This window comes from Mercenaria mercenaria, chromosome 18 (genome assembly GCF_021730395.1).
Source record: "Mercenaria mercenaria strain notata chromosome 18, MADL_Memer_1, whole genome shotgun sequence".
NCBI classification, from domain to species: Eukaryota; Metazoa; Mollusca; class Bivalvia; order Venerida; family Veneridae; genus Mercenaria; species Mercenaria mercenaria.
In genome coordinates, this window is record NC_069378.1 from 40,430,910 (window position 1) to 40,491,857 (window position 60,948).

General features: G+C 36.6%; 2 protein-coding genes across 4 annotated transcripts; one reads left to right on the forward strand and one right to left on the reverse strand.

Annotated features, from left to right (window-relative positions):
- Nucleotides 1-835: 835 nt before the first annotated feature.
- On the forward strand, nt 836-13,407 carry LOC123538570 (NXPE family member 4-like). Of its 2 annotated transcripts, XM_045322763.2 has the most exons (7): nt 836-998; nt 4,447-4,584; nt 5,172-5,317; nt 6,747-7,024; nt 8,177-8,415; nt 11,032-11,213; nt 13,176-13,407. In XM_045322763.2, exons 1-6 carry the CDS (start codon nt 988-990, stop codon nt 11,048-11,050), a joined length of 831 nt encoding a protein of 276 aa, XP_045178698.1. In that variant the 5' UTR covers nt 836-987; the 3' UTR covers nt 11,051-11,213; nt 13,176-13,407. The 2 variants fall into 2 exon arrangements, with proteins under 2 accessions (XP_045178698.1, XP_045178699.1); XM_045322764.2 differs by lacking the exons at nt 11,032-11,213; nt 13,176-13,407 and having other exon boundaries at nt 8,052-8,314.
- Nucleotides 13,408-29,176: 15,769 nt separating this feature from the next.
- LOC123538730 (NXPE family member 4-like) lies at nt 29,177-51,057 on the reverse strand. 2 transcript variants are annotated; one of them, XR_008368378.1, is made up of 8 exons: nt 50,903-51,057; nt 39,830-39,967; nt 38,815-38,960; nt 37,647-37,924; nt 35,252-35,520; nt 33,406-33,590; nt 32,715-32,819; nt 31,517-31,650 (listed from the first exon to the last, which is right to left on the reverse strand). XR_008368378.1 is itself a non-coding variant. In XM_053530255.1 (7 exons), the coding sequence occupies exons 1-7, from the start codon at nt 50,911-50,913 to the stop codon at nt 30,983-30,985; spliced, it is 1,695 nt and encodes a 564-aa protein (XP_053386230.1). In that variant the 5' UTR covers nt 50,914-51,057; the 3' UTR covers nt 29,177-30,982. The 2 variants fall into 2 exon arrangements, 1 of the variants encoding a protein (XP_053386230.1); XM_053530255.1 differs by lacking the exon at nt 32,715-32,819 and having other exon boundaries at nt 29,177-31,650.
- Between the last annotated feature and the right edge of the window lie 9,891 nt (nt 51,058-60,948).

Genomic DNA, 60,948 nt, shown 5'->3' on the forward strand with positions numbered 1-60,948 from the left:
GCCTTTGATGTACTGAAGACATTCAGGCACTTGTGAAATAGTTAACGAGGTCAACATTTATTATTGATATTTATAAATATTTCATATCAAATTTTATTTACGAGTGAATGCGTAATTACAAATACACCTACCTACACATTTACACGTGTACGTATAAATATTCAAACGCGCATGAATATATTTAGGCGTGCAAGCATTCTTTTGTACGTGCATGTTTTCCTTATAATTTGCGCACATGCAGATCAGACTTCCGACCCAAAAGGTACTTCATAATGAAATGAAAGTTCGTAAGTTTTACTTACAAGCATAGATGACATATACACTTTCAGAACACACCTAATTATGTGTTTGTTCATTTTGGGTTTAGTGCCGGTTTTCAGTAGTGTATTGGTTATGTAACGGCGGGCAGTTAACTTAAGCAGGGTTCCTGGATTATGTAAAAGTACAAACCTTTTCTTAGCAAGTAACTGCCAACTTCTCCACATGAATCAGAGGTGGAGAACGGATGAAGTTCACTTTTTATACGTGTATTAATAGTCACGGAGAACATACTCCTCACCAGGGAATCAAATTCACGACTCCAAGATCCATAGATCTGCGCTCTCCCTACTGAGCTAAACGAGCGGGCTCACATTCAATTAAGGGACTGTCACATAAAATAACATAAAGATTATTTCTATGTGACTATTTATTGAACCAGTATTGAAAACTCCTGAGGTGGAAGGCCGTACCTATTTTGTTAACGTGACTAAGCGTTTAAATGTGTGTGTCTGTTATGGTACACAATGCCACTGAAACATGATCCCAACCAAACATTCTTTTATCTCCTATATTTTGATCTGGTATTCAAAGTAGGGCGTATAAATGTGCACGATATTTAGTTATATTTTCAATATACGGTTATTTTTCACAGTGTTATCGTACATTTTACAATAGTTAATATTGTTGCTACGAACAAGGAGTTTAATTTGTTTAATTTAATCGATTATGGCACAAAAGTAAGTGACATCTTTCTTTATAACGTTTCTCCCGTTATTTGAGCCGTGCCATGAGAAAACCAACATAGTGGGTTTGCGACCAGCATGGATCCAGACCAGCCTGCGCATCCGCGCAGTCTGGTCAGGATCCACGCTGTTCCCTAACAGTTTCTCCAATTCCAATAGGCTTTAAAAGCGAACAGCATGGATCCTGACCAGACTGCGCGGATGCGCAGGCTTGTCTGGATCCATGCTGGTCGCAAACCCACTATGTTGGTTTTCTCATGGCACGGCTCATTTAAATTTAATGGAAAGGGTGTAATATCCTACACTGGTACAAACACGTCATGTTCTAGCTCGAACCTAGCGGAGAGGTACAAGTGAATAAAAGTCATGATGCTTGCATATTCTCGGAGAAAGCGGATAAGGATGTAAGATTTATAGCAACCTTCTTTCATGTTCTTGTCTGAAGGTAAGAATAATATCTGGACAGTGGTTGTATGTGTGTTCGGGTTTAACGTTTTATTTCTTTAAAAAAAATCAGTCATATAAACGACCGTGTCTACTTAGAGCAGTGAGCACAATGCCCAGTTTTATAGTGCTGCCTCACTGAAATATCACGCCGTAGACACGTGACATAATACCCCACTCAGTCACATTATACTAATGCTGAGCGCCAAGCGAGGAAGCTACTAGTACCATGTTTTACGTCTTTAGTATGGCGCGACCAGGGATCGAACCCACGACCTCCCACACTAGAAGCAGGCGCTGTAACACTAGGCAACCGAGGTGGTCAGGACAGTGGTTATAGACAGTCATTTACCCTCCAAGATTTACGATGATTTTTTTGTTGTTAAGTGTTGACGGTGAAGGAAATGAATAAATGAATAAGATTAAACAAGTCTATATTGTCAACCAAACAAAATCACATACAGCAGAAGCATAATTAGAATTTTTGGACAACTGTAATTAATTATCAAATACTTCTGTTGTCTAAACAACCACAATAATAGATGCAACAAACAGAAAAAGAGTTTTGTGGTTTTATGAAAAAATGTCCCAGTTTTCACAATTCAACATTTTTAACATATAATCATATTTTGATAGTGCAACTAAATAAAAGAACCAGCAGTCTACCTGTCCCTGATCTATTAACCAGGTTTCATAAAAACGTTTGAACTTTTAAAGTAATCTTAGGATCCATTTGTTGTGACTGAAAGATAAACTGACAAAAATATATTAATTGATAACATAGAGATGAGCATAACGAGATATTGGACGTAATGCAGTGCTGGGTCAGCGAGTCGGTCAGCGTCCAATTTTCGTTATCGCTTAAAATTATGGCAACATTTAATTTTGCAGCGCTGTTGTTTTTGGCCATTGCTTACTAATACAGGGAATGATTAAAATAGCCAAAACCCGTGATATTTGAGCGCTGTTGTTTGGATGCAAGTACCCACTACAGTGTAAAGCGCAACATTGTCGATACCTCCGCATGCCTGGCCTAGTTACTGTTGCTATATCCCTTTGAATGGCGGGTATTGCAAACATTATGAATTGTTCTTCCTACATTGTCCGTGACATATTACCAAAACAAAAAAGAAATCATTCCGCATAAAAACAAATCATGCGTCGATTTACAAATATGAATGCGCTGTCGTGTACTCGTGCTGTTGTGTTGGCGAGGGCGCCAACACGACAAATATGAGTGTTTTATAGTACAATCCTGCTGTCATTCTTCCGGGGCGCCAACACAACAGCACGAGAGAAATGAGCCAAATAATATTCCATCCATTATTTGAAATATTATAAAAAGCATTCATTTTCCAACAGTCTGACTAAAGCACTCGATCTCCCTAAATGTAAGATCTGATGGCGGCCCATTCACAATCATCCGTTTGTACAACTGGATTTCCGATATTGCTATGTTTATTTCCACCAGTCTATCTTTATTTGAACCAATCAGACGACACTATAATCAATATTTACAATTTAAACACTACAAAACACTGTATAGATACAGCACAGATATCTTATGCAATTAAATACATAAACTCTATTGTTTGTGTTAGACTTAGTTTTATCCGGACTGTTCGGAGAACTGGTAGATTTATTACACTCACCTGTAAGTTGGCGAGTGCGTCTGCGTCTCAATTTGTTGTGTTTTTGTGAGCTGGTATATGTCAGTAACCAAAAATGGAAATGCATCGAACCTTCGCACTCTCGTTTACCGTGATGCTTTGATCTGAGATGCAATGCACAGGTTCCGTAACTCTGTTTTAATTTTTTTCAAAGTTAGTTATGCCTTTCTTGACTTAGCAGTTTATTTGTCGCAGTAACCATTAGTGGGAATGAATTGAAACTTCATACGCTTGCTAACTGTGATAGTCCAGCATAAATTCCACAGTTCTGTTTTGCTTTTTCTTTAAGTTATGCCCACCCTATGACTTAGAATTGTTGGTTAAGGTTTTGAACGCAAGCAGGTATCTCTGCAAAAACTAAAGTTTTCCAGATTATTTGTTAGTTTTTGTCTGTAAACTTGTATCTTTGTAAAGGTAATGGTTATACACTATGGTCACCAGACCTGCAGTTAATCAGTTCAATAACTCGGTTTTGCTTTCATTGCTGTTGGTGCTACGATAGATAGAAATGCAATGAACTGAAAAGCATAAGCAGTATATTTTTTTCTTGAATAGATAAAGATATCACCCGGACTTATAATACTAGTAACAGGTAGAGTGCGTTGTATTTAAAACAATGAAGCAATTATTTAAATGATCATTATAACCTTTACTAACAAGGCTTTTAGGAGGGGTATGTACTAACACAATACAATAAAAAACTAACTTAGATAGATACGGACATTTTGATAAAAGTATGGGAACCGTATGGGTTTCTTCTGGGAATTAGATTTTACTACTGAGAGACGAAATACGAATAAATTATATACATATGTTTATTTTCAAAGGATTTTATATACTCGCAGTAACACTTAATAGCTTAAAATCAATCATTGGCTTTTCCGGCTGCTGAGACATTGTATGTAGGCCCGATACGGGCCCAATATTGACTCACAAGAAGAGACCCATGTAGGACCAACATAGTACTTTGTCCAGATACAGCCCAGATGGCCACATATAGGATTGCGTGCTAGGGTTATAACGTGCAATATGGTTGCCATTTTTTTTATTAAGAAATGTCATTTTCAGTCATCCGCTAATATTCCCGAACTCATTAAGAATCACATGTCGATGTAAAATGCACGTACCCTACTTAGTAAGTAAACAGCTCGGCCTGATCATATATTGCATTGCTTTTAGAAGTCCTGCTTATGGAAAATAAGAAAAAAAGGATTCCGTAATGTACTATGATTAAGCAGTAAAATTCTACAAATTTTCTTCTTTTATTCAGTATATGTGTACTTTATGACTACCGCATTAGGGAAAAATGTCTATATCTTTTCTTTCAGTTACAAGCATACGAAAATAGGAATTCTGACTGTGGCTACATTGCTTGTAATGACACTAGCGTTCACGTTTCAACACATAAACGTCTTTTCAACACAAATATTTCATACATATACAGAAACTACGGAATTAATGATCAGGTGAGTCATTGTCTTGGAACAGGTATTGATTTGACTTTTTAGCTCTTCAAACTGTAAAACAGACGATTTGAGACAGAGCTAACAACTGGATATGTCATTGTAACAGAAAGTTGTGAATTGAACTAATGTTTAGAAAAGTCATATGACAATAGACGGATCGATCTAATAAGAAAGTATGTCTCTGTCTTCAAACTTAATAACAATATAGGCTGTGCACAAAGCTAGTGATTACATAGGACTTTGCTTTCGCACTTACATGTAGTAGGTTTTACGCATAGCTAGTGATTACACAATCTTTTGTCTTTGCACATGATGAGAGTACTTTGTGCACAAAGCTAGTTTTAGACGATTATTTGTCTTTGCACTTGATGAGGGTACTTTGTGCACAAAGCTAGTTTTAGACGATTATTTGTCTTTGCACTTTATGAAAGTGCGTTGTGCACAAAGCTAGAGATTAGACGAGTCTTTGTCTTCGCATTTTATAAAAATAGACTGTGCCCAAACAAGTGATTTGATAAGACTTTGTTTTTGCACTGTTCAGTTAAACATATACATTCATAAAGAATATAGTTAAATTTTGTTTCCAGTAACACATCGCACGGCTATGGCATCAGTGATCCACGAGACCCAAAATTTTACAATATCATACTTGAAGAGGACGCGCTCGTGTTTAAACCTTGCAAAGATGTTACTAAAGCAGCTTCGATAAGTCACTCAAAAATATCACTGACAGGTGTGATCCTTTTTTAGTTCTTCAAAACTTGTGTTGTTTCTGTAGACGCCGCAGACACATCATGTAAATATGGTTTGCCTATAAAACCTTGAGACTATTTTGAATACTATATATAGTAAATTTGTAAGTGGACAATACAAGAAATTGTTCGATGAAATGGTTTGCTTCTGATAAATTTCAAGAACTAACTAAATGTTTTAAATGTTTTTGATTGTTAACTGATTCCTGAAAAAAGCACTTTCACATACTATTTAAAGTTCTGGGATTTACTTAATTCATTATATTAAAGTAAATATACAGATCAAACGATTATGGGTCCACCTAGCTCAGTAGGAAAAGCAGACAAAGGACATTGTGTCTGAAACCATTCGTCTTTCGTCCTCAAACTCTTAATAATGTGAGGAAGTTGTAGGCTAGCCGGAGAGAACATGTTAATACTGGTACAGAATCCAGGAACACCGGTTTGGATAACTGTCCGTCCCGTCGTTACATAACTGAAGTACTGTTAAAACGGCGCAAACAGATTGATGTGGGATTTATGATGGCAATGATGTCTATTTGTAATAAGTTATATTCTTCACAGACATGCGTAACGTGTCTGCAAACAGTAAATCCCGTAAATAGCCTTTATAATGACTTTTATTATTCTGTAAATCCATTTATTATACATATATATAAATTCTGTCGAAATATGGATTGTATTTCAAAGAAAATAAGATCAGACAGAAAGAAAATTCGTATTGTACCTTTTGTATTGTAATTTGCCGGACTACTTTCATTTAATATGCATAACCTTATAGCGCATACACAAAACAACTCAGTTATATTTTAACATCGATAAACACTAACGATTTCGTTCGATAACAAAAAGAAAAATGGTTAGGGTATAGATCTGGGATTTTGTGTTCGATTCTCATACATTTTGCCTCGTGTGATACGGCCAGGCAAAATCCACTCGAGCCGAATACAGCATCTCAGATCAAGCTATACTATTATAATAACTCTATTGTATTTTTTCTCAAAATTAAAATCCTTTAAGTATTTATTAGTTTAGCAAATTTGTAATAGGGTGTATAGTAATTATTTCCTGATCTTGCAAATAAATTCGCGATTTTCAAAAAAGAAATACCTGTTACAGATTGATACCACTCGGACTATATCAAGTTAGTAGATCGGTGTTGTCTGAGCTAGAAGTCGTACACATTATCCATCCATCCATTCATCCATCTATCTCTATTCATGAAATAACTGATTATTTGCTTAATAATGAAAACTGCAGTTGCATTAGAATCAAGTTTGATGTTGAAATAAATTTAGCATCAATTTATATCATATGAAACCGTTATTTAAATATCCGTTTGAATAAAATAAGTACGAAAAGTAGAAAAAATTGTAAATTTAGCTTTCTATAGTATAAATGCTTTTTAAGATCGTGTGAGTGGGTCTTACAATATTGGTGAAGATATTCGAGCTATTGTAACTCTGTACGATGGTTATGGTAAACGTAAACATTCCGGGGGAGATCATCTAAGAGCAACAATAGAAAACAAAATGCTAAAAGCAGCTGTCCCTTGTGTTGTGACTGATAATAATGATGGAACGCAAGCAGTGACATGTGAGGCATTATGGAGCGGGACTTCAACAATTCAAGTAACTTTAGCCTATACAAGAGAAGCAATTACAGCCATATATAGAATAAGAACACAAGTACGTATGCATCTGTAGCTATTCGATTAGACACTTTCATATATTATACCTGAATTTTTCACGTAGAGAAATCACTGTTTTTTTTCTTTTGAAGGACAAAACATTACTTTAACATTTATCGTTTAAATTCATGACAGTTATCTTGGTGTGGGGGTATTTAACGTCGCACCGAAACAATTATAGGTCACATAGCGACTTTCCAGCTTTTGATGGTGGTGGTAGACCCCACTGACTACCAGGTGCCCCACCAAGCATTGTTTCATCACAGTCGGGCACCAGCTTCCATAACGCTGCTGATGAAACCAACGTCCTGAGCGAGCCCTGAACCCACATCGATGAGGAGCAAGAGATTCAAAGTCATCGACCTTAACCGAGGAGGGAATATGTTCTTAATCATAAGATTATTATTGCAACATTTTCAAAGATATGGTAAATTAAAATTTACTCATACACTATGATGTCATAATACGTCATCAAATTATGACGGCATTGTGCGTATGTGTAGCGTATCTTTTCCCTTCGGAGTAGTTAATGTGATTTCCTGTCCGTATAATCTTATCTTTCCCCGCTGGGTAGGTAAGAAATTCCCATTCACAAAATCCCCAGCTTGAAGTCAAACACCATTCTAAAGAAAACACTGCATCTGGCATTGACCAAGAACCCAAAGATATCATGGACACTCCATTGCATAACATTAAATAGGCATTCCACCACTGAACACATTTTTGACATCCTCCAGAATTTCGTGTAAGTTATGGATGATTGTTTTAACAGAGCTCTCTAAAATCCTGCTAGATTTTACACAAAAACCAATGAAATTAAGTTTCTCAAAGAAGTTTGTGTTTCCTTCGTTGAGACCTGTTTTGCAACAATTCTGTCACTTATAATAAAATTTCTTCAAGCCTTTCAGGGGTAATTTCAATTGTCATTTTTACTTATTAAAAAGGGCTCCTAAACATTGATATGGTCTCTAATTCTGAAACAAAGTTGTCTTCGTTTATAATATATGTAATTCTGTTATTTTCAGAGAAATTTTGGTGCAAATTAAAGGAGAAATTTAGATTTGTTACAAAAAATGTTACAAATTATTTCGTTCATGTTTCTGAAATAAAATACTGACAACAACTCCGATGATGATTTTTAAATTTAAAGTTCAAGAGCGGAACTTACGACGAAACTACTATCTGTCATCCAAACGCTACACACCTGCTGAAGTTAACTAATTACACAGACGTTTGTGATATGACTGAAATAAACTTTGGAATGTCGTTTTATTGCGGGAAACCACAAAATAAGCATTTGCAGTGTCAGGACATGCAGCTGGTAGAAGATGGTAGAATACCAGCTCCGGAACTTCAGTTCACAGGATGCGAGAACATTCTGATGGAAAGGTAATTGGTTATTTAACAACATATTAATTGCAGATATTATATGAGAAATGTACGTGAACCGTATAGTATCTAACAAGATTGGCCACTTTATCATCACTATCAAGAACTTACAGTAACATTGTGTTGTTTTCTTGAAGATATGAAAATTTTTAATTTAAGTTACTATAAAGTTAGAGAATCAGTAAAGTCAAGTACTTTCACAAATGGTAAACATGGATGGTACAGTAATGGGTGCTGCCGTAAAACTTGCCGAATAGGCTTTGATTGGATAACATTGAAAAATAGGTAAGACAGAGTGTAACTGTAGAATGCATTTTAAATGATATAAGGTTATTTTGAGTCGAAAATTTGCAGATGTGGAGATAAGCGTAATACAGGTATTGAAAAAAATGTTTTGTACAAAATGAAAAATTCGACGTCTGATTTAACAAGATATGTAGTAAATGGTGAGCGAAGTTTTCAGGTAAGTAATGGATAGGCTGTTATGTAATAAAGAGATGTTTTCTTTTTCTGTTCAGTGTTTCATAGGACTGACATAGGATTTTTACTTGGATTTTTACACCAACAGGGGACGCATTTTTGTCGAGCCCGCTTGCGATGAGCTCGATATAGTCGTAACTTTTGGCGGGTCGGTGTATATTCATGCGTGCGTCTGTGCGTGCCTGCATGCGTCCGTCCGTGTGTCCGTCCGATATTGTTGGGACTATAACTTTGACTTGCATGGACGAATCCTCTTCATATTTGGCATGAATGTTTACCTTAATGAGAAGGCGTGTCATGCGCAAACCCTATGTTCCTGTCTTAAAGGTCGAGGTCACAGTTGGTGGTCAATTGTCAAACTGAAGTTTGTCCGGAGCATTTCTTCTTTATGCTTGGTGGGATTTTTATGCAACTTGGCATAAATGTTTACCATTATGAGACGGAGTGTCATATGCAAGAACCAGCTCCCTAGGTCTAAGGTTAAGGTCACAGGTCAAAGGTGCTGGTAGGCTCGGAATTCTGCCCGTGTGCATGCAGAATGCATTTCTAGTTTTATAGATGTTTGCTATGGTGGTGTTAAGGCAAAAGTAATAAATGCTCATTAATAATGTGGAATATTGTGCATTTCTAACTCAAAAGACGTACATGGATGAAATAGACATTTTAATAATAAAAACAATATGCTGTACGTGTAACTATATGAATACAGCTCAAATATAAAATGTGTGGTTCCTCTGTCAGCTGGTAGTCGTTTTCACTTTTAAAGTCAAAACGTTTGATATGACATTTCGCTAGTATTGCAAATTATCAAAGGCTGATGATTGTAAAAGAAAAAAGTCAGGTTACTGTCGGAACTTTTAGTGTACGAGAGATTAAACTGGGAAAGTTTGGCTACTTCTCATTTAAAAAGATATTCTTACGCCTACCAATCATGTTTAATGGTTGTACCACTGGTATGGTGTAGGATCGATTTTCAGCCAATACCTAGTTCTGATTTCCGGCCAATACCTAGTTCTGATTTCCAGCCAATGCCTAGTTCTGATTCCCAGTCGGTACCTAGTTCTGATTCCCAGTCGGTACCTAGTTCTGATTCCCAGTCGTTACCTAGTTCTGAAATCGCAGTCGGTACATAGTTCTGATTCCCAGTCTGTACCTAGTTCTGATTCCGTGTCGCTACCTAGTTCTGATTCCCGGCCAGTACCTAATTCTCATTTCCACTCAATACCTAGTTCTGATTCCCAGTCAGTACCTAGTTATGAATTCCCTGTTGGTACATAGTTCTGATTCCCTGTCTGTACCTAGTTCTGATTTCTAGTTGGTACCTAGTACTGATTCCAAGTCGGTACCTTATTCTGATGTAAAGTAAAGACTTAGTTCTCTGATTACCATTCGGTACTTAGTTCTGATTCCCAGTCAATATCTAGTTCTGATTCCCAGTCAATACCTAGTTCTGATGTCCAGTCAATACCTTTTTCTGATTCCCAGTCTGTACTTAGTTTTGACACCAAGTCGGTACCTAGTTCTGATTTCAAGTCGGTACCTAGTTCTGATTTCCAGTCGGTACCTAGTTCTGAATTCCAGCCAATAGTTGGTTCTGATTCCCAGTCAATAGCTAGTTTTGATTCCGAGTCAATACATACATAAGTAGTTCCGATTTTCAGCCAATACCTAGTTTAGATTCCCGGTCGGTACCTAGTTCTGATTCCCAGCCAATACTCAGTTCTCATTCCCAGTCAATACCCAGATCTGATTTTTAGTCGGAACCCAGTTCTGATTCCCAGTCGGTACCTAGTTCTGATTCCCAGTCGGAACCTAGTTCTGATTCCCAGTCAATACCTAGTTCAGATTCCCAGTCGGTACCTAGTTCTGATTCCCAGTCGGTACCTAGTTCAAATTCCCAGTCGGTACCTAGTTCTGATTTCAAGTCGGTACCTAGTTCTGATTCTCATTCTGTACCTATTTCTGATTTCCAGTCGGTGCCTTGTTCTGATTCCCATTCTGTACATAGTTCTGATTTCCAGTCTGTACTTAGTTCTGATTCCCAGTCGGTACCAAGCTATGAAGGTATAATTGACTAGTTTTGTTTATTAAACATATTTTGTGTAATTTTCAAAAGAAGTTACCTTTCCGTTTCAGAGGACAGCAAGCATTATAGAATATAGCGGTTAACGTACGTAACAAGAATGGAGGTAGTCGTCATTCAGTTATAGAGAAATCGTCCATACCTTGTTCAAAGTACAACATTACACTTCTCTGGTTGTCTAGAGAACCAACAGGCTTCTTTTATGATGGAAAATGGAATCTTCGAAATTGTCTTGGTAATTTTTACACATTTTTGTCAGTTTTAAAAAAAGAAGTCCTTTAAGAACATTTTCATATAGTTGTAATTATTTTTACGATAGTTTGATACATTTACATCCAACGGCCTTGGAATAAAACCAGTGTAGTTATATTTTCTTGTCCCTTTGGATCATGGGGTACATTTGATGCGTGTTCACATTTCATTACATCTCGTGACAAGACCAAATCAATCTGACTCTGCTATTATTTTGACTTTTTTACATGCTAATCTTAGGAAAGATCTTCTTAAAACTCAAACTAGTTATGTCATATATAGAGAGGAAAATGTGGCAGTGTATAAACGATGGAAATAATATCTTCGTTAGGACGGAGGTCGTCAAGTTTAAGTTTGTAACAAAAAAATGCAAATGTTATGCTTACTTGCATGGTTAGAAAAGCACTGTTTTTGATATTGCAGATGAAGGGAGGTAATAAAAATTATAGATTTAATAAAACATTCTAGTATATTCAGCAATTTTCAAACATTTGATAACTATTAAAGAAACTAATTATCAGAAATAGGATTTAACAAGAAATTAACATATTTTATGTTCAGCTACATTTTAAACAAAGGCATAATGAGCCTTTAATTACTGATTTAGACAGTGCCTTACAACGGACAACTTGTTTATTGTTACAGCGAATAAAAAGGAAAACATATCAGAATATAAAATGCATGCAAATCGATTTTCAAAAACAAAATATTTGTAATTAAAATAATTCTGTAAGAAATGCAGTAAAACGTCTGAGCTGAAAATAACTTTCACTGAGTGTTTTTATTTATTGGCTCGTTAGAGCTAAAGTGTTGTTGATGGTGATCTCATCAACATTCTAACGTATGCATGTAGATTGCATAAAGCCCATCATGCTACTGCTATAAGTAGGTGAAAAGTTGACTATTACCAAAATGTGTTTAACAACCAAAGATCACTTCAAAACTCATTTGGTAACCTTAATGATAAACGTTAACAGTTGGTGATTTGGAGAAAAATGGTTCACATTTCAAATATTAAATTTCTTATCAATCAAACTTAATTGTATCATGAGCATAAAGCTTTGAATCACACGGCACCAATGTAGAATCATTATTCTTCAATTAGTAGGTTTCTTTAACTGAACGTGAGAAATAATAAATCAGTATTGAAATCAAACATTATATGATATTTTGCATTGAGCAGTTTCAAAGGAACAATACAAAAGGATATTAGTATTTGAAATTCCACTCTTGTCAATTTTTTTCCGGCAATTATTCCGTATTTCATTTACAAGTAGTTATAGGCTAAAGGTTTTGACAGGGAATTATCATTAATCTTTAAGAAAACTTTTAACTTTTTCACAATTGAAACATAAATGTAAATATACCATCTGATTGATTTATCGGACTTTAAAATGTTATAATAGAATCAAAGTAGAGATATTTAGCAAAGTGTTAAAGGTTAAAACAAACAATTTATCAAATGTGCCGTGCCATGGGAAAACCAACATAGTGGCTTTGCGACCAGCATGGATCCAGACCAGCCTGCGCATCCGCGCAGTCTGGTCAGGATCCATGCTGTTCGCTAACAGTTTCTCCAATTCCAATAGGCTTTAAAAGCGAACAGAATAGATCCTGACCAGACTGCGCGGATGCGCAGGCTGGTCTGGATCCATGCTGGTCGCAAACCCACTATGTTGGTTTTCTCATGGCGCGGCTCAAATGTGCTTAATTTTTATTGTAAATGTACTGACTACATCTTACAACAACTAGACATAAGACAATGTGAATTTGATACAAGTTATCTTAAGGACACGATATCGTGGAAGAATAAAATTTATCAATTGGTAGGCAATTCTAATTTTAATACAAAAAAGCAGCAATTTATCTTAACGGGGCGCAAATCATGTTTTAGCTAGTCGTTTGTCCAAATTAATTTTAAATGTTTTTTCTTTTTACTTTATAGGTATCCAACAAAATTTTTATGAGACATGTCTTAAAAATAGGAGGTTATATGTGTTTGGCGATTCTACAACCAGAGCCTGGTATAACAATATCCTTAAGCGTTTCCAATGTCGACAGACTACAGAAAAATGGCAATTTGAAAAATGGAAAAAAGATTCGGAGTGTTACAATAGACACATTAATTTTAAGGCAGGATGGTATCCACAAGCTCACCCATTCTTCGCGCGGAGATGGGAAGATATGCGCTCAGCTTTATATTCCATCTCCGGTCGAATAGACAGAATACCGCGCAAAGAACATGCTATTGTAGTTATACATTTATATATGCATATTGTAGCTTTTCATCACAGTGTTTTTAAACAAAGAATGGCAATAATTCGTGAAAGCGTTGACAAGTTTTTAACAAACAATAAACAATCTATAGTTATGATTAAAGCACCACATACATATGAGGACACGCCAGCCGGAAAATATAGACTCAGTGACTATTTTGGATATGTGTATAGCAAAATATTGTACGAAGTATTTGAGGGTTTACATGACCGAGTTGTTTTGTTGAATAATAGAGATACTACTATAGCTCAACACGTGGAATGGAATCATCCACCAAACAATATTATTAATGCTATGATAGACCAAATGCTAAGTTATGCATGTGTTACGAAGCAGTCAAAACTAAAAAGAAGAAGAAACAACAACAGAATTTAAAGCTACTCGCCACAGTTAGTTTGAATTTTTCAACATGTTCACTTCTGCCATGTTTTGCATAGAATGTATATATGACCGTTAAAATGATTAAGTGGGTGAAAATCAAAGTTAAATATAACAAGAGGGCCATAATGGCCCTATATCGCTCACCTGTTATCATTACTCTTAAAGACAAGAAGGTCAAAAATCATAATCAAGATCAACAACAAAGGGAAAAAATTTAACCAAAAAGAAAACATATTACAAGGTACAGATATGTCAAATTACACCTAAAAATTGGAGGTACCATCCATGTTGTACCACAGGAAAGTCTCGGTTTTATCCTCCGGCCAAAAAGTTACTGAATAAGCTATTTATAGTAAGATAAAGGGAAGTAATAAAAAAAATATTGTAAGTGAACAAAAGAAGGATCTGTCAAATAAAAACAAAAGCACTGCAATGCAACGCTCATGCAAAGCAATATAAACAAAACAAAGTCATATGACCTTTAACTCCAAAGTGTGACCTTAACGTTGAAGTGAGCGATCCGAAACCTGCGTTCTGCACGTCGTTTCGATGAGATGAACATTTAGGTCAGGTTTCTTTGAAAGCCCTTTAGGGGTTCAAGATTTACAGAGCGGAAGGGAAGTTGCTAACCAACAGACAGAGAGACAGACGGACACCGAGGCGATAACATTATACGTCCCTTCGGGCGTATAAAAAGGAATCGAGATCTTATGGTGATAAAAGTTGTGTGCAAGTTTGGTTAAAATATAATCATAAATGTAGCTGCTATTGTGCAGACAAGGTCAAAATAGCTAATTTTGGCCTTTTCAGGGGCCATAACTCTGGAACACATTATGGGATCTGGCCAGTTCAACAAAGAAACCAAGATCTGATGGTGACACAAGTTGTGTGCAAGTTTAATTAAATTCAAATAATAAATGAAGCTGCCATTGTGCAGACAAGTTCAAAATAGCTAATTCATGCCCTTTCTGGGGCCATTACTCTGGAACCCATAAAGGAATATGACTAGTTCAAGAAAGGAACCAAGATCTTATGGTGATACAAATTGTATGCAAGTTTGGTAAAAATCAAATCATAAATAAAGCTGCTATTGTGTAGACAAGGTCAAAATAGCTAATGTTTGCCATTTCAGGGACCATAACTCTTGAACCCATTATTGGATCTGGCCACTTCAAGAAAGGAAGCAAGATCTTATGGTAATACAAGTAGTGCAAGTTTGGTTAAAATAAAATTATAAAAGAAACCACTATTGTGCTGACAAGAAATTGTTGATGTACGGACGCACGGACGGACGTCCGGCCGAAATGAAAGAGGGGGCCATTTCTTTTGTTATTTTCTTTTGTTTGAATAGGGAGCCCTAATCCTTTATTCTGTTGTTAACGGATTGAAGCTATTGTTCGCGTTTGTTCTCTTTACTGTTAGATGGCCCTGTCATTCATTTCATTCGCCCGGACTGACGACGGACGAAGGGTGATCACAAAAGGTCACCTTGTCACTATGAGACAGGTGATCTAAAAATGCAAGGAACATGTAAATTTTCTGCATTATTTCAAAAGCGTTGGATCCGTTTACCATCGCCTGCACAATATTTTTTTTTCTATTTTTTTGGTTATTTATAAGAATATTTTACACGTGTTGTGGGAGGGTTTCTGAAGGGGACTTCGTATTTCTGAAATAATCAGTTTTCCCGTCAAGTCACAAAACACAAGACATCTAGTATAGTGTAAAATGCAAAGTGAAGGCACTTGGGCCAGACGGTTTATATAGCTGGTCCTCAAAATCTGGTATCAGACGGGTTACATCATGAATGTGATGTTAGTCTGGCTCTGCTGCTTTAACAAAACAAATGTTGATAAAATGTACATAACATCTCCTAGCAATCTACCCTGGCAGACATATATCAAACAAAAATTGCACAGTCTTGCCATAAGCTATTTGTTCTTGTATTAGTTGATATTCCAGACTTTTGCATATATTCTCTAACATTTTGGGATGACTAATTTTGGGTATTCGGACAGAATCAATTAGCATCCTCGTTTGCCAACCAAACAACATTTCAAATGGCGTAAAACCTGTTGTTGCCTACTGGGCATTTCTAAAAGCCATCATTATAGAGGGTAAATTTTGGTCCCAATCATTCTGCTGAGAGTTACAGAAAGATCCTAAAGCTTGACCGAGTGTGGCATTAACTCGTCCCATGATGCTGTTAGTTTGGGGATGAAATGCAGAAGTGTGATGCATTTTCACTTTGAAATGTTCACAAAGGGCCGCTACTAGTTTTGACAAGAAGTTGGTACCTCGGTCACTTACTTATTCCACAGGCAAGGGTGTGAGAGGCATTTTCTGATTTGCATAATTACGTTCTGACCGTTGACAAGAAGTACATGTTTTTACATGTGTAAAGATGTCTGCATGCATCCGAGGTCAGTAATATTTAGAATGTATGGCGGCATATGTTTTATCAAAGCCGAGGTGGGCATGTCCATCATGGTATGACTCTATAACATTTTCTCTGAGTGACCTGGGTACTGCTAGTTGATAGTATTGATGAGAAGACATTTTGTCGTTTTGTGCATATGTTGTCTAAAAATGGTATAGAACACCTTCTTTAATGACATATTGTTCTAATAAAATTGCAACTTTCTTTTTCTCAGCTTCATTTTCAGGTAATTGATCATGGACCAAATAAGACAGGATAGGTGACAGATCAGGACATTTCCATTGAAGATCCGAAACAACAAAACAGAATTGTCTGTTTGGCCTTGTGGTTCTTGTAATGGTTGCAACTCACTAACTACTATAGCTTCCTCAGCTAAGCTGCTGGCTAAAGCTATCAGAGGATATACTTTCTCTCGATCATCATATTCAAATGTGACCATTGAGTAACTCTGGTCAATAGACCCTAATACACACATTTCTCTACCTGGTTCTACAGATTCATAGTCGCGTCTTGACAAGGCGTCAGCATTTTGATTTCTGACGCCCGGTCTGTGCACTTTTTAAAGTCATAACCCTGGAGCTTTACTGACCAACGACCTAGCCTGCCTGAAAGACCATTTTCTGCAGATACTTTAACCCGAGATTATCTGTGTAATCTGTAAAGTGGGAATTAGCTTGGTAAGGGTGAAACTGTTTCACGGCTTCTACCAATGCAGAGCCCGCCCGCTTAGCTCAGTAGGTAGAGCGTTGGTCTACGGATCGCGGGGTCGGAAGTTCGATCCTCGGGCTGGGCGTATGTTCTCCGTGACTATTCAATAAACGACATCGTGTCTGAAATCATTAGTCCCACACCTCTGATTCATGTGGGGAAGTTGGCAGTTACTTGCGGAGGACAGGTTTGTACTGGTACAGAATCCAGGAACACTGGTTAGGTTAACTGCCCGCCGTTACACGACTGAAATACTGTTGAAAAACGGCGTTAACCGCACCCCCGCACCAAAAAAAAAAAAAACAAAAAAAAAACAACAAAACAATCTACCAATGCAATACATTCAGCCTCACATATTCCAAACTTTTTCTAAGTTCCCATAAGAGCTCTGTCCCCATAACCTATTACACGTTCCTGCTTTTGGTCATCTAACTGCCCAAGCATATAACTTACTGCTGTGCCCGAGGCATCCGTTGATAAAATGAAGGGTTTTGACAAACCAGGAAGAGCTAATATTGGGCTTGATATTTACTGTCGCAAACAAGTTCACTTCCATGGGGGGTAGGTGGTCTACGAATGTGCACATCGCAAACTATATATCAAAATGTTTATAAGAGTCTTAAGTTTCCAAAACCAGTTGATGCCAGAATGCAAGTGGTGGGCAAAGTGCTCAAATTCAAGATGGCCGCCAATATGGCCGCCGAAAATTAAAAATCATACTATACATATTGACTGGACAATATATTTCAAATTTAAAGGCATCGTCCTAGTCTTATACTAGTTTCTGTTGCAGAATAGATTAAAACATAGTATATTTCATCTTTAACTAAATTGAAATAAATTTTTACAAAATATGATGGATTTTGCATGCACAATGATCAGAAAAATTGTTGTTTTACATACATTCTTTTAATAATTCTACCACTTTTAATTACTTGATTATATTTTACAAGTTTTATGCTTTATAATGTTCAGAATTTCATAAACTATATCATAAGTATTTGACATGACAACTTTAAATTAAATTATTATCTGTTAATCCAGCAATCAAGGGCTAAGTAAACAGCTTAGTGGGTGGGGTAAATCTATGTACACTTACATAAGATATGTGTAATACTTTAAAATTCATATAAAGTAAAGGTGCAGGTATTTATGCCCCCGGCATCTACTGATGCGGGAGACATATAGTGATTGTCATGTCCGTCCGTCCGTTCGTTCGTCCGTCCGTCCGTCCGTCCGTACGAGGTTAACCAGATGGGACCGTTTCGTCTAGCATCAGTACCCTAACTAGAAGGACTTTATACTAATGCAGATGTAACCTGTGACCATTCCTCATCTTCAGACATCATCTGACCTAAGTTTGACCTTGACCTTGAACTTGACCTCGTTTTCGACTTAGGTTGCTTTGTATCGACATGGATGCCACCGGGGGCATCAAGCGTTTATTGAACGCAGCTCCTTGTTTAATGTGCAAATTGTTTTTTTTCTTGACGGAACAAATACGTGAAAAAGAACTATTACATGAATAAAATGTGTCATATATATCGACATTGATAAAACTAAGTTACATAATTGGTGTGGGTTATCAGTAAATCATGAAAATATATCATTTTCACAATATGACACGGTTCGATCTTTAAGTAAACATATGTTTGCTAAAAGTAACTAAAACAGGCTGAAATGTAAATTCGAAGATTAAAACATCATTCAATAGAATATTTCTTTAACAATTACATAAAATACTTATTTAAACTTATTAACTGTTTGCTAGTCGTTTTCTTGTAAAAAGAGAATGTAAAAATGATTAATACATTTTATGTTCAGTTGTAAGCTTGTGAGATATGATAATGTCAGTAAGATATGGAATACTGCTCTGCAATGACATCTTTTTAAGATTTGAATAAATAACCTTTAGAATGTTATTAAATTCTAAAAAAAACATACATTGAACACATATTGATTGTTACAAACTGACACAATATTATTTAAGTAATCTACATGTAAGTCATGGTTTTGAAACAGCAACATCTTAATTTTATTTATTTGTTATTTAAGAAAGCATATGTTTTCTCATACTTTGTAGTATGAGGTAATTATAGCAGAACAAAATGTAAAAAAGCCTTAAATTGAAGAAGGTCTTTGAGAACATATGCAGGAAGCTATCTAGGCACTTTTTAATGGGGTATCTTTGTATACGTCAAATACGCACAACTCATACATAAACTGTATTTGCGATTTAAAATTGTGTAAGACGTAAGTAGTTTCTGTAAAAATAAAATGCTTACTTATATCTATAGATATGAGTTCATCTTTGGGATCGCATCACGCGAATATTCAGAGGGGCCAAGCCCCCGCCTCCCATATGTCTGATCCAGCAATGCATACATCTTCAAACCTTACGGGTGGCACGAGGGATCATACCCCTTACCGGAATACAAATGAAATTAGTTCATCTTTGGTATCGCATCATGCGAATATTCAGAGGGGCCAAGCCCCCGCCTCCTGTATGTCTGATCCAGCAATGCATACATCTTCGAACCTTACGGGTGGCATGAGGGATCATTCCCCTTATCCAAATACAAATGAAAAGAGTACATCTTTGGTATCGCATCACGCGAATATTCAGAGGGGCCGAGCCCCCGCCTCCCGTATGTCTGATCCAGCAATGCATACATCTTCGAACCTTACGGGTGGCATGAGGGATCATTCCCCTTATCCAAATACAAATGAAAAGAGTACATCTTTGGTATCGCATCACGCGAATATTCAGAGGGGCCGAGCCCCCGCCTCCCGTATGTCTGATCCAGCAATGCATACATCTTCGAACCTTACGGGTGGCATGAGGGATCATTCCCCTTATCCAAATACAAATGAAAAGAGTACATCTTTGGTATCGCATCACGCGAATATTCAGAGGGGCCGAGCCCCCGCCTCCCGTATGTCTGATCCAGCAATGCATACATCTTCGAACCTTACGGGTGGCATGAGGGATCATTCCCCTTATCCAAATACAAATGAAAAGAGTACATCTTTGGTATCGCATCACGCGAATATTCAGAGGGGCAGAGCCCCCGCCTCCCGTATGTCTGAACCGACTGGTCAAGCAGCATCAAACCTCTATGCTGGCAAAGTGTGTGACTATGGCATCAAGAGGTACTGGGGGACAAGTACCTCCGCTGGTACAAATGCGCCCACATCGGTTTCGGTGCCAAGTATTATTAGTAGTGGCACCGGAGGACAAGAACCTCCACATGGTACAAATACGCCCGCACCCGTGTCTTAGTAGTGGTACCGGGGGAGGGGGGGGGGGGGGGGGGGGGGGGCAAGTACCTCCGCCTGGTACGAATACGCCCTCATCAGCTTTTGTGTCAAATTATCTTTTGGGTGGTTCCGGGGAATGTGCCCCGCAGCAGGGTACAATTGTACCAGCATCCAAGTATATGCCGCTTTATCCTATGAGTGGGAGTGGGGTACTTGACCCTCATCATGGTACAGCTGTACCAGTTTTGGGTACGGTACAACAATCTAAGGCTGAAATATGGAATAGGCCCTGTCCGCCCGACATAAAACAGTCCACTTTGGTACAACCACCAAATTATAGGGGAGGAGCAGGGCTGCAGGGCCCTACAACTGGTTCAAATGTGCCAGGAACTGTGCGCGCACTACATCCTACAGGTGGCACTTGGGATCAATCCCGTCCACTTGACGGGGGCCAGAATATTATTGCTAGACCACCCTACCATATGGATAGCACAGGCGATCACACCCCTCCTATTGACACAAATGTACCCGCAACAGTTTCTGCACCAAAACCCACAAGTTGCATTTGGAATAATATCCGTCCACCTGATCAAAACGCTCTGGTTCGACCAGCCTACCCTATGGTTGACACCGGGGTTCAGGCCCCTAGAATTAGTACAAATGTACCGGCTATGGTCCTGTACCACATCTCACCGGTGGAACAAACGGTGGTTCGATCCTTTCCACATGGAGCTAGTGACCATGTTGTTGCACAAGCACCCTACTGTATGAGTGGCACACTTAGTACAAATATACAAGCTCCCTCTCGCGTAGCGCAACCCAGGGGTAGTCATTTGTGTCAACCCCTGGCACCCAGAATGGGTATCGTTGGGGTTCAATCCATTCCAACCAGTATAGCTGGGTCCGGTCTGGCCTCAATCCCAAATACTACAGTTGCTGCACTGCCATCTTACCATACGACTGCGTCCTTTGCGCAAATGCCCGCTAATGTATCTTTAGTGGCCTCGACAGTCGACTCCATACACTATGGCTGATTCAATGCCACCTGATGCCGTGGCTACTCCCATGATCCACACCCCAGCTTATGCAAATATGCTTGCTAGGGCACCGTTCCAAGTGCCTGCCACAAGGGCACAGATCTTACCTAGGGTAAATGAGTCGATTGCGGCTCAGATCATGTACCCTTGGGGAGGTTCTGGTCTGTTATATTCGTATTCAAGAGATACAACCCCTTATGAACATCAAGTGAATGCTGTGGCTCAAGCCAATTTACCAACCAATGGTTCCATCTTGAACCATGAAACCTTGGCCCCCAGGGGCTATTGGGGACTCAACAGCAGGCGCCTTATGTGCTCCCAAGTAATTCTGGTTTGCAAGACTATAATAGCTCGGGTGTGCGGTTTATGAACCAAAATGGGGTTGCCCTCACACAACCTTCTGCAAGACCAAAAGAAAATTCCAAAAGAGACTTTAAGCTACCAAAACTGCCACCATATGATGGCACCTCAAGTTGGCGAACCTTCCGTCATAAGTTTGAAACATATGCACGTTATAATAAGTGGGGAAAGAACAGAGCAAATTTCATATAGAACTGAACCTTTACGGGAAGGCAGGGGAGTTCTTCTCAAACTCAATCAGACGTAGACCTAACATCTCCTATGCAGAGCTAATTACAAAATTGGAACGGAATTTTGGGGATTTAACGCCCCCCCCCCCCCCCCCCCCCCCATACACACACTGAAAGATATCTAGTCCAACTTCAGTCTGCTACACAACACCCGGATGAGAGCCTAGACGATTGGTCAGATAGGGTGTTAGAATTGGCCACTGAGGCATTTCCATCCGTTGACCAGCCATTGATAGAATCACAGGCTGTAACCCGTTTTTGTTATGGAATGCAGGACGTCAGTGCAGCTGAACATGTGATCCATCTCAAACTAAAATACGCTCGTGCTTAGAACGTGCTAAGGAATTTCATCAGTGACATAATGCATTACAGGGCAATCTGTCTCCGCATAAGGAATGTCCAAATATTAGGGCTAATAGGGAGTCAATTCCCAGACGTTCAGAGAGGCTTGCCTCCAGTACAGACACAGATAGTTCAAGTCCGACTATTAGTTCTAAAGTCGCTCCAACCCCAACGCAACATGCCCTCTCAGAGTTACTAAACAGTATGATTAAAGTCCAGGAGACCGCTAGCAAAAGCCAACTTAAATACCAAGAAAACGCTACTAAGCAGCAGACAGATTTGTTGAAAGCTATGTCTGAGCTTACCGCCAAAGTTGATCAATCATTGTCTCCCTCTCCGTATAGTCCCGGAAGAAATAAGTCTCGGGAAAACTGTCCGGGTTGATCAGGTAGTCCTAGTCGGAATGGGGGAGGCTGCTTTATTTGTGGGGGAAGTCATTGGCTGAAGAATCGTATTTTGTCTAGATCTCCAGGGAGATGCTTTAATTGTCAGGGAGATCACCTGAGAAGAGATTGCCCTGAACTGAAGGAGCAGAGTGATTCTCCGTTTGACCGGAGGGTCACTTTTCAAGAGTAAGCAATATTTCAAATAAGGTAGGGTGTCCTCCGTGATGATCACGGTAGGAGTTTTAGTTTTTATATTTATATTTTAATGTATACAGAGGGAGTACCCTTGTAAATTTTACATGATGTAGGTGAAATTTTACAACCGATCAATTCAGAATATATAAGACAGGGGAGGTTACACTTGTAATTGTATATAATGTACATGAATTGCCTATTTTATGATTGGTCAGTTTAGGATGTATAACAAAGGGGAGATTACCCTTGTAAATTTTATATGATGTAAGATATTAAACCAGGGAGGTTACCATTTTGTATAATGTATGTTTTCAAGGATCTATTTCTCCCTGCATATTCTGGCAGGGAATGTCCAGGCCATTTTGAGTATTCACCAGGTCACCTACTGGAAATAATTAATTCCAGATAGTTTGTTAATGCTCAGTATTTTGTCCTATGGGGGTTTTCAGATTTGGCAGCCCACATTTGTTGGGCATTTGTCCCATGGGGTTTTCAGATTTGGCAGCCCACATTTGTTGGTAATTTTGTCCATGGGGTTTTCCGATTTGGCAGCCCACATTTGTTGGGCATTTTGTCCTATGGGGTTTTCAGATTTGGCGGCCAACATTTGTTGGGCATTTTGTCCTATGGGGTTTTCAGATTTGGCAGCCCACATTTGTTGGGCATTTTGTCCCATGGGGTTTTCAGATTTGGCGGCCCACATTTGTTGGCCATTTTGTCCATGGGGTTTTCCGATTTGGCAGCCCACATTTGTTGGGCATTTTGTCCTATGGGATTTTCAGATTTGGTGGCCCACATTTGTTGGGCAGTTTGTCCCATGGTGTTTCCAGATTTGGCAGCCCACATTTGTTGGGCATGACTGCCCAGACAGTGGCAGAAATTATTGGAACGTTCACAACGGGTGTTTTGACCCTCACAGCCAAAAAAACTCGAACCCTTTATTTCCATTGGAAGAGCGGACAGTTTCGTTATTTCCTGTAACTTTGGTGTAAGGGAAAGTTTCTCTTGATCTAAGTAATTTAATTAAGTAGTGTTTATTCACTGTGTATTTGGTGTAGGGGAAAGATTCATTTATTAGATATTTGTATATGAATATTTAAATTTATAACCTATATCTGGTATGGATGTATATACCTATGTTCTGTTTCGTTTATTTTAATAAATGTCCAAAAACAATATTACAGTTTACTCTATAAATCACAATACAATTAAATAATCAACATATGTACGACTGTTATAACGCAAAGAAATCAACAAGCTATAGCATATTAAAGGTGTTGCTGCCGGTATAAAATATACAAAAAAACATTGCGGCAGCCATCTTGGCGGCCATTTTTTTAATAAACTTGGTACGTTTCGTCTAAATATATATTTCGTACTTTATACATTGTTTTGATAATGAAACTATAGTAGGATGTATACAAAACTGGAGATGATTATCATTTTATTTTTTATTTTACCTGTTATTAGATATACATTGTATTCTATATTGAATTACCCCACCCACTTATAAATATATATATTATCAATAATTTGAATGTATCCTTTAACAAAATAATAATGTTATTACAGTTTATTATCACTTGTTCAACACGGGATTGCATTGTGTAAGGAACAACGGTAAATAGAGGAATACAAACAAAGTATATTGACCGTATATTCAAGAAAATAGTATTCATCATATTTAAGTCCATATAAAATGGTATAAAATGTGTCAGAAAGTTGTATTTCATATTGATAAATGCATATAATTTTGCAGATTTATAACTTTAACATTTTTATAATAACTTTAAATCAATTTACAACAGTTAAATGCTTTTATTTTGCAATTTTATGCATTGGGTATCATTTTCATGTATCAGCGGCCATGTTGGCGGCCATCTTGAATTTGAGGACTTTGCCCAGTGACTAGAAACTGGCATCAGGCAGTTCTAAAAACTACATATTCTGACGAACATTTTGGTATGCAGAAGTTGATGTGCACATTCATAGACCACCTACTACCAGTTTTAAGCTACTTAATTGGCCATATTTGCAGCATGAATTAATTTCTCCTTAAATTCAAGAAAAGCAGAATTGCACGGCTCCGAGCAAATGAATTTGGAATCTTTTTGAAGAAACTTGTTTAAAGGACCTGCAATTTTAGCATACAGAAAGACATTTTTTTCTGTACAGTTGCACAGTCCGAGGTAGCCTCGTAATCGTTCCTGTGTGCAGGACACAGGAAAGGATTTTACAGCCTCAATTTTACATGGGTCTACCTCTTTACCATTCTTAGAGAAGAAATGACCCAAGTAGGCAACACGTTGTGCTGCAAATTGACATTGGTTTGGCTGTAATTTAAGATTTGCAACCCTTACCTATCAAATACTATCTGCCAATGTTTCAGATATTGCTCAAAATCAGGTGAATGTATCAATATGTCATCGACGTACACAAGAGTATACTTGAAGTTAATTCCCCTTAGAACCTTAGCAATATCACATTGGAAGGCGATTGGGCGTTGCGAAGCCCGTAGGGTAACCTTTTAAAGTTGTAGGTCCCATCATGGGTAACAAACATTGTCTAATGCTTCGTCTCTGGGTCCAGCGGAATTTGGTCTTGTTTTGACCCACTGAGTCAGTTACATCCGAAAAATCTGACAAAGGGAAGTTTAACGGAACCGTATATGCATTGAGTCTGCGGTAATCTATCGCAAAACTACTGAAAGAGTTGTCTTTCTTGTGGCACATTACTACCCAGAAAGAGTCTGAAGCTTCATTGATATCATTATGTACCATATCTTTAACATGTTCTTGAATAACCTGTTTTACCTCAGGCGACGGGCAATACGGTCGCTGTCGTAATGGCGGGGCATTGCCAGTTTCTATTCGATGTGAGGTAAGATGTGTACAGCCCAGTTCAGCTGTGGACTTTGCAAACATATCTATGTTGCTAGCTATAAGTTTCTTAAGGTATTAGGCCCATAATAGAGTACCTCCTTTTTGAAGAGTATTCAATTTCTACCATTACTTTGACTGCAATTTTCAGGAGGGCGTAGGTTCAAGCCCCACTGGGACCAAATTTTTTTCTCCTTATTTTCCTTTTTTCTAGTACGTTTTTACTTTTTTCAAGACTTGTAACTGATTTATTGTACAAAAGTGGAAAAAATTCATTTGATAAGCGATTTCTTGCTGTTCAAAGTGAATTTACTTCTGAAACAGAAGGGGTAGAGTTAGACATCATTAAAAATACTGAGTGACATGCGGTAAAAGTTCTCTATTTTGCCTTCTTTCTTTAGATTACGTATTGTGGAAGAAATATATCATAGGTAGGTTTTACTTCTGCCCCAAGGGTATTTTTGAATGAAATGAGCAAAATTCAAAACAGACCCGCAGGATTCGACCTTAATATTTCAATGTTGGAGTCAGAATTCTGTCTCATTAAATCCGTTTATTTGAGGCACCCTACAAAAAATGATATTGAAAGTTTTATTTTAAGTTTTATAATTGTTTACCAATAGTTTGATGTTTCTTTCATAAAAAATAATGGTATAATGAAGTCTCTGCAAACGTTTTGGATAAAGGCCATCACTTTGAAATTTGTCTCAACTTTAGCTTGAGGAAATACCATAAATTATAAAAAATTTATAAAAAACGGCACGGTAAAAGTTTTTAAAAATTTGCAACAAAGTGCAAAGCACGGTCAGCTTTAAGAATATACCAAGCAAATGCCATTTTTTAAACATTACTATTAGGGACCTAATACCTAAAGTCAGAATTTTTTTTTTCTTTAAAGTCTGAATTTTTCACCTATATACCTTTTTCAGATAGTGTCTTGTCCAAATCGTCCGATTTAGTTGGATTTACAGAATTAATACTTGAACCATGGACCTCCCCTTCTGCGTCCTCAGAAATCTCAGTGAATATTTCTCTATCCTGCCTAGTTTCCCAATAACCATGTTGCGTTTGAGCCTGACAGGATGAGGGAAGGAGAACCTATATGCAGCCCGATTGTTTTTGTTCCTAACTATGACCTTGGCTCCTGCGAGTTGTTTTGCCCTTAAAGTGTTAACTGGCTCTATGATAGCCACTGAATTATCCTCAATTGTGGACAATTTTACCGGTACCAGTATTTCCGAAAAAGGCTTAAGTAAAATTGACCTCGTTGGTCTTGCATAACCAGCTGGAGATGACAGTGTATTTGCCTTGAAGTCTAGGATGCATTGCTTAGCTTGCAAAAAATCTATACCAACTAACAATGAATGATGTATATCATAAAAAACATTAAATTTTTGTTACCCTACCCTTAAAGTAATTAAAACAGCACCTTTAACGTCGATAAGCTTTACACTAATACCTTTAACTTACTCATAATCACTTTGACAGTACTCATATGCCGATTTATCAAAAGTATATAAGAGAGATTTTTTATGCAACACAAACCTGAACCTGAATCTACAAGACATTTTAAAATTTTACCTGAAATACAGACTTTAATATCTAATTTAACTTGTATATTTGAAATTGAAGTTTTTTAAATCTATTTTTGGGCTATTTTCTTGCTTTGTAGCCCCATAATTGCCAAATTTTAACTTATTTACCGTATTTTCGCCTGAAATGTTTTTATTTGACTTGGCTATTAGAGGAATCTTTGTTCTTAACTTATTGTTATAAGTTTTGATATTAATTACAGTTTGTTTATTTAAAGGTCTTTCCAGTTGGTTCCCTCTAAGACCCCTGGTAGGCGAAGAATCCTATAGGTTCCAACATGCTCTTTTGATGTGCCCTGCTTTTGAGCAATGGTAACAGGTCTTATCCCTAGCAAAGCATTGTTGGTATGTGTGAAAGTTTACGCCAGTGGCTGCGCACCCTCTACATTTTAATTGATTGTTTCTTTAATTGTCATTATTTTGTGATTTTTGAGCCTTATTAAATGAGCATGGTTCATGAGAGTGTTTATTTTGTGCTCTTTGCCTATTTTGAAAGTGATTTCCAAACGACCTTTGTGACGATGACCTTTGCGGTCGTTATGGTGCTGACCTTTGCCCCGAGTAACCATAATGTTGTCTTTGAAAGGTTACTGAACTAACATCTTTGACCAATTTTTCTTGAAATTCAGCTATGGAGCTGACATTTATAACCTTTTGAAATAGGGATTTTAAAGATTCAGCAGATACTGCTAGACTTTTTGAATAGATTGAGTGAGATTTTTCACTCAACTCTGCCTTACTAATTCTGCTATAGTTTTTGGATTTGACTTTACAAGATGAGCCCTAATATGTAGTAATAACCCATTGTGAATTGCTGCAAATATATTATTTTCATGATTTTATTCTTTCTTTGTTTTGAACTGCAGTAGAAAATTCTTAAACCGATTGTGTGGGTCCATATTTCATCTGAAACAGCTCAGCTAAGGCTTGTGGGCCAACTTGTTGGTTCCTAAAGCCGATGAGAAATTGATTCCTGAGTAGAGCCTAATTAGATTTGACTGTGTCCGGCAAGGTTCCTAACATAAAATAAATAAAAAAATGGGCCAGCTCCGGATCTGAGTTCTTAAAGGGCTTTCCTCAAATCTCGTATTTGGCTATCCAGGTGTCAGCATTGACTTTCCCCGGATCAAATTTGCCTATTAGCTCTAAATTTATAGTCGGCTCACCTTTTCTCACCGTTGATGATTCTCCAGATTCCATTGTCTGTTGCTATCTGTTAGATGTTTTTTCTAGTTCGACCTGGTTGTGTTGTGATGATCTTAGTGATGTTGGGCCAATGTTGATCTCTGTATACAGTTTTTCTTTTGGCATGTGGATCGACCTACTCCACAAGTTTTAAGCGTGTTGTGGGAGGGTTTCTGAGGGGACTTCGTGTTTCTGAAGTAATCAGTTTTCCCTTCAAATCACAAAACACAAGAGATCTTGTATAGTGTAAAATGCGGAGTGTAAGGGACTTGGGCCAGACGGTTTATATAGGTAGTCCCCAAAATCTGGTATCAGACGTGTTACATCATGAATTTGATGTTAATCTGGCTCTGCTGCTTTATCAAAGCAAATGTTAATAAAATGTACATAACATCTCTCTTGCAAAAATTGTCTTGCCATAAGCTACTTGTACTTGTATTAGTTGATATTTACCAGATATCTTGTATATTTATCTTAGTTAGCTATTAGTCAAAACTTGCCCTAAAGTGATAATAATCATATTTGTGTACTATGTTTAATTTTAGACTGTGACATCTTGCAAAAATCTTATGTCAATTAGTTTGCTGCGCTAGTCACTTTCAGAGTACTCTTTTTATGGATTTTTGAGAGGAATTATTTTTCGCCTAATATGCATGGGTTAGTCCCTAAATAAAAACAAAATATATTCAGTGAAATTTACAAAAATGCAATAATAAAGACAATTAGGAGTATAAAGAGTTGTTCTTGCTACAGATATAGCCAATCATGTCTGATTCACGGTGACAACTCCAGATTCATATCGCAGTTTTTTTTATTTTCAAATTCTAAATAGTTTTTAAAGTATCTATGATTTTGATATGACCAGTTTAGACTGAAATGCCTAGCATTTGATGACAGGATCTTCTTTCATCGTCATTGCAATAACAGACGGACCATCGAGTGGGCGAAGTTCCATATACAGACGAAGAAGGGCTTCTCGTAATGCGTCACATTATTCATCTGCCATCAAATAAGCTACGATAAAAGAAGAAGATGCTTCTCTAAATATTGAGACATCTGCTGAGGGCCCTCAGGCACTTGTTTCACTAAGGTATCGGGAAACCCTTTAAAAGACTCATACATGGCAGTTATCAGTCACTAGATCTAAAGCTTTCTTTAAGTCTAACGAAGAAAAGAAATAAGTTTCACCTAACTACAAAGTGAAGCTGGACCTTACTTAGTGTGTATCGTAGTGAAGATGCCATTTGATACGTGACCCGGCACAACAAATATACCAGCTGTCTGTACTATTCGAGGAAGTATTGGTCTGGGGATAGAGCATCGAAAAGATGCAATGTCAATTTGAAAAAGCATAAACATGCATAGGAATGTTATTTCAGGAATGAAAAGTTGACGACTCCACAGCAGTATGAATATGGCCTCATCCAAGAAATGGGACCTAGTACCATTATTCTTCACCTCGGAGAACAAGATCTTACCAATTCAAATACGTGTAAAATTATAAGAAATTTAACAAACCAGTATAACTATTATCAAGGCTTTTCCCACAAGCGTTAATTGTAAAGACACTTATCTTGTCCGAAATAATACACCGGAGGTTTTAAATAAAGGATATAACATGAGTGTCTGTTTATATTGAATTTATTAAACGAGTTAAATGAAATAATAAAATGCGAGTTTACTAAATGCAATGTGGAATGTCACAAACTTTATATTCTTTTTATCATATGTTAGCTTTTCCTGCCGAAATATCAAAACTGCTACTTTCTTTAACTATTAAAACTGTCAATTTGACCAACGTCTCCTCAAAAATGCTGCTTTCTTTTACTTTTAAACCAGTCAATTTGACCAACGTCACATAAACTATAAACGACGTCGACGTCAAAGCTTTATTACACTAGTGTATTATCAGTATAAAACTGAATGAAAGTTTACATACAAAACAATAATTATGTAAAGCTATGAAAATCGTGGGATGTGAAATTAGTGGAAATTTGTTTCTGATATTAATCTATATTATTACATTTTGTACATTCCACTGAATATATTTTGTTTTAGTTAGGGACTAACCCATGTGTATTAGGAGAAAAACAATTGTTCTCAAAAACCCATAAAAAGGAGTACTCTGAAAGTGACTAGTGCTGCAAATTTAATGACATAAGATTTTTGCAACATGTTCTTATAAATAGCAAAAGCAACAACAACAACAACAAAACACACAAATACACACACATACACAAAATATTGTGCAGAAGGTGGTTAACTGTTCCAACGCTTTTGAAATAATGCAGAAAATTTACATTTTCCTTGTATTTTTACCAATATTTAACTTTTATTTTCACCCACTTTATCATTTTCAGTGTCATATACACATTCTATGCCAAACTCGGTAGAAGTGAACATGTTGAAAAATTTCACCCGAACTGTGGGCGAGTAGCTTTAAATTATGTCGTTGTTTTTTTCTTCTTCTTAGTTTTGACTACTTCATAATACATGCATAACTTAGCATTTGGTCTATCATAGCATTTATAATATTTTTTGGTGGATGATTCCATTCCACGTGTTGAGCTATAGTAGTGTCTCTATTATTCAACAAAACAACACGGTCATGTAAACCCTCAAATACTTCGTACAATATTTTGCTATACACATATCCAAAATAGTCACTAAGTCTATATTTTCCGGCTGGCGTGTCCTCATATGTATGTGGTGCTTTTATCATAACTATAGATTGTTTATTGTTTCTTAAAAACTTGTCAACGCTTTCACGAATTATTTCCATTTTTTGTTTGAAAACACTATGATGAAAAGCTACCATATGCATATATGAATGAATAACTATAATAGCACGTTCTTTGCGTGGTATTCTGTCTATTCGGCCGGAGATTGAATATAAAGCTGCACGCATATCGTCCCATGTTCGCGCGAAGAATGGTTGAGCTTGTGGATACCATCCTACCTTAAAATTAATTTGTCTATTGTAACACTCGGAATCTTTTTTCCATTTTTCAAATTGCCATTTTTCTGTAGTTTGTCGACATTGGAAACGCTTAAGGATAGTTTTATACCAGGCCCTGGATGTAGAATCGCCAAACACATATAACCTCCTATTTTTAAGACACGTCTGATAATAATTTTGTTGGAAACCTATAAAGTAAAAAAAAAAACATATAACATTTACTTGAACATATGACTAGCTGAAACATGATTCGTATCCCGTTAAGATGAATAACTGCTTTTTTGTATTAAAGTCAAAATTTCCTACTAATTGATATATTTTATTTTTCCAAGGTATTGTGTCCTTTAGATAACTTGTATTAAAATCACATTGTCTTATGTCCAATTGTAGTAAGATTTAGTTAGTACATTTACAACAAAAATTAAAGACATTTGATAACCTAGAGGGAAACACTTTTGTTTAGGTTTGTTTTAACCTAGAGGGAAACACTTTGGTAAATGTCTACACTTTGATTCTGTTGTAAGTTTTCTTGAAAATCCGACAAATCAATCAGATGGTACATTTACATTCATGTTTCAATTTTGAGAAAGTTTAAAGTTTTCTTAAAGATAAATGATAATTCACTGTCGAGACCTGTAGTCTATAATAACTTGTAAATGAAATACGGAATAATTACCGGAAAAATGACAAGAATGGAATTTCAAGTACTAATATCCTTTTGTATTGTTTTCTTGAAACTGCTCAATGCAAAATATCATATAATGTTTGATTTCAATACTGATTTATTATTCCACATGTTCAGGTAAAGAAACGTCAATTACGAATTACGAATTATGATTCTACATTATCGCGTGATTCAAAGCTTTATGCTCATGATACAATTAAGTTTGATTGATAAGAAATTTAGTATTTTGAAATATGAACCATTGTTTTCCCAGATCACCAGCTGTTTACGTTTACCATTAAAGCTACCAAATGAAATTAAGATTTGAAGTGATCTTTGGTCGTTAAACACATTTTGGTAATAATGTGTATTCCTTCTTACCTACTTATAGCAGCAGTATGGTGGGCTTTATGCAATCTACATGCACAAGTTAGAACATTGATGAGATCAGCTACAACAACACTTTTGTTCTAATGAGTCACTCAATGAAAGCTATTTTTAGCTCAGACGTTTTACTGTATTTCTTACAGAATTATTCTAATTACAATTATTTTGTTTTTGAAAATCGCTTTGCATGCATTTTTTTACCTATATGTTTTCCTTTTTATTTGCTGTAACAATAACAAGTTGTCCGTTGTAAGGCACTGTCTAAATCAATAATTAAAGGCTCATTATGCCTTTGTTAAAATGTGGCTGAAAATAAAATATTTTAATTTCTTGTTAAATCCTATTTCTGATAATTAGTTTCTTTAACATTTATCAAAGGTTTGAAAATTGCTGAATATACTGGAATCTATAGTTTTTATTACCTCCCTTTATGGTTCTAACAATAACATTTCATGTGCAATATCAAAACGGTGCTTTTCTAACCATGCAAGTACGCATAATATCTACATTTTATTACAAACCTTAAACTTGAAGACCTCCGTCTTAACGACGATATTATTTCCATCGTTTATACACTGCCACATTTTTCCTTTCTAATATATGGCATAACTAGTTTGAGTTTTAGAAGATCTTTCTGAAGATTAGCATGTAAAAAAATCAAATCAATAACAGAGTCAGATTAATTTGGTCTTTTGACGAGATGTAATGAAATGTGTACACGCATCAAATGTACCCCATGAATCAAAAGGTCAAGAAAATAGAACTACACTGAGTTTATTCTAAGGCCGTTGGATTTATCTGTATAAGACTATCGTAAAAATAATTGCAATGATATGAAAATGTTCTTAAAGGACTTCTGTTTAAAAAACTGACAAAAATGTGTAAAAATTACCGAGACAATTTCGTAGATTCCATTTTCCATCATAAAAGAAGCCTGTTGGTTCCCTAGACAACCAGAGAAGAGTAATGTTGTACTTTGCACAAGGTATGGATGGTTTCTCTATAATTGAATGAGGACTATCTCCATTCTTGTTACGTACGTTAACCGCTAAATTCTGTTTCAATGTTTGCTGTCCTCTGAAACAGAAAGGTAACTCCTTTTGAAAATTACACAAAATGAGTTTAATAAACAAAACTAGTCAATGATCCCTTCGTAACTATGTAACGACTGGGAATCAGAACTAGGTATTGACTGGGAATCAGAACTAGGTAACGACTGGGAATCAGAACTAGGTACCGGCTGGGAATCAGAAATAGGTACCAACTGGAAATCAGAACTAGGTATCGACTGGGAATCAGAACTAGTTAACGACTGGGAATCAGAACAAGATAACCGGGCTGGGAATCAGAACTAGGTATGACTGGGAATAAGAACTAGGTATCGACTGGGAATCAGAACATCGTGACGAAGTACAGACTGGAATCAGAACTAGGTATCGACTGGGAATCAGAACTAGTTAACGACTGGGAATCAGAACTAGTACGGCTGGGAATCAGAACTAGGTATTGACTGGGAATAAGAACTAGGTATCGACTGGGAATCAGAACTAGGTAACGACTGGGAATCAGAACTAGGTATTGACTGGGATTCAGAACTAGGTAACGACTGGGAATCAGAACTAGGTAACGACTGGGAATCAGAACTAGGTACCGGCTGGGAATCAGAAATAGGTATCGACTGGGAATCAGAACTAGGTACCGACTGGGAATCAGAACTAGGTACCGGCTGGAAATCAGAACTAGGTATTGCTGGGAATAGATCTACGTACCCTGTGGTATCAAACTAGTAACATGAATTAGGTAGGCATACAGAACATCTGTTTGGAAATGAAAGTAGCGTACTCAGCCATTAATCTAGTCACCTCAGATAGTCGACAGTTCACTGACTTTTTTCAATCATCAGATCTGGTAATTTGGCAGTACTAGGTAAATACATATCAAACTAGGTATTGACGAAGCATTATTTTAAAGTCAAGAAACGACTACCAGCTGACAGAGGAACCACACTGTTTGTATTTGAGCTGTATCCACACTTGTACAGCATATTTTTTATTACTGAAATGTCTATTTCACCTATGTACTTATTGTGAGCTAGAAATGCACAATATTCCATATTATTAAGCGAGCATTTATTACTTTTGCCTTAATACTCCCACAGCATACATCTGTAAAACATGTGTCCCATGTTGGTGTAAAAAGTCAAAGTAAAATACCTATGTTAATCTAATGAAACATTGAACAGAACAAGAAAACATCTCTTTATTACATAACAGCCTATCTATCACCTACCTGAAAACTTCTCTCACCATTTTTCTACCTACTACTATCTTATTAAATCAGATCGAATTCTTCATTTTATACAAAACATTTTATTCAATACCATTATTATGCTTAACTCCACATCTGCAAATGTTCGACTGAAAATAAACTGGATAAATGCACCAAGCCTTCTACAGTTACACTCTACCTTATATAGTTTTCAATGTTATCCGATCTTACACCGTACCTAAAGCCTGAGTACCATATGTTTACCATTTGTGAAAGTATTTGACTTTACTGATTTTCCAACTTTATAGTAACTTGAATTAAAACTTCTCATATCTTCGAGAATACAACACAATGTTACTGTACGTTTTTGATAGTGATGATAAAGTGATCAATCTTGTTAGATAATATACGGTTTACGTATTGTTCTCGTATAATATCTGCAATTAATATGTTGTTAAATAACCAATTACCTTTCCAATAGAATGTTCTCGCATCCTGTGAACTGAAGTTCCGGAGCTGGTATGTTAACAGCTTCTACCAGCTGCATGTCCTGACACTGCAAGTGCTTATTCTGTGGTTTTCCGCAATAAAACGACATTCCAAAGTTAACTTCAGTCATATCACAAACATCTGTGTAATTAGTTAACTTCAGCAGGTGCGTAGCGTTTGGATGACAGATAGTAGTTTCTTCGTAAGATCCACTCCTGAACTTTAAACCTATGTATCTGGTGGACAAAACCTGATATTGATAATGTATATAACGTATCAGTATATTCCATTATTACTGTATATATATATATATATGTTCAGTGTGCAGATTACTTTTGGAAAATAACATCTGTAAGAAGATCATTTTAACCAAGCAAAATAATAGCAGACTAGGTTTGATTTAGTCTGTTCATGAAAAGTAATAGAAAGGGCAACACCCCTCATGCCCCCTTAGGACTCCGTGATCCCGAAGGCCCAGAAAATATAACAACACTGAATCCAAGTACGGGGAGACTTTTTACACACATGTTTCTGGTTTCAAATACCAGACAATGGGATACTCATATTAACTGTACAGCCATTTTCAGTTGTTTAAGTTTAAAAGACATTCTTATGTTTCTAATTACTATGGCCTCACCAAATTAAAAAAAAAACCCATTGGATTTGTTGTCAGTATTTTATTTCAGAAACATAAACTAATAGTTTGTAACATTTTTTATTTGTAATAAATCTAAATTTCTCCTCTAACCTACACCAAGATTTCCGTCTGAAAAGTGTTATATATATTATAAACACAGGCAACTTTGTTTCAGAATTACAGACCATATCTATGTTTAAGAGCCCTGTTTAATAAGTAAAAATTGACAATGGAAATTACACCTGAAAGGCTTGATGAAATTGTAAATTAGTAACAGATTGGTTGCAATAAAGGTCTCAACGAAAGAAACACAATCATTTTTTGAGAAACTTAATTTTATTGGTTCTTGTGTAAAATCTTGCAGGAGGTTTGTTAATCGGCTCTTTAACTGGTTTAGAGAGCTCTATTAAAACAATTATTCATAACATACACGAAATTCTGGAGGATGTCAAAAATATGTTCATTGGTGGAATGCCTTTTAATGTTATGAAATGGAGTGTCCATGATATCGTTGGGTTCTTGGTCCATGTCAGATGCAGTGTTTTCTTTAGAATGACTTCATGCTGAGGATTTTGCGAACGGGCATTTCTTGCCTACCTAATGTGGAAAGAAACTATTATCCGGGCAGGAAATCATATAAACTTTTCCGTAGTGAAAAGATATGCATGTATACGCACAATGCCGTCATAATATGACGACGTATCATGTTTGATGAAGGCATTGAGCCGAAGCATGTAGAAATATTAGTGTTAGTTTTGCTTTGGATTATTTAGATGATCATAGTGTATGAGTAAATTCTAATTTACCATGTCTTTGAAAATGTTACAATAATAATCTTATGATTAAGAACATATCCGCCCGCCCCGTTTCGAAATGTGGTTTTTGTTTTTCTCAATCATTTCCTCATAATGTTACTTAGATTTTTAGTTATGCGTTGAGTTCTACGGGGACACCTTTCTGTTGCTGGTCAGATGTTTTACCTTTCCGTACAGGATAGAATAAATGGGTCTTTAAATATATTATATGATATAAACTAAATTGCTATAAATAAAAATTTTATCATATGATTTGTATCTATTCTTTTGATCATTTGACAGATGATCAATTATTTCTTAAATGACCACGTAGTGCAAATAAGAGGCTGACGTAAATACAAAATGCACAATTTTATGGTAACAATCAGCGTTAGGCCATTGTTTTCTTTCACATTTACCTGTACATGACTGAACACACAAGTTGTTGATAACTATTATAAGAAAGCATATGCATATTTATTATAACAGAGTGGTCTTTCTTGACAGAGTCTTTTGCATTTATAAAATAGACAGCCTCCGTTGCCAAGCGGTTAAGGTCGACGACTTCGAATCACTTGCTCCTCATCGATGGGGGTTCGAGTCTCGCTCAGGATGTTGACTTCTTCATGTGAGGAAGCCATCCAGCTGGCTTGCGGAAGGTCGGTGGTTCTATCAAGGTGCCAATTCATGATGAAATAATGCACGGAAAGGCACCTAGCGTCTATCTTCACCAAGCTGGAAAGTCGCTATATGACCTATAATTATTTCGGCGCGACGTTAAACACCCCCACACCAAGATAATTGTCATCAACTTAAAGGTAAATGTTAAAGTAATTGTAATGTGTGTCCTTTAAAAGACAAAAAAAATCATTGATTTCTATACGTGAAAAATTCAGGCATAATATATGAAAATGTGTAATAAAATAGCTACATATGTATACGTACTTGCGTTCGTATCCTATATATGGCTGTAATTGCCTCTCTTGTATATGCTAAAGTTACTTGAATTGTTGAAGTCCCGCTCCATAATGCCTCACATGTCACCGCTTGCGTTCCATCATTATTATCAGTCACAACACAAGGGGCAGATGCTTTAAGCACTTTGTTTTCTATTGTTGCTCTTAGCTGATCTCCCCCGGAATGTTTACGTTTGCCATAACCATCGTACAGTGTTACAATAGCTCGAATATCTTCACCAATATTGTAAGTCCCACTCACACGATCTGAAAGAGCATTTATTCTATAAAAACCTAAATTTACATAATTTTTTTCTACTTTTCGTACTTATTTTATTCAACCGGATATTTTTTCAAAAAATCAGTCCTTGTAAATAAGGGTTTCATATGATATAAATTGATGCTTCTCTTTCGCTATTTTCTTTTATTTCGACATCAAACTAGATTCTAATGCAATTACAGTTTCCATTATTAAGCAAATAATCAGTTATTTGATGAGAATAAATAAATAAATAAATAAATAAATAGCCAGAAAACCGAAATATTTGTACGACTTCTAGCTCAATACAACACCGAACTACTAACTTGATATAGTCCGAATGGTATCAATCGATTTACATTTTTTTTAATCGCGGATTTATTTTGCAAGAACAAAATAAACTATACATTCTATTACAAATTTGAGAAACTTACAAATACTTAAAAGTTTTAAATCTTGAGAAAAAATGCAACAGAGTTACTATGACAATAGCATGATCTGAGATGCTGTATTCGGCTCGAGTGGATTTTGCCTGGTCGTATCACGAGGCGCGCGAGCGACGAGTGTGATCCAATCTGGCAAAATGTATGACAATCGGACACAAAATCTCAGATCTATACGCTTACTTTTTTGCTTTTTTCCTTTTTATTTATTTTTTTTTGTTATCGAACAAAATCTTCAATGTTTATCGATATCAAAATATAACTGAGTAGTTTTGTGTATGCGCTTTTCATCGAACAGGTTCTTCAAATTGTATTGTCCGCTAAGATATTTACCGCCTACTATATATAGTTTTCAAAATAGTATCAAGGTTTTATAGACAAAACACTTTTACATGACGTGTCTGCGGCGTCTGTAGAAACAACACAGTCTGGTAGAACTAAAAAAAGAAGCAGACCTGCCAGTGATATTTTTGAGTGGTTTATCGAAGCTGCTTTAGTAACATCTTTGCAAGATTTAAACATGAGCGCGTCCTCTTCAAGCATGATGTTGTAAAACCTTGGGTCTCGTGGATCACTGATGCCATAGCCGTATGAAGTGTTACTGGAAATAAATTTAAACTTTATTCTTCATGAATGTACATGTTTAACTGAACAGTGCAAAAAATCTTATCTGATCACTAGTTATGTGCACAGTCTATCTTTTAGAGTGCGAAGACAAAGACTCGTCTAATCCCTCGCTTTGTGCACAAAGTACTCTCATAAAGTGCGAAGACAAAGACTCGTCTAAACCCTAGCTTTGTGCACAAAGTACTCTCATAAAGTGCGAAGACAAAGACTCGTCTAAACCCTAGCTTTGTGCACAAAGTACTCTCATAAAGTGCGATGACAAAGACTCGTCTAATCCCTAGCTTTGTGCACAAAGTACTCTCATAAAGTGCAGAGACAAATAATCGTCTAAAAACTAGCTTTGTGCACAAAGTACTCTCATAAAGTGCGAAGACAAAGACTCGTCTAAACCCTAGCTTTGTGCACAAAGTACTCTCATAAAGTGCGATGACAAAGACTCGTCTAACCCCTAGCTTTGTGCACAAAGTACTCTCATAAAGTGCAGAGGCAAATAATCGTCTAAAAACTAGCTTTGTGCACAAAGTACTCTTATAAAGTGCAAAGACAAAAGATTGTCTAATCACTAGCTTTGCGTACAACCTACTACATGCAAGTGCGAAGGCAAAATCCGATGTAATCACTGGCTTTATGAACAGCCTATATTGTTATAAAGTTTGAAGACAGAGACGTACCTTCTTATTAGATCTATCAACCTGTTGTCATATGACTTTCTAATCATTAGTTCAGTTCACAACTTTCTGTTACAATGACATATCCAGTTATTAGCTCTGTCTCAGATCGTCTGTTTTACAGTTTGAAGAGCTAAAAAGTCACATCAATACCTATTCCAAGACAATGACTCACCTGATCATTAATTCCGTAGTTTCTGTAGATGCATGAAATACTTGTGTTTGAAAGACGTTTGTGTGTTGAAACGTGAACGCTAGTGTCATTACCAGCAATGCAGTCACAATCAGAATCCTTATTTTCTTATGCTTGTAACTGAAACAAATAAAAGTATAGACAATTTACCTAATGCGGTAGTCACAAAATACACATATACTGAAAAATGAAAAAAATTGGTACAATTTTACTGCTTAACATAGAACACTATGGAATCCATTTTTCTTTCTTTCCATGACTCTAAAAGCAATGCAATATATGATTAGGACGAGCTGTTTACTTACTATGTATGGTACGTGCATTTTTCATCGACATGTGGTTCTTAATGAGTTCGGGAATATTAGTAGATGACTGAAAATGACATATCTTAATAAGAAAAATGGTAAGTATTTTGTACTTTATAACCCTAGCACGGAAGAGTATATGGGGCCATCTAGGCTGTATCTGGACAAATGTACTATGTTGGTCCCACATGGGTCTCTTCTTATAAGTCTGTGTCAATATCGGACCCATATTGGGCCTACATACAGTGTCTCAGCAGCCGGATAAGCCAGTGACTGATTTTAAGCTTTTAAGTGTTACGGCGGGTACATAAAATCCTTTGTAAATGTACATGTGTATAATTTCTTCGGATTTTGTCTCTCAATGAAATCTGATTACCAGAAGAATGCCATACGGCTCCAATACTTTTATCGAAACCGTATCTATCTATTTTAGTTTTTTGAATTACATTGTATTAGTACATACCCCTACTAAAAGCCTTGTTAGCAAAGGTTATAATGATCATTTAAATAATAATAATTATTATTGCTTCACTATAATTTTAGATACAATTCACTGTGCCTTTTACTAGTATTATCAGTCTGGGTGATATCTTTATCTATTCAAGAAAAAATATACTGCTTATGCTTTTCAGTTCATTGCATTTCTATCTATCGTAGCACCAACAGCAATGAAAGCAAACCAGAGTTATTTTTACAGTACTGATTAATTGCAGGTCTGGTGACCATACCGTATGACCATTAGCTTAACAAAGATACAAGTTTACAGACAAAAACTAACAAATAATCGGGAAAACTTTAGCTTTTGCAGAGATACAAGCTTGCATGCAAAAACTTAACCAACAATTTTAAATCAAAGAGTGGGCATAACTTAAAGCAAAATGGAATCTATGCTGGACTATCACAGTTATATAGCAAGCGTATGAAGTTTTAATTCATACTGCGACAAATTATCTGCAAAGTCAAGAGAGGTATAACATAACTTCAAAAAAAAAAAAATAAAAAAAAAAATAATAATAATAAAAAAAAAACAACAACAGAGTTACGGAATCTATGCATTGCATCTCAGGTCAAAGAATCACGGTAAACGGAAGTGCGAAGGTTCGATGCATTTCTATTTTTGGTTACTGACATATATCAGCTCACAAAAAAAAAAAAAAAGAATTGAGACGCGGACGCACTCGCCAACTTACAGGTGAGTGTAATAGTTCTACCAGTTCTCCGAACAATCCGGATAAAACCAAGTCTAACACAAACAATGACGAGTTTGTGTATTTAATTGCGTAAGATAAACACTGTAAGGTATCTATAAACAGCTTTGTCGTACTAATAAACTTTGATAATTTGGCAGTTGAGTCCAATAAATCCAGGGGTGTTAAAAGATAATCCGTCACAGAGCTATTGTAAAGCAAATATTTGATTTATCTGTATTGGAAAATAAACAATGTCGATTGTATTGAGGTCAACTGCCACATTATCAAAGTTTATTAGTATTTACATGTATTTAAATTGTAAATATTAAAAAGGACATGATCATTTTACAATATACAATCATCATGAATAGTGAAAATGTCGTCTGACTGGTTCAAATAAAATAGACTGGTGGAAATAAACGTCGCAATATCCGAAATCCAATTATACAAAAACGATGAATGTGAATGGGCCGCCATCAGATCTTAACATTTTAAGAAGATCGAGAGCTTTAGTCAGACTGTTCGAGACGTTGTTCGTTTCTCTCGTGCTGTTGCGTTGTAGCCCCACCAGAATGACAACAGGACAGCACGACAAATCACTCATTTTTGCTGCGTTGGCGCTCCGCCAGAATGACAACAGGACAGCTCGATAAATCACTAATATTTTGTCGTGTTGGCGCTCTCGCCAGCACAAAGCACGAGGACACGACAGCGCATTCATATTTGTAAATTGGTGCACACTTGTGTTTTATTTGAAATGATTTCTTTTATGTTCTGGTAATATGTCACGGACAAACTAGCAAGAACAATTCATAATGCTTGCAATATCCGCCATTCAAAGGGATATAGTAACAGAAACCAGGAATGCGGAGGTAATCGACAAGTTTGCGGATTACAATGTAGGCGTTACTCAGATTTCACGGTTTTGACTGTCTTAATCATTCTCTATATTAGTAAGCAATGGCCAAAAACAACAGCGCTGCAAAATCAAAAGCAATATCTGTCTTGCTGCCATAGTTTTACGCGAAAAAAATCGCTGACCGACTCACTGTTTTTTATTTAATCTAGGCCAGGGTATATTTCATTGAAAAAATAAAATGTTTAATTTCCGTAAAAATATGGTGCCATCATTTCATGGAAGTTTCAAATATGTGAATTCTAATTGAAAAAAGTGACAAAATCTGTTTATTCAAGGAAACAATAACATTTTAAGAAGATTAAAATCCTACAAATAAATAAAAAAGCGAACGATGTTTTTGCAAACAACCTGTACTTGATTTAAACTTACTTTACTTTCTTATCTATACACTGATCGTAATGCATTACATAGGAATGCTACAGATACACATGTGACCGGTCAGTTTTATTACAGTGGGCACTTGGTTATTCAGGTACATGTACATGTACATGTCTGTATAGCTCTGTTAAAAGTGATGGCAGATTCCTTTTTTCAACAGTATTTCAGACATATAACGGCGGGCAATTAACCTAACCAGTGTTCCTGGATTCTGCACCAGTACAAACCTGTTCTCCGCAAGTAACTGCCAACTTCCCCAACAAGAATCAAAGGTGGAGGACGAATGATTTCAGACACAATATCTTTTATCAAATCGTCACGGAGATCATTCGCCTGCCCAGGGCTCGGACTCACGACCCCGAGATTCATAGATCTGTGCTCTCCCTGTCGAGCTGAGCGGGCGGGCTGATGGCAGATATGTGTATGCTGTATAACTTTAATACTAAGAAAAGTCGGTCATCTTATCCGTATGCCGTACGGTTTTCGCAGTGGCACAGACAGTATTTGACCAAAACATGTAACAAAAATGTATCCGAAATGATAGTTCTTTGTGGAACTTGCCTAAGGAAGCTGTATAAGAAAAAGTTAACGCAGGATGAGTCTGATTGCAACCCCACTAAAGATAATGTTGTGCAAATCAGGGCTGAAGTTGTAGGCAACACGCCTTCGAAATGTGTCATTTGCAGGACTAAAGTAGAAGCAGGCCACTGCATAAAAATTCCACCTGAAGCTCGGCTGGACCTTTTAGTTTGTTTTTGAGTCTAGCCACATTTGTATATGCCATCTGCATGGAAAGCGACTTGACACATCACTTTCATGGCACCACACTGAAACCGTCACTGATATGACCTGCCAAGAAGCTACTGTTCTTGGTCTATACATCACAGGCATATCAATGTCAAACGTTATTTCTGTTGTATAGACTATAATCAGGATCAGATTAACTGCTTTGCACATATAATGCCCATTTGTTGTAGTATTTAAGCCTAGCTCGCAACATAGAGCAATCATCGGTTCAGTTTGAAGGATTCAACATGAAGTAATGAATGTGTGTGACATTTAGTATGTGTCTAAAAGAAATAAATATAAACGCACTGAAAAAGATGAAAAAATAAAGAAGTGAAAAATGTATTAAAAATAAAAAAGTAATAAATAAACTAATGAAAATAACTAGAAAATAAATAACTTCCTCATCGCTGGTTGCGTGCCCGTCGCGAGAATGGCATGCAGTAGATTGTCCGGTGTGTTGCTAGTATTTTACAGCACACATTTGTCAATCTACTGCAATAAACAACAGGGATAAGTTAAATTCAATGAAAATTCAACCCACCGGATAATAATGATTTCACAGTATTTGCTTCTCTCACTACCATACATGTATGCATAACATACCTATTTACACGCTTTGAAAACATTTGTATGTTATTTGAGTTACAAACAGATATGAAAATATGTGACTATCAAATTATTTAAAATGAACGTAAAATGTATTGGTTAGTTTACATTTGGGAACACCCTGTAGTTATATTTTTTGTTGAAAATGTGTATAACTAATATCTACATATGCTGGCCAAATATGGTTTTGATGCATGGGGGGAACAATGTTGTATAAAGAAAAATAGCTTTAACACGTATATAACAGGGTACGTAGTTCTATTTAGAGCAAAAATCACCATTCTACAAAACAAATATTGAAAATTTGATTTACGAAATAATCTCAAGTATGTACTTTGATGGTATTTGTAATTAAACTTTTTTATTTCTGAGTGCTTTATTTTTCACTCTTGGAGTAGGCACATTTTTAGACCCTTGGAAAAAAATGTAACGCCCCAGAGGGTTCTCAAACGTGGGGATACAGAATGTCAACAAGGTAGACTGGTCTTGTCCTTGTATCCGATTCGGGGATTCCACACACTGTGACCAATATTTAAAACAGACACTGCAACCAAAATTTTACAAAATGATCATTATATGATTGATATAGATGTGTCCTAGAAGGACTTGAACTTTTGCTATGCTTTAACTTGTATTCTTTAAACTTTGTAGATGAACACAATGTTAGTGTTAACACGTATATAACCGCCTCGATAGCCTAGTGGTAGAGCGTCCGCTTCGAGTGCGGGAGGTCGTGGGTTCGATTCCCGGCCGCGTCATACCAAAGACGTAAAAAATGGTACCAGAGGCTCCCTTGCTTGGCGCTCAGCATTAAAAGGGCAGAAACTGGCCTCTTCTCTCATACCCTCGTGGCGATGGATTCCATCAGGAATGAGGTGTCGAGAGTGATTAATATAAGTTGTAGAACTTCCTTCACAATCGACCTAAAAATAAATTATGTATAAACTAATGTTAGTGTTTCTTCTTGTCAACAGAATAAAGGTCAATGTCATCTGAGAAGAGCTGCAATTTTACATTCTCATTGCTTTTCACAAGAATTTAACCAATAATTATTTTCATATAAGGAATGCGGTATCCTTTGTTCAGCGCTCATGTATTACTTTAGTTAGATTTAATATTGTTTAACCCAATCGTATATGCCTCGTTTGTAAATGAGACATATTTTGTTTGTCCGCCTACATTTTGTCTCCATATATGCATATATTGAGCTAAATTTAAAAACGAGTGTCAATGAGAAACAACAAAACGAGTTGTCATGAAGATGAAGGGTGTTATGGCCCTTGCCTTTATTCACATTTTCATGTTCTTCACATTTTATCGTTACTTATAAAAAAAAGCATGATAAATACATGCGAAAAAAAAACATTGCCGCTAAACTGTCATCTGATGTATACCTTTTTATTTAGAACTTAGAGGCTGTTGTTGGTTTACCTATGGTGGCTAATTTAGGATGGTTCGTGATGTTGCATTGTTGCGTTGGTTTGCACGCGGTTTATTGTAACACGTTTCTGGCACACAAGCCAACACACCATAACAAAATTTTGAAAGTTGTTTGTGTTGTTTCGGTATGCGCGCCAACGCGACAAAACGAAACTGTACACAGAACACGACAGAATGATACATTTAATTTCGTATCTAACAGAGAGCTCGAGTAATGGAAAAACTTTCATACATTTGATGGATTCTAAAACTTTCACCGGAAGATAATAAGGCGCAGCTGTTGGCGAGAAAGTGTTTTCTTTGCAGTGAAGAGAGAACGTCATCCAGTTGCTCAAAGTTACTTATCAATTTTAAGTCCCTAAAGAGAGCATTCCAACTAGAAAGAATAATTCTAGAAAGAAATCGGAAAAGCATGCCAGTAATATTCTTAAGCAAACGCGACGAATTGAAAATAACATCACGGTGCAATCGGCCCTCCAGAGACATAACTAGCGAATTACTACCTTCGTACCTGTAAGAAATGTGAAAGGTTTAAAAATCATTATAACTTTGGTTACAATAAGTAAACGGTTATTATCTTACTTTGTTATTTCTATTACTTTTCAAGGGACAGCCGTAAGTATTCGAAAAGCCGTCAATTTCTGTAATAATGTCCCTGTTGCGAAACCAAGGTGCAGGGAACACCTTAAAATCAGGACTAAGCTTAATTTTCGGAGAAAGGTATCAGTTTTGCATCGAATGTGAAAATGACATACCATGTTTTTCCTAAAATGGTGTTCATAATAAAATTCTGATAAGAAAATACCAGTTTTACCTGGGTTGAAGCAATTTTCATGAAGTGCGAGTTTTTCTTTATAGGTTAGAATGTACTGAGTGTCTCCGCTACTTTTTTCAATGTACAAGAGGGCCAAGATGGCCCTAAGTCGCTCACCTGTGTAACACACCATAACATTGTAAACATGTTTTGCCTAGTGAGTTCATGGTGACAAATATTCTGAGCAATTTTCATTAAGATTGGACCGAAAAAACGTGGCCTTTTGTGTGTATACAAGCATTTTCTTTTATTTGAAATAGTGACCTAGTTTTTTAACCCACATGACCCAGATTAGAACTTGTCCAAACTTTCATGAAAACAAACATTCTGACAAAGTTTCGGGAAGACTGGAACAAAAAAGTGACATCTAGAGTGTATACAAGCCCTCCTATGATTTGACCTTGTGACCCAGTTTTTTAACCCCACTTGACCCAGATTTGACATCGTTCAATATTTCATGATGACGAACATTCTGACCAAAATTTATGAAGATGGCATCAAAACTGTGCCCCCTAGGGTGTAAACAAACTTATTCTTTGATTTGACCTGGTGAACTAGTCTTTGACCCTATATGACCCAGATAAAAAGTTAGTCCTTATTTCATGCAGACAAACATTCTGACCAAATTTCATGCACATCAAATGAACAAGAGTGTTAACAAGTTTTTCCTTTTATTTGACTGGGTAATCTAGTTTTTGACCCCATATGACCAAGTTTCAAAACTGGCCTAGAAATCATCAAGATAAACATTCTGGCCAAGTTTCATTAAGACAGGATCATAAATGCGGCCTCTAGATTGTTAACAAGCTTTTCCTTTGATTTGGCCTGATGACCTAGTTTTTGACCCGACATGACCTAGTTTCGATCCAGGCCTAGAGATCATCAAGATGATCATTCTGTGCAAGTTTGTATCAAATCAAAGCATAAATGAAACCTCTATATGACTGAAAGTGCCAAAATAGAAAATTCTGTCCCTGTCAGGGGCAGTAACTCTAGAACCAATGATGGAATCTAGCCAGTTTTCAAACAGAACCGCGATCTTATTGTAACTTAAGTTGTGTGCAAGTGTGGTTAAAATCAAATATAAGATGTCACTTCTATCGTGTTCACAAGGTAAAAATTACCAAACTTTGGCTCTTTTAGGGGTCATTCAGGGGCCGTAACTCCGGAACGTATGACAGATCTGACAGATTCATCATGGAATACAAGATTTATTGTTGCTGAAGATATTTTGCAAGTTTGTATCAAATCAAACCATAAATGAAGTGTCTATATGGCTGCAAAAGCCAAAATAGCAATTTTTGGTCCTTTAAGGGGTCGCAACTCTGCAACCCATGATGGGATCTGGCCAGTTTTCGAAAGTAACTGAGATATTATGCCAATAAAAATTGTATGCAAGTTTCATTAAAGCTGATTGCAAAGTGTTGTCTCTATCGTGTTCACAAGCCAAAAACAGCAAATTTTGGCCCTTTAAGGGGCCATAACTCTGCAACCCATGATGGGATCTGGCCAGTTTTCGAAAAGAAGCGAGATATTATGCAAATACGAGTTGTATGCAAGTTTTATTAAAGTTGATTGCAAAATGTGGTCTCTATCGTGTTCACAAGCCCAAAATAGCAAATTTTGGCCCTTGAAGGAGCCATAACTCTGGAACCCATGATAAGACCAGGCCAGTTTTTAAAATGAACCGAGATATTATGCCCATACAAGTTATGTGCAAGTTTGATTAAAATCAAATACAAAGTGTGGTCTCTAATCTCTATCGTGTTCACAAGGAAATTGTGGACGGACGGACGGACGGGCGAAGGGCGATCACAAAAGCTCATCCTGTTACGACGTGACAGGTGAGATAAAATGACAATGCATAGCATCTTAGTGTCAGCATTTCTAGCCTTTCACTTCTTGCGAGATTGTCTTGTCTTGAAGGTCTGTCTAGATATAGACAATCAATAAATAACAAAATATATTGGGTTTCCCATAATGCAGTGAAACATGGTCACGTGATAGTGATACATGATAAAAACGATAATATTCCGTTGGAAGTCATCAGTAGGTACCTACATTCACTTTGACTCTATCCAGCAGGTTCTACTTAAACTTGGAACAATATAACGTTTAATCATGCACATAATTCTTCATTACAATAAAGTATCAATACAGCTAATATCTGCCATGAAAATGACCTCTACTTATTTGGGAAAAATTGCACTACTAATATTGACTACTTTCGGTGCGACCACAGGGGCATAATCAGCGAATTTCGTTCCTTATTTGAATACTTTCGCAAGAATCTCCACTTTCTTTTGAGCAGTGGCATGGCTTCAACCTTGTTCTTTACTTGCATTTTTACAAAATAGGTCGTTGTGTACATGTTTTACATGCAGAATTGCTCTTATCAACAAAGTTCGACACGTTTCAGTAATTTTGCAACAAACACGAAACAAATATATGTATTGCGTCGGCATTTAAGAAGACAAATATTTGTACAAAATATTTTTAGAATTAAGCAAAAAATAAAAAGTCATAACAATGTAAAATAAAAACCTCCACTTGTAAAGTTTCATAAAAAATCGGCCTAATATTATTTTGCCGATGTAGGGTGAATATGCCTTATAACAAGAGCACCGCCTTGCGGGTGCTGACGCTCATCTGATTTTTTTTGTGTAATAGAAATATTGTCCTACCCATGATTTTCTAAGTCTAAAAAGGGCCATCATTCTTGCAAAAAGCAGGATAGAGTTATGTTTCTTGATGTACAGTGTCCACCTATGATGGTGAAAAACTGTTGCAAGTTTTAAAGCAATAGCTTTGATAGTTTATGAGAAAAGTTGACTTAAACATAATACTCAACCAAGAAAATGATTTTCTAAGTCCAAAAGAGGCAATAATTATTTCAAAAAGCAGGATGGAGTTATGTTGCTTGCTGTACAGGGTCAGCTTATGATGGTGAACAAGTGTTGCAAGTTTCAAAGCAATAGCTTTGATAGTTTAAGAGAAAAAGTTGACCTAAACATAAAACTTAACCAAGAAATCTGATATTTTTTAAGTCCAAAAGGGGCCATAAATCTTGCAAAAAGCAGGACGGAGTTATGTTTCTTGCTATACAGGGTCAACTTATGATGGTGAACAAGTGTTGCAAGTTTTAAAGCAATAGCTTTGATAGTTTAGGATAAAAGCTGACCTAAACATAAAACTTAACCAAGAAACTGATTTTCTAAGTCCAAAAGGGGCAATAAATCTTGCAAAAAGCAAGATGGAGTTATGTTTCTTGATGTACAGGGTCTGCTTATGATGGTGAACAAGTATTCCAAGTTTCAAAGCAATAGCTTTGATAGTTTAGGAGAAAAGTTGACCTAAACATAAAACTTAACCAAGAAATCTGATATTTTCTAAGTACAAAAGGGGCCATAAATCTTGCAAAAAGCAAGATGGAGTTATGTTTCTTGCTATACAGGGTCAGCTTATGATGGTGAACAAGTATTCCAAGTTTCAAAGCAATAGCTTTGATAGTTTAGGAGAAAAGCTGACCTAAACATAAAACTTAACCAGGCAACGCCGACGCAGACGCCGACGCCGACGCCGACGCCAACAACCGCTCAAGTGATGACAATAACTCATCATTTTTTTTCAAAAAATCAGATGAGCTAAAAACGAGAGGGCTAATATACAGAATCGATCTTGCCTTGTGCTTAGTGTACCTCGGTTTAAAACTTGACCAAGAGATCAAAAATCTGAAATGTAGCATATAACATTCGGTAGTGAAAAAATAATTTTGTTAAATACTTCATTCAGCGATGGGTTCTACATCAGAATTGTAATAATATGCAAGCATCATACAAACCGAAAACTCTTCTGCAAAGTTCACAATCTTTCGGCTTATAACCTTCACTATATGTGATTTTGTTTATTTTGTTTGGTTGGCAATAGACTTGTTTGTTCTTGTTTATTTCCTTCACCGTAAACATTAAAAAAAAAACATCGTAAATCTTGAAAGGTAAATGACTGGTTATCAATTACTGTCCTGACCGCCTCGGTAACCTAGCGGTAGAGCGCCCGTTTCGAGTTCGGGGGATCGTGGGTTCGATCCCTGGCTGCGTCATACCAAAGATGTAAAAAATGGTACAAGTAGCTTTCTCGCTTGGCGCTCAGCATTAAGAGGATAGTGCTAGGACTGGTCAGCCCGGTGTCAGTATAATGTGACTGGGTGGGGTATCATGTCACATGTCTACGGCGTGATATTCCAGTGAGACAGCACTATAAAGTTGGGCATTGTGCTCACTGCTACAAGTAGATACTGTCGTTTATATGACTGAAAAAATGTTAAAAAGACGTTAAACCTGAACACACGCACACGCACACACGTACGCACAACTATTGTCCTGATATTATTCTAACCTTCAAACAACAACATGACAGAAGTTGCTATAAATGTAACACCCTTATCCGATTTCTCCGAGAATATACAAAACAGCATTACAGTCCGATGACTTTTAATCACTTGTACCTCTCCGCTAGGTTCGAGCTTGAATATGAGGTGCTTGTCAATACCAGATGGGCATATAGGATATCACCCTTTCCATTAAGTTCTTAAATAACGGGAAATACATCACTTACCTTTGCTCCATTGTCGATTTAATTAAACCAAAATTATATATAAATATCCGTCTGTCAGTTGTTAATTGCCTCCTTGTTCGTAGCAACAATATTAACTATTGTAAAATGTACGATTACACTGTGAACGATAACCGTTTATTGAAAATATAACTAAATATCGTCACATTTGTACAGCCTACTTTGAATGCCAGATTAAATTGTACTATTTATTTGTCAAAACATGTTCCCGGCTTTCATTATATTCTTTTCACACCTATTATATAGTAGTCGCAACTTGACCGCGATGGTTGACCTAATAGGCTGATTATTCATATCGATTATATTTCATTGTAGAAATAAGGGGTGCTTAGGGTAGCCGTGTATATTTATATTGAATTAGTTTGTATATTTTTTAATTTACGAATGCAAAGAGATGAAGCGTTTTACGTACACTCCTTTTCAATAATAGGTTGTGCCTCATAATGTATTATAATACAACAAAGGTCAACCATCGGGGTCAAGTTGCGTCCATTACATATAAGATTAACAAGAAAGCCAGAAACATGTTTTGACAGATTAAATAAATAGTACAATACCATACTAACTCTAATAGACACACACACACTCATGTTAACAAAATAGGTCGCAAGTGGCAGGCATGGCCTTCCACGTAAGGAGGTTTCGATTAATTGAATGTAAGCCCGCCCGCTTGTCTCAATAGGGAGAGCGTAGTTCTATGGATCATGGGGTTGTGAGTTTGATTCCCTGGCGAGGCGTATGTTCTCCGTGACAATTTTTAATGCATGTATAAAAAGAGTATGTGCATCATTCGACCCCCACTTCTGATTCATGTGGAGAAGTTGGCAGTTACTTGCGGAAAACAGGTTAGTACTAGTATAGAATCCAGGAATACTGGTTAGGTTAACTGCCTGCCGTTACATAACTGACACACTACTGAAACCCGGCGCTAAACCCAAAACGAACTAACAAATAAACTTAATTGAAATTTGGTGTGTTCTGAAAGTGTACAGGTCATCAGTGCTACGAACTTTCATTTCAGTATGGTGTACCTTTTGGGTGTGCGCAAGTTATAAGGTAAACGCGCACGTACAAAAGACTGCTTGCACGCCCAAATATATTCATGTACGTTTGCATTTTTATACGTACACGCGTAAATGTGTAGGTAGATGTATTTGTATGGTGGCATATTTCTGCATACGATAACCAGATAAGTTTCGTGAAAATGAATCGAGCTTTCAAGAAAATCAGATATGTTTTCGCGAAAACATATAAGATTTTCGCGAAAACATAAAATCTTCACGAATAGAACTGCGAATATTAAGTGGAAAATCTGTGTTAGTGCCCACTTCGGATATGAAATTTAAACATAGCCTAACATATGACTAATAAAAATTAGTAAATTATTATGTAATGGAAAAATAATGATATATATCCTGTAATTACAAACACTAAGGAAAACAAGAAGTCTAAGTTTCTTGAAGTGTTTCACATAATCAGAAGGTGATTGTGATTGAAATCTATTTAGTTTTAGGATACATCTATATTGCCATATGATAGGCTATATTTTTAGATTAACAGCAAAAGTTTCTTCAATAATATCCCATGTTATTCAAAATATATTTTGGTTTAGAAATTATTTTGATCATGTCATTCCCCACAGTGTAAATGAAAATATGATATAAAATATTTATAAATATCAATACTAAATGTCGACCTCATTAACTATTTCACAAGTGCCCGAATGTCTTCAGTACATCAAAGCCCCTTTATTCTTGTATTTTACATAAACCCGAACTATTTAAACAAAGATACGCAAAAAAAAAAGACATTCAAAATTTACAATTTAATTGGACTTCTTTCTTCAACATAATCAAAGCCTTGAAATGTCTGATGGTTGCGGGTTTTTGGTAGATTTATTTTCTGTTTAAATGCCAGTCTATGAATATACATGAATGTGAAACAAAAACAAATTTAATGTACCTCATATCTAAGATGAACTCTGCCTGACCCAGCTTGTGATGTAACCATGGGCTGGAATACCTTACCTTTGATAGATCTTATATAATCTAAATGATCAGTGTGAGTGGATACAGGTTGAATAAGAACTGCTTGTTCATTGATAATTCATCCGCATTTTTCATGAATGGGAAGACTGTTTTGTGTAGCACATGAACATCCCTTGGACATAATTCGGAATAAAATAAAGATGCTATGATTGTCAGAAATACACTTTAACTTTGGTAGCGGGATAAACCCGCAAACAAAAATGAGAAAGGATGCTGCAAAACTTATAACTAATATCTTTAACGGGCCCGGTGTAAAGCACCGATACACGCAAGGATTGTCTGGGTTTCTGACCAGTACACCTCTAGTTGGATGGGAACACTGAAAAGCGTTTCTGAAATATCCCGAGGCATCTGTCGGGAATCGAACCACAGACATTTGGATTGGAAAGCCAGCGTGCAAACCACTGAGCTAATCTGTTCACCCGCCATTTTGAAATCCGCTACATAAATAACTTAATACACTGTTTTTGTTTCTGTCTAGTTTATATTCCGTCACAAACAGTATCAGTATAACTTCTAACTGACAGAGCTAACAAAATTCCATCTAGCACAAAAAAGCCTTAAAGCATTTTATAATTATCTGTCTTCGTCTTCTTGCCTTCTCAGGCTGTGCACAGCGCAAGGCCTTAGCCCTAGCCTATGTGTGGCCGGCGTCCGAGCCACCACGTGGCTGCTGTGTGAGCGTGCGTCAGCTTAATCCAACAATACACAGTTTGTCTCCATATTTATACAAATTGGTAAAATACATCATTAACATAAGCAAAATTAATGAATTCTGGTACAAAACAAACAATAAAAATATTTCTCTTGAAATATAGATAACTTATCACTCAAGTTGAACCCTGTCAGTCATTTTACTGAAGGAATGAATGTCATATTTTTTTGTTTGACACACTTGTAAAACCCGAAACCTCGTACACATATCCGATAACGGCCGTATATGTGTACGAGGTTTCGGGTTTAACAAGTGTGTAAAACGAAAAAATATGACATTTATTACTTTTGTTTCCTTCTATAGTCATTGTTTTCAAATTATTTCAAATCTCTGTACTGGCAGTATAAATAAAAAGTGAAAAAAGTAGTCCAACATCGGGAGCAGCACAAAAGTTATCCGAATAAATTTGTTTTACACACTTGTTTTTTGCTAAAATCACATGACAGATCTATGCTTGACATGTAGGTAGCATTTTCATAATGAAATAATAACATGACAAAATTTTTCATGGAAACTTAGATCATACACCACCAGTGTAATTTGGGGTCTCATTTTTTAGCTGATTTTGCAGTTTGTGTGTTTGACTGAAATTATTTTTCTTGCATCAAACATGACCCCCACTTTTCTTTTGATTTTTATTTAGCATTGACAATACTCTTCAAGAAAATGTAGGTTACAGACATTTAAAATGAGTCCAGATGTGTGCTGCGGCCATTCGAAATAGGTCAGTTTTATATAGAATAAAGAACAAGAACTATTTAGTGTGTTATAACCATAATAGAACTTACAATATTTATCCTGAAAAAAGAAAACGCATGAAAGTAAACGAGGTGGTAAAAGTAAAGTAATTCATAAACAAAATGGTGTGAACTTTAAAAATTTGATATATCCTAAGAAATTCAATCAGTACAAAAATATACGCGAACACGTATCCTGCATTACTCTATCTGTAGTTCTGTTGTGAACAAAGGTGATTGTGTGGGCCAATACCTCAGGGATGAGGAAATAGATTTCGCTCTTTTAACTTGGTACTCGGACGAAAAACAGTATCACTTTGAAACTTCTGACTTGGACCAGAATGGATATAAATTAAGTGTAACTAACAGAAATCAAAGCCTTGAGATGTCTGGTGGTTGCGGGTTTTGGTAGATTTATTTTCTGTATTAATTGAATGAGAAACAAATACAAATGTGCCTCATATATATCTAAGATGAACTCTGCCTGACCTAGCTTGTGATGTAACCATGGGCTGGAAAACCTTATCATTGATAGATCTTACGAGGGATGTTCGAAATGAATTGATTATTTCTATCTGGAGACTTAAAATTTTAAGTTAGCCCTAAAGGGCTCATTTCCTGCCTTCGAAGTACTCCCCGTGGCTAGAAATGCAAAGTTTCAGCCGATGTATCCACTTCTAGAAGGCGTCACGGTACGCTGATTTGGGCACAGTAATAAGGTACTGATGAATGGCAGATCCAAGTGCCTGTCAGGACTGGTATTTCCGCCCAGCAATGAATGATTTCAATTTCGGAAACAAAAAGAAATCACATGGGGCAAGGTCTGGGGAATACGGGGGGTGAGGCAAAACAGTTACTTTTTCTTTCTTCAAAAACGCCGTAACTATTGCGAAGGTATGAGCGGGAGCATTGTCATGTAGAAGACGGACATGTTTAAAACCAGTGGCAGGGCGTCGTTTCTGATAATACTTTTTCAGTTTCTTCAGTACTACGTCTTTGTAGTACTTTCCGGTGATGCTTTTGCCCTTTTTCACCGGCACTTTTATTGCGACTCCTTCACCAGAGAAGAAGATTGCCTACAAAACCTTCTTTGCATGCACTCAAAGAACGTTTGGCAATTATTGGGCGTTTGCTGTGTTTAGTGGCCCAGATCTTATTGCTAACCTTTCTGACTGGCTCAAAATAATGGACCCAGGTTTCATCACCTGTGACGACATTGGCAAACTGCTTTTTATCATGTTTTGGCAACATTTGAAGCAGCTTTTTGGCCACTTTAACCCGTTGCCTCTTTTGCTCATCAGTCAACAGATGTGGCACCCATCTAGCAGAAATCTTTCTGACTTTCAAATGCCTCTTCAAAATAAGGTGAACCGTTGATAGTGATAAGCCTACCTTTCTTGCAATATCACGAACTGTAAATCTGGCATCTCCTTCAATGATTTCCTTTATTTTGAAACGATTTCTTTACGAGATGCAGATTTTGGCCTACCTGATTTCGGTGCATTTTTGGTGGACTCTACACCAGACTCAGATTTCTTTTTCCACCGCCGAACTGTGTCATAAGACACACAAGAAGGTCCATAAGCAGTAGAAAGTTCAGTCATCAGCTGCTTCAAAGAACAACCAAGTTTTGAGCGAGCTTTGATGTAAGCCCGTATTTCATCTTTCTTGTCGACGCTTCTACCAACCATTTTTACTACAGTGGTCAATGATTGCGTGTATTCAAATGGCAAATTTTATGCCTTACACTTAGTCTATCATGTACATTTATACACCGTTGTGTAGGTATTGAATAACCCTAAACAGGTAGGTATTGCTTTTTATCGAGCCCCACGTGGATATCGAGCTAGAGGACAATAAGCAATTCATATCGAACACTCCTCGTATGTAATTCAAATTGTCAGTGTGAATGGATACAGGTTGAATCAGAACTGTTTGATCATTGATAATTCATCCGCATTGTTCATGAATGGGACTATTTTGTGTAGCACATGAACATCTTTTGAAAGTGATTTGGAATACAATAAAGATGCTATATGATTGTCAGAATTACACCCGCAACCAAAAATCAAAAAGGTGGTTGTGTTGCGACCACTTGTAGAAACACGATCAATATGCGAAAGCTTATTTGGATCTAGTCATAACTGAGTCACTTAATGGTGTTCATGTAGAGAAATGTGAGCTTGGACCATTTTTACCTGATCACTGTGCTGTTAAGGTTCTCTTAGATGTTAAAAAAGAGACTATTACTAGTAGGAGCGTGTCATTTAGAAACTTCAAAAATTTGAACGAATCAGAATTTTCCAGCGACCTAAGTGCAATAAACGTTGATTCACAGAATATCAACAAGTTTGTGAAAGAATTTGAATCGGAAATAGAGGATGTCCTGAATAAGCACGCTTCCCTAAAAGAAAATCAAAGCACTGAAAGCACAGAAAGGTTGAAAACTTTTCGATATGCTGTTTACAAATTATAATCTGAAGAAATATATGTTGTTCTGGTAAGAAGTGTGTATGTAGCCTTCACTTTCACAGGAGCTGGTATTAAATGCATGAAGGTAGTAGGATATGTCATCGAGTAGTCGAATGTAGCCCATATTATTATTATTATTATTATTATTATTATTAAACCAGATTTATATAGCGCCCTTTTCATGATAAACACGTTCAAAGGCGCTTTACATATAGCAGACGCAGCTACACTAGTACAGACACAGAGCGATCTGACCAGAGGGACAGAGTGAGATAAAGCCAAAATGAAAATAATATCGTAGAATCAGACGACTACAGGCAATGCACATCGTACAGTACCAGAAAGCACTTACTGCAGCCACAACACCCAGAAAAGTTCAACTCCAAGATTATTCTCGAGTAATCAGATCTCCAAGATTATGAATTTGCTCTGCTCCCAAGACTATCAATGTTTGCCAGGTTTCAAGTTTTTTGTACAATTGCTTAACTGTGAGGCTTAATCGGTAAATTAAACGAGGATTATCAACTGTTCTAACATGTTCTAGAAAGGCTCTGAATTCAAAAACTATACATGTATACCGTCTAGGATGTACCTCTGCGTGTTGGTCTTTGGATTACAGTATGTTATAGCGTTTCGAAAACTAACGAACAAATCTACAGTTGGCAGCGGGCTACATCAACAACAAATAATATATATTCTTGACGTAACTTTCTATGTTCACCAGTCTATTGTACAAATAATATTTATGTATTAAAAAAATAAGGCTACTTATTAAGAATAGCCATTGTGTCGACTTCCACAAAATAAAAACACAATTTTCAGATCTATGCACATATACACATGAATATCGTGTTATGAATGTTTTGACAATTAAGGAATACGGATCTTTTCTCTCTTTTTTTTTTTTCAGAAGACATATATTGAACTTATATAGCTGCAAGTCACTAAGCAAAGCGCTGGCGGGTCACATGAATGGAATGTAGGGTTACATCGAGAGAAGACGCAAATGCCCCCTTGTGATGCTTTGATTCTATTTTGCTTAAATGAAATCAAACAGTTTCATTAATCGGGGACACATATGTAGGCCAACATCGAGAAACTTCACATCATGCAAACGCCCCCATGTGATATTCAACATAACTAATCACTCGTTATGTACTGCTTTGATTCTATTTTGCTTAACGATCTATTTTAAAGACTCTGTAGTTTTCATTCTGTTTTATTAACGTTTCGGCCTTATGGCCTTTATCAAAATGACAAATTTCGAGTAAATTTCTACATCATGGCGTTCTTTCAATTCAACAACAAGTGTAATACAAATCCGGAACGGCGTAACGTTGTTAAACGTCATCGTCAAGTCCCGCTAACACCCAAGTCACACATACGGCGCGGATAGCCACGTCTGGCTACGGATAGAAATGTAGTAATTCGTATAGATCCATACCTGAGCCGTACGAATTGGTACGGATAACTACTTTAAGGTACGGCTCAATTACGGATCCATACAGATCAATACGGATTAGTACGTTTCTATCCGTGGCTAGACGTAGCTATCCGCGCCGTAAGTGTGACTGGGGTATTAAATCGAGGCACATTTACAATTTACAGGGAATGTCAATATTTATCTTGTAAATAATTAAGTCTATTATTATACTAACTAATGAAACACTGTATTCTATCAATTAAATATTTTTATATCTCATCACTAACACTGTGAAAATATGAAATCTATATTTTCACACTGTGAGTCTCAGAGATATAGCTCTGATCTACATTGTGTTTGAATTATTTGCTTAAAATAGGATGAAAATTGTAGTCGCACTTTATTCATTATAGTATATTTCTCGATTCAATTTCCATAACGTTATGCAGCAAAAATAAAATAAAATGGAACTTTATGTTGTATGCGTCTTCCTAACGTCACAACACGTCTGACGCCATGTCTGTTTACCAGCGCCTGTTTCCCGCACTGAGATTAAATGTTGTTGCAAATTGCACATCTCAACGTAACTGAGCATAAAATAAAAAGAAAATTTGTATGTTTTTCTTGAATATTAAATATATATCTCATCTCGAAGTGAGAAAATTTTCACATTTTCACTCGCGCTCGTGAAAATATTTGAAATTTTCTCACTTCTCAGTGAGATTATAAGATTCTTTCACTGGTTGTAGGTGCAGATGGGAATTTCAGGCCTCGAGGGTAACTGTTTAGGCGGTAACGAGGTTCCTACCGAGTTACCGCCTAAACAGTTACCCGAGAGCCGGATATTCCCATCTGAACCTATAACCAGTGACAGAATCTTTTTCTTGTATACCGATATAAAGATATAATAATAAAAATAAAATCAGTCGAACGGCTTTCTTTTTAGAACTATTTCTTATAGCAGCGTATTTAAACAAAGCGCGGGAAATCAACGTCCGTAAACAGGAAAGACGTCATGACGTTTCAAAGACAAATAACAATGTTTAGTTCCGGTTTTCTTTTATCAGTTCCAGCGTAACGTTATGAATTTTTTATAAAACAACGTGTTTTGAATCGAGAAATATACTATCAGGAACAAAGAGGAACTGTCAAGGTATTGGATTTTTATTCCGTTTTTCGAAATAAAATATAAATAACTACATAAATCTTCTACATATATGTAGTTCGTATTACGTCATTTAAAGCACGAGAGTCATCTTACACCCCGGGGTGTAAGATGGATTTTTCCAGCACCGGTAAAAATACAGGAAATCCCCGTCTGGTATGCAAGAAATATTCCATATTCACTCAAAAAAAAACAAATTTCTCATTTATCGGGCAGAAAAATCTCTATTTTTAGAAATGCTGGAAAATCTTATCTTACATGGGTTATCCCACACTCCTGTGACGGACTACTTCATGCACTGAATATACATATTATTTATGTAAAATAATTAAAAACCAGGTACCTTTATCTTTTCTCTCCGTTCCTTATAGTGTATTTCTCGATTCAAAATTCGTTACTTTATGATAAGAACGCACCGTTACGCTACAAACGATAAAACTAAAGCGGAACTTTGTTATTGTGCGTCACTGAAATGTCATGACGTCACTTCTGCTTACGGACGTCAGTTTCCCGCGTTTTAAATAGTTCCATATATTCATGCTTGTTTTTATTATTTCTGTTTGTTGTAATTTTTTGTACAGCCTCGTTTAAGACTTGAGCGTAGCACCCTCGGGTTCGGATTTCCCGATCTTCACCAAAGACCAAGACGGATTCTCTATATCCTCTATGTAATGTGATATTAGAACAAATATGTAACATAAACAAGAGGGTCATGATGACCCTGGATCGCTCACCAGAGTAATATGAGCTACATGTTTCAAATGTCAAACTGATGATTTTTAGATTTTTTTTGGAAGATTTTCTGATGTACAATCAAGTAACCCCTAGCGCGGGGCCAAGTTTACCCCGGGGTCATGAATGGAACAAAGTTTGTAGAAGTCTACTAGGCAATGTAACATATCAAATATCTAAGATCTAGGCCTTCTGGTTTATTTTTAGCAAATTTATGAAGATTTCCCTATATACAATCAAGTTACCCCTGGGGCTGGGTAAATTTGACCCTGGGGGGTCCAGATTTGAATTTTTTTGTAGAAGTCTACTAGGCAATGCTACACGTCAAATATCTAAGATCTAGGCCTTCTGGTTTATTTTTAGAAAATTTTTGAAGATTTTCCTATGTAAAATCAAGTGATCCCATGGGGCGGGGTCAATTTGACCCCGGGGGTCATGATTTGAATTTATTTGTAGATGTCTACTAGGCAATGCTACACGTCAAATATCTAAGATCTAGGCCTTTTGGTTTATTTTTAGAAAATTTTTGAAGATTTTCCTATGTAAAATCAAGTGACCCCTGGGACGGGGTCAATTTTGACCCCGGAGGTCATGATTTGAATAGATTTTGTAGAGGTCCACTAGGCAATGCTACACGTGAAATAGCTAAGCTGTAGGCCTTCTGGTTGATTTTTAGAATTTTTTTTAAGATTTTCCTATGTAAAATCAAGTGACCCCTGGGCCCGGGTCAATTTTG

Coding starts and splice junctions, on each gene's coding strand:
- LOC123538570 (XM_045322763.2), top strand. Junction 4,585..5,171: donor ACTACGGAATTAATGATCAG/GTGAGTCATTGT, acceptor TTTTGTTTCCAG/TAACACATCGCACGGCTATG. Junction 7,025..8,176: donor TATATAGAATAAGAACACAA/GTACGTATGCAT, acceptor TTAAATTTAAAG/TTCAAGAGCGGAACTTACGA.
- LOC123538730 (XM_053530255.1), bottom strand. Junction 38,961..39,829: donor ACTACGGAATTAATGATCAG/GTGAGTCATTGT, acceptor ATTTATTTCCAG/TAACACTTCATACGGCTATG. Junction 37,925..38,814: donor CTCAAAAATATCACTGGCAG/GTCTGCTTCTTT, acceptor ATGCTCTTTCAG/ATCGTGTGAGTGGGACTTAC.